This window comes from Pseudopodoces humilis, chromosome 1 (genome assembly GCF_049639895.1).
Source record: "Pseudopodoces humilis isolate 2021_Gansu_Grassland_sample_001 chromosome 1, ASM4963989v1, whole genome shotgun sequence".
Classification (NCBI taxonomy): domain Eukaryota; kingdom Metazoa; phylum Chordata; class Aves; order Passeriformes; family Paridae; genus Pseudopodoces; species Pseudopodoces humilis.
The window spans coordinates 10,285,639-10,357,727 of NC_142200.1; the positions used below are offsets into that span (position 1 = coordinate 10,285,639).

The 72,089-nt window shown below is 42.4% G+C and overlaps 1 protein-coding gene across 4 annotated transcripts; it reads left to right on the forward strand.

The window, feature by feature from the left end:
* The first annotated feature begins 32,508 nt into the window (after positions 1–32,508).
* On the forward strand, positions 32,509–39,443 carry LRATD2 (LRAT domain containing 2). Of its 4 annotated transcripts, none has more exons than XM_014256335.2 (2): positions 32,509–32,673; positions 33,461–39,443. In XM_014256335.2, exon 2 carries the CDS (start codon positions 33,466–33,468, stop codon positions 34,360–34,362), a length of 897 nt encoding a protein of 298 aa, XP_014111810.1. In that variant the 5' UTR covers positions 32,509–32,673; positions 33,461–33,465; the 3' UTR covers positions 34,363–39,443. The 4 variants fall into 4 exon arrangements, with proteins under 4 accessions (XP_014111810.1, XP_014111804.1, XP_087912175.1 ...); XM_014256329.2 differs by having other exon boundaries at positions 32,510–32,696; XM_088056049.1 differs by lacking the exon at positions 32,509–32,673 and adding an exon at positions 33,007–33,039.
* Positions 39,444–72,089: the final 32,646 nt, after the last annotated feature.

The following is a 72,089-nucleotide window of genomic DNA, read 5'->3' on the forward strand; positions in this document are numbered from 1 at the left end:
TTGTACAGATCTATGCTTTAGAATTAGCTATGAATACACTCTCTGGGTAGGACTCCTGCAAGGATTCGTTTTCAGTATATCTGACAGTCATTTCAATTAACACATTTATCAGCATATTTACAACATGCAGTGTGAAATAAAGATCCTGTTAAAGAAAGGAGCAAGCTGAATCAAGCATCTCAGATTAAAAACCAGTCAAAATTAAATCATTACCACAAGTTAATACTGAAGCTAAAAGCACAGAAAGAATATAAATGAAGATTGGATGTTTATACCATTAAGGAGGATATTCAGAGAAAAAATATCAGAATTAAAAAGAATGCAAGATCAAAATCTTTTGCTATATAAATGTTACTTGTTCCATTTGCTTTAGCAGAACTGTGCCAACAGCCATTAGTGATGGATCTGACATGCAGTCTTAGAACCTGTGAAGATCACGGTTTGGAAATTGTTCCTGGAAACAAAGATCTGCATGTGGGTTGGAATAATTAAAGGCAACAGCTCAGGCTGAGGAGTGCCTGACTAGGAATCATCCTTGCAGAACAGACCTGGGGTGCTGAGGGACAAGGAGTTGAACATGAGTTTTGCCAACAAGTTTTATAATGAGAAATGTCAACTGCACAAAGGGCTGTGTTGGCAAAAACAGCTGAGCGTCTGAGCAAGTGGGTTTCCCCCTCTGCATTCTGTGTGTAGAGAACACATCCAGACTACTGAGTTCAGTTTGGATTTCACAGAATAAAAAAGTCGTCAATGAGCTAAAGCAAACTCTTCACTTGGATGGTTAGGGATCAAAGCATATGATGGACAAGATGAGGCTTCAGAAGCCAAGCTTTTTTAGTTGCCAAGAAAAAAGGCTAAGGGGAATAATGTTAGTATTTTCAACTACCAAAGAGAGTTTAAAAAGAGGTGAATCCAGATTGAGGGCTGGAAGACATAGGGTACAGCAAATGGAAATGAGAAATACCAATTAGCTGTAAGGGAAAAGTTCCTCACAGGGAAAGTGGACAAACATTACGTCAGAGACCCAGAGAGGCTGTGCAGCCCTCATCCTTGGAGATATTCAAAGCAAGGCAGCACAAAGGCCTCGAGGGACCTGATCCAACACTGATGCCACCCTGCTTTGGCCTCTGGAGTTCCCTGTCAATCATAGCTTTGTAAGATTTTAGAGAAGAATAGAAATGAGGTGTAGGGAGAGAAACAGAAATGTCACTGCAAAAATGAGACTCAATAAGCAAGGAATATGTAAGGTAGACAGAAAAGAAGTGCCTAAGTTGAATACTAAGCCAGGCCTGTCATCTGGTTACAATAGGCTTAGCAAAGACAAACTTCATCTCCCTTTGGAAATCAAAGCCCTGCAGGCTTCTTGTAGGAGGTAATTGAAGACAAGAATAACCTTGAGCTCCAGTCACACTGTACTTATTCATTGCTTATTTAAGACATAGCAACCTATTGTATATTGCTGCAATTTGTATAGCTAATTATATAGAACTCCAGTTACACATTGTGTCTAATTGCTGGAATATACATCCTCTGAAGCCATTAGGAGTGCTACCACTGACTCATTTGAAGAGTCTAATTTAGCCAGCTGAATTATCTGACTCATCTTAGTAGGCTCATCTCAGCAGGCTTTTCTACAGTTGCCCTTTGGAGGAGCTTGTCTCTGTACAGAGCGCCTGGGGAGAATAACCTGAAGGGCATGCTCAGTGCTCTGGGAATGCTGCACTTCCTTTCCTCCTTGATAAAGGAGGGATGGTAATAATTGCATATGTTCACATTTGATGTGAGAATCAGTTGATGCCAGAGCAATTTAACTATAGAAATACTAAAAAATATGTACCATTTGCCAGAGCTTAAAAATGACCTTGTTGGGAGATTGGAAGGATGAATTGGAGGAAGGGTTGCTGACCACTAAAAAAGCCAGATTTTCAACAATATCAATTAATATGGTGTTTTCAGGGCTGTCTGAGTATCCTGCCAATAAAACAGTGTTGAAAGGAGGTCCAGTTAATTAAGGTTTTCAGAAACCAGAAGATAGGCAAAAACTCTATAATAAATATTGAACTAAGGAAGCAAATCTGTAGTAGGATGGCTGCAATGAATAAGGGAGTTTTGCTGAGTATTCCTCTTTGTGATTTGTGGTCGTTGAGTAGTTACACAGGTACTCAGGGGGCTTATGAGGCATAAAAATGTTTGAAGAAGCACATAAAATAAAATACAAATTCTAGAATATTCAGTGCACAGCAGTGTTTCTGAGGTCAAATACCACTGTTGCAGCTGAGTTATATATTCTAGAAAATAATGTACAATACATTCTTACATATATTCTGTATATTCTACTTTACTGAAATAGATTTGTTGCTGTACCTTTATGGAAACTGAATAAGACAAGAGAAGAGCCACAAATATTTAACAAGAGAAGAGCCACAAATAATTAATTTCTAGAACGGAATTGACACTTTGGAGAACAAGTGAGAAATATGGAGAAGAAAGAGTTACAGATGGGAAAAAGGTATGAGAGAATTGGGTCATGGAAGATATTGTTGATAGTGTTAAAGAGAGCTGAGGGTGGAGTGCAGGTTTGGAAGAGGTCATTACGGTTAGTACAGTATGAAAGGAGCTGAAGAAAGGGATTAGGAAGGGTCTGGCATCATCAAAGTCTGACTTTAAGCACTGCATTTAGTATCTGCAGGGTTGAAAACAATGGATTTTGATAAATTAAAACAAAAGTAGGCCTATATCTTAGAAAATAAAATATGTCCTCTGAGTGGAGAAGGAGCATGAAGGAGGGAATGAAATTAGGATAAAATGAGACAAGCAATAGGTTGGGATGCTGATCATAAACAAAGCAGTAGGGATTAGATAAAATGAGAGTTCCTGAAGGAAGGAATTGCTGGTTATATTTTATCTGATATGCAATATCTGATCTGGATAGCAATCAGTGAAATCTTATATGGAGAGCAAAGTGGAAAAGAGGGCATAAGAAATGACCTGGCACCAGAATGTCTGATACACTTCATATGAATGAATCTCAATAGGCCTCAGCAGAAAAGAAAGGTGAGGACAAGCACTAAAAGAAGTAAACTCAGAGCTGAAGAAGGAAACCTCTACAGGACCCTGTTGAAATTACTGCTGGGACAGCCGTGCTGGAGTCACCTTGCTCTGTGAGACCTCTGTGACTGACCTGACTGGCCTTTGCTCTGGGCAGTGCCAGACCAGATCCTGCTCCCATGGCTGAGGCCACTGAGCTGTGTCTTTATCTGAGGGATATCATGCAGCTGAGGGCAGTATCATGGCTGGTTTTAAGATTTCCTCCAGGCATTCAAAACACTGGAGCCACATTGACGCTCAGCAGAGATGGATCATATTCTACCTGAAACTGTGCACCTTTGGCACAGACAGGCCAGATGATCAAAATGACAAATATCTTCCATTTATCATTCACCCTCAAGCTCTCTTGAATTTCTTCTGGTGTCTGGACAGCCTGCTTTGCTAGAGCATGGTCTAAGCCCACTTCCAGAGGCAGACAATAAAAAAACCCACCTACACTACACACGAAATGGCTTCTGTGATGCGGATTGCATCAGTTTAAAAATTGTTTTGCCAATTTTGTGTTGGATCTGGCAAAATGTGTCTCCCATTAACTAACTTTATTACAGTCTATTCAGATCCCTGCATCTGCTTAGGATCTCAGCACCATGGGTGCCAGCTTCAGCAACACATCAGCATTTGTCAAGACAGAAGAGCTTTTGCAAAGGCATCACTGGGCATAGACTGAAATGGGGTGTTATTCATCTCTTTAAATTAGGTTGTCTCTGTTGGCTGCATTCCTGTTACACTCACTGGGGATCTGGTCAATACAGCCACAAGGCATCAGTCAGTTTATTCCAAAGCAGACACTCACATTTAGGTCAGATGAATCATGCCCCAGGTATTATGGATAGCATTGACTGGCTCTCCATAAACAGAGTTGAATTCCACGTAACTGCCTCAAAGGTAAGCACTTACATTTTAGAAATGCCAAGTTAGAAAACAGCATCTCACTAATCCCCCTAATAGTCCCTCAGGGATCAGAGTGATAACACAGGTCTTGGGAGGTTCACATAAATTCCCATCAGGAAGTCTGAACTCACAGCTGTACAAATGCTCCAAGAGCATTGTTTCAGTCCTGACCTCACCACAAACTGCAGCTGCCACTGCCTGTGTAACTGAGTCACTTTGTTTCTCTACACTTTTGTCTCTTGCATGAACACAGTGACATTCCACTTGCCAGAAGGTTCTGTTACTTATTTAGACTGAGAGCTCCAACTGCATCTTACAGGGTTTAGCACATGCAATCTTGTATTTTATTTCAAACCCCCAGTTGCTACTGTGATATGAGTAAATAATGGAGAAGACACAACAGCTAGTCAGGAGAGCTTTCAGTCCCAAGAATGATTGCGCTTTTAACTAAGAAAAGTGTGTTTTCATACTAGATTTTGTTCTCTTTTCGGTCTATGCTATTGTCATTGCTTTCTGAAAAGTGATTTACTTCAATGTTTCCTCTTGTTTAAAAAGAAGAAAGCTTAACCCTTTGCTCTTTCAAGAGTAAAAGTAACCTTACAGGGTATAAAATAAATATATAAAAGGAATAAATTGAAGGAAGAAGGGGAAAAAATCATATCACAGAAGGATAGCAAGGATTTCAGGGTAGTGACAGCTTCTGTTGTCTCTGCCATCAAATAACTCTGAAGTCAGGAAGGCTGCTGCATGCAAATGAAGGCAAATATAGGTGTCCACATGATGTGCATCATTGTCATCTAAATGGCAGGGGGTCCCCTCAGCACAGAGGCCAGGCAGTGCATGCTGAGGGCTCCCACATTAGGGGTGGTCCCATGAGGACAAAGTTAATACTGGTTAAAAGCACAGAGAGCCTTGCATTGCACCTTCCTTCAGTGTCTTAATTTTGGATTGGATTTCCTCACTCAATGATGTCAGGCCACTATGCTTCTCCAGTGATGGACTTTATTTTATCCCTGTTCTAAATCAGGAGAGGGGGGAATTGTGTGTTAATTAGGTGATAAACTGTCACCACTCCACCAGGCAGCTACTCCACACCTGCCTTGAAATCAAATGCTGGTCTTGAGCACCGTTTTCAAAGAGACATGGAATGCCCTCCTTGGCAGGAGAGGCCATCCTTCCAGAACCACAGCTTTTCACCTTTGCCTCTCAAAACAAAAAAAAAAAAAGACCCACAGATTGACTGTGGTTTCGTTGTGTACTCCTGGTTTCCAGGGGGTCACTTTAAGTCACTATCTGGGTATTTTTTAATTTAGGCAAACTGAGGCACAGTAAATGGAGTATTTTTTTGACCTTTCATTGGGAGTCAGGCAGAGTAAGGAATGGATCCTGGCTCTGCAAAGCCATGCTAGCATCCTTAGTACCACAGGGATCCAGTCAGACTCGTGGTTGTTGTCTTCTCAGAACTACATCAATGCCTATCCTGCTGGAAAGAGCTTACAGTTTTGCACCTCAGTTTTCCCACGTGTTCTGAAGTACCATTGACTTCACATCACAGCCATGACTCTCTACGTTCCCTTAAGCTCAATAAGACAAGAAATAACAAAGCAACAAAAGGCCAGTGTAATGTAGAAGTGATTCCTCCCAATGCAGAGTACAAAGTATGTGTTTTTATTACTCCTCTGATCTGGTAATGGTGTAAATCACTAGCAAGCTACAAAGTGATGATGACTATATAACAAAAAACTCCAAAATTGATTAACTAATAAAAATAGAACACATCTCTGAGGAGGATCTTCTCAAACACTACTGATTGAATAGTTTTTTGTCCTCTAATTGCACTGGAAAACATACCCAAATCTAAACCCATTTTATATATTTTAAAATGGCTGAAATAAAAATTGTTTTTACTAACAAATTATCAAGTAATATTAAAATCTCGTTATCACATTTATCTGTTTACCAGCTGGAGTCCTAATTGAAATTTGTTCAGAACTCATAATAGCATTAGGTCATGTTATGCTTACAACATTAAGCAATGATTACATCTGTGACTTTTGTTTTTAATTAGCTTTTTTCAGTTATCTGGGAGAGATAGAACCTTTCAGAATCGTAATTCACTTTTGATTACAATGGAAAGAGAACAAACCAAATCATCTTACAGAAGACTGTGCAACTGTGTAATTTGCATTCCTGACTCTAGGTCTGTTAGATCTGATTGTATTTTGATTTCCTTTCACTCATCACTTACGTTAATTGGTTCTTGATGCCAGCGAGGTGTGCTGGTGTTTGCACATTTGGGGATCAAAAATAACTTTTTACAAAATAGAGATGAGTGTGGATTGTGTCTTACTTTCCCGCTGGCAGTACAGAAGGATCGCTTTTAACGCAAAGAACTGAAAAAGAGACCACTTTGTATGAGCCGTGCAGTGGAACATAGCCAGAGGTGAATTTCAAAGGGGGTATCAAATGCAGCTGTAGCTGTGATTCAGAAAAGGGCTTCAGCACATGCCTTCATCATTCACCCCTGCCAGCAAACACACATGTGATTACTCACATGCTTTAGCTTAAACATCTTGCTGAGTTTCATCCTACAGAAAGGGCAAGCAGCAAGCCCAAAGCAGGACTTCACAAGCTTTCATCACTGAGAATGACACCAACTGCTCATTAGCAAAGAACTGACTCCAGCAGGTCCCTGGACTACAAGTGCCCTGGCTGCCCTCTGTTCAAAATCTTGCTTAGCTTGTGTAAAGAGCCATGCTTGGAAGAAGAGGAAAGTAACTCCACGAGCCAGAACAGGGAGTAATCAGCCTTAATCTGCTGGAATGAGTAACTGAGAGAGATGGAGCAGCCCCAGTCACTCTTCTGTGAACTCTGGAAGTCTGGAGGTATCCATGGCCCAGCAAAGCTGTCACATCTAGGCACACAGGTTCACCATTCTGTGCCACTTCTGTGCTCTTGAACAAAAAACAGCAGAAAAGAGAACCTGAACATGGGCAGCCATGGGAATTTGGTGGCACCGTTTTCTGGGCAAGGGTTTGTGATGACGAATTAAATAGGGTGGTGTATTGGTTTTGCACAGCCTGGTTTTTTAGCAGGGGGTCCACAAAGACGGCCCCTGTGAGAAGCTGCTGGAAGCTTCCACCATGTCCAGCAGAGCCAATCCCTGATGGCTCTGAAGATGGACAGGCTACTGACCAAAGCTGGGCCAATGAGAGAGGTTGGCAATGCCTCTGTGATAACACATATGAGAAGAAAATCAAAACAAAGTCATGCAGTTGTGCTTCTAATCGGAGAAGAGGAGGAGATGAGAACATGTGAGGGAAACAACATGACAACACCCAGGACAGTGGAGAAGGAGGGACAGGAGGTGCTCCAGGCACCAGAGCCAAGGTTCCTCTGCAGGCTGTAGTGAGACCACAGGGAGGCAGCTGTGCCCTGCAGCCCATGGGGATCCATGGGGGATGCAGAGATCCACCCACAGTCTGTGGGGATCCATGGGGGATGCAGAGATCCACCCACAGCCCATGGGGAGGTGCCCAGGCTGGAGCAGATGGATGCCTGGAGGAGGCTGTGATCCAGTGGAAGACCCAGGGGAGAGAGAGGGCCTTGCTTCCAGGCTGGATCAGCCTGTCCTTGGAGGACTGCACCCTTTGGAAAGTTGACCCATGCCACAGAAGGTTTGGGAAGACTGTCTGTGGGTGGGACTCACACTGCAATAGTTTTGGCAGGACTGTTGCTCATGAGATTTGGAGCCACGCTGGAGAAGCTCACAGAGAATTGTCTCCAGTGGGAGGGACCCCATGATCTCAGAGGGGAAGGACTCCTCTCCCAAAGCAGCAGCAGAAAATCTTGGTGATGAACTGACCAAAACCCTTTTGCCCTTTCTGCCTGCACTGTCTCTGGGAAGGAGGGATTGGCTGGGGGGAAAAAGGTGTTTAAGGGCTTATTTTTATTTCTCATTATCCTCCTCTGATTCTATTTATAATAAATGAACTTTGCAACTTTAACTTGAGCCTGTTTTGCCCTTGAAGTGTTTTCTCCCAGTCCTTGTCTCACTCATGAACCCTTTGTTAATTCTTTTTCCCTCTCTGCTGCCCAGCTGGGGCAGGGGAGGGTGAGCGAGTGACTCTCGTGGGTGCGTGGGGTTGGGCCAGCATCAAACCACGACAGCTTGGGAGGCTTTGGGAAAAGAACAAGGTCATTTATTTCTAACACACCTGTGAAAGTGTGAGGCTCACAGAGTGGCAACAACAAGAAATCCAGTCTGATGTGCTTACATGATAGTGACTGGTATCCCTGGAGAGGTTACAGGGATTGTATGAATGTAAAACATGGGCTCAGAAGGGACACTGAGATGCAACATAATCCACTCCCTTGCCGAAATGAATAAAGGGGAGAATTGCCCATAAGACACATTGTCTATAATTCTCTTGCTCTGCTCAGAGCCAGAGGAGTTCAGCAGTTTTCCTGTGTCTACTTGTAAAAACAGCTTTCAGAACTGAAACAGGAATTGTAGAAAATTCAGGGTGGAGTAACAAGAATGATATAAGGTCTAAAATACACCTGTAGCACTCAGTCAGTCTCTGCAAATAAGTATAACCAGTTAATACCCCTTGGAGTGAAAACATGTAGGCTGAGTTTCCAAGTGCCTGACTTGATTTCCCTGCATACACACCAGAAAATTATCCTTCCCCTCATGACATCTCACTGTGCCCAAGCAATTCCTTTTCTGTTGACCTGAGCCACTGGTCCAAAAGCTCAGTTCTTTATTGCTTTTCTGAGAAGACAGGAAGAGCCTTTTTCTCCATTGCTAAATGAGCCTGTGGTACCTGTACTGGGGCCCACCTAGCACAGGTGTTTTCAGCGAGCACAGGGACAGAATCAGTACCTCTCACTGGGGCTGGTTAAATGCATCCTTTTTCTCCTTGGGGCAACTGGTCTGCAGGGCAATGATCCTCAAGGGTTATTCTGGAGCAAGGGATTGAGAGATTTGGGCAGGCTGTCAGTATCTGCTGGCATGTGATGCTCAGCCCCACTTGCAAGGGAGGTGAAGGACTTCACCATGGCAAGCTCCTGCCACGCTTTGCTTTCTGTGACTGCTTAGACCTAATGCACACTGGGTCGAGGGGCCTCCCTGACTCTGCAAACAGAGGACTTTGTATCTCTGCTTACATGAACTGGTAGTCCTGAAACAGCCATGTGAGGCCTCAATGCAGCAACACTGGGTTTTTTTTGAAAAAAAACAAACATCAAGTTCTGAGCTCTTTACACTGCCTTGCCTGCAGTGACCTGTGATATCTGGGCAGCCAGCACAGGACAAGTATCTGTTCTGAGAAGAGACCAATCTCTTCCTGTTGACACCCTGCAGTGTTGGGAGGCCACACAAGGATGCAGAAGTAAGTTAATCCCACATGGGCAGGTGCCAACTAAGGATACACAGTCACAAGTGCTGCACAGTGGCTGCACAGCTGAACCTGGAAGCAGAAAGACTAAAAGTGATGCTGAGATGAGATGAAACGATTTTCATTGAGCATGAACGTGGCAGCTGGACAAGGCCATTCCTGTCACTGCTTACAGCCACTGCAGACTTTACTGAGGACAAGATGGGCAGCAGTGGTGCTGTTACAAATAAACCTGTCCTGCTCTTGCTCTGTAGTTTGTACTTGCTCCTCAGCAGTGAAGTTTTGAGGTTTATTCTCAGTGAAAAAATAGGGGACAATAAGACTTGAGGGTCACTATTTATCAGGCACCTTTCCTAAGGTGCAGGAGTCATTCTTATTTCCAGTCTAACTTCAGACCAGCTAATGCTGGGATTCAAACCTGCTATTCCTAAAACATAAGGCAGTAACCCAGCAGCCCAAGTACTGGTTATGGTGGGGCTGCTTGGGATTTAGAAAAATTCCTCCTGGGACCTGAACAATCTTCCACAGGCAAAATTTCAGCAAAGTGAGTGCACGGCCACAGAAAAGTGCTGGCTCATTTCCAAATTCAGGGTAGGAAAAAAAAAATCCAACTTGGTCTAACCAACAATGTAACACCATTAAAGCAATGTAACAAAAATAATTCTGGCCTGAAGACTTGGAGATTTAAGTGAGACTAGAATAGGCCTTTAATTACTTCCATTTTTACTCTTCAGTAGCGTCAACAGGACTAAAATAGTTTCCTCCCTCCTGTTCCCACTGTGTCAGTAGGACAGAGCCCTGCATGAGGATTCACATGCTGCTTAATGTTGTGCCTCCTTAGACACAATACCTCTCAGCTTTCTCTCTCCTCCCACAGCAGGCATTCAGCGTGGATCAGCCATACCACAGCCAAAGTGAGAGGCATGAAGGTGGATTTCCTTTTCAGTCTCAGCCCTTTTTTCCCTTCCTTTTTTTGGAGGAGATGCAGATGGCAGCCACTCCCTTTGCTGTGTGAAAGTGTCTAGACGAGAAAAACTCCCCACAGCTTGTGCAATTTTCTGAGCTGCCTTCTGCTCACCTCCACCTCCTCATTTTCCTCTTTATCTGCTTTCCGTATTCTCCATGTTACTATTGGTCCTGTGAAAATGAACACATCAAAGCCATAAGCAGTAGCTTTTTTGCTGCTCCTGTGTCCTCTCTCCCCTTCTTCTTTTAACATTAATATTAATAGCTACTATACCTTTCTTCACTGTTGCTTTCTTCTTGATCCTCAAGGGAGTAAGCCTTTTCTTGGACTTTCTGCTACTGTGAATGTTTGCTTGAAGGAATGCTAGGGCATGCTGGGAAGCACAACACCGGTGATGCCTGTGATACAATATTGGGTCGAGCAGCAAAGATATTAAATCTTATTGTACTTGTCGGAAGAATCAAACATTCTTTCATACCTGCTGCGTATGGCTGGGGTTTCTTTCCTTGTTGCTTTCACAGCAAAAATAGCTTTTTAATCAGTCCAAAATCTCCAAGGAGAAGAAAAAAATAAATAACCTCTTTCCTACACCCTCCTTGATGCTATTCTACAGGGCAGCTGCCCGAGGAGCAAAGAAGCAAGTGCTGTTTCCCGCCTGTTGTCAAACCACACAGACACAGCTGCACACTACAGGGACACTCGTCACCAGCACCCTCACCACGGTTATTATTTAAAGCAGCGAGTTAATGAGCTCTCCTGCCCTCCAAGGTTTGCCTGCCTGTTGCTCGTCCCTGGGGCTGGGGGCTGAACTCCCCACGCCTGCGCCAGCCCGGCTCTCACATTTGTATTCTGCAGTGCGGTTGCGTGTCTGGAGTGCTGGGAAGAAATCCCCCAGGTTTGATTTCACTCACACACGTATAATGGAAAATCCTCGTGGGGAGCACAATGTCTGCGCTCCGTGGGGGCTGTGTGCCATGGCCAGGGTGCTGCCTGGGATCACAGGCTGCCCAAAAGGCTGAAGGTGAATTTCCTGATGCCACTGTCACAGGGAACAGGTACCATGGAATGACTGTAACCCTCACAGAGAGTTATTCCAAGCATGATTTCTGCCTAGATGGATGTAAAGGTTATTACTTGCTCCAGTCCTGACACCGGGGATCATCTCCCTTTGATAGCAAGGGCTGCTTTAATGTGCAGAAGCAAAACGTGCATCTGGGACAGGAGGGATCGGGGCACTCCAGTGAGACTCCCCCTACACTTCTCCAGTGACATGTGCTGCAACTGGACACGGCAACGAGCACCCCCCTTCTCCCTCCCTGCTCTCCCGGAGCTGATGTGAAACCAGTGGTCATTATGGCCAGTGAAAGGACCCCCTTGAACAGCAGTGGGTTTGCATCAACCGGAGGAAGGACTGAAAAAGATTTGGTGCTGGATTGGTGCTGGCTTTCAAGTTATGGCCCCTTCCTATTTTTATCTTTTCCTTCTCCAGCAGAGACTTTTGCATAGGCTCTATGCACTAGCTACCTTTTAGTCTGGGGAAGTCTCTCCTATTCCAACCAAAAGGCTGCAGGACTGAAATGTGCTGTACTGGCACTACAGCTATGGCCTGGTGGGGGAGGAGAAGGACAGGACACTAACTTATGAACAGGAAAGAAACACCAAACACTTGTACAAAAGCCCACTGCAACCAAAGGAGCTGCAGATGACAGAGACACAGCTCAGGCTCCTATTGCAGCCTTTTTGGAGAATATAAAGCCTCACATAAACACAGCCCTATGTCCAGCAGTGCCAGTCTCACCCATTTCAGCTCCAACCTGCATCACCACAAGAGCTCTAAAGGAGGAATGGCAGATTGTTTACCCCAAGAGTCAAGAGAGTCATTAGTCCAAACAAACCAAAGGAGGTGGGGGGGGATCTATTTGCTTGTCATAATCATCAGCTTGATCTTTTAAAACATGTGCAGCAGCTTCAGAATCTAATGGAGATTCCTTGTGTTTGCAAATGTGAAACCTAAACAGTTTCAGGCAGTGATCAGAGGATGCTTTTGAGATCTCTGAAGGAAATCTAATAGGAAAATTCAAATGAGGTCATATGCTTTGCTGCTTGTCTACAAGCTTCTCCCAAAGGTCTCCCTGCTCTCCCAGCTTATGAGCCTAATTAACCCCCTGCACCTGGTTGCCAGGCATGGAATTTTAAGTCATTATAGGGATGTGTGGCTTCCTTAGCAGCATGTCAAACTCTTCATGTCACACTCCAAGCACTGGAATTTGCCTTGCACTTCTTTGTTCAGTGTTGCAGGAGGTGGCCAGCTATCTGCACATGCAAAAACTCCACTGAAGGGACCAATTTACAGGCAGTCTTTGGACCAAGGGGGATGACAATTCCCCCCAGAGGGCCTTTCAGGTTTCTGCAGCACACTGGAGCAGGAGGTTTTGAGTCTGAGTTGCCCTTAGATGTTTTAAACTACTTCACAGGCATTAACTATGCCCATTTCATACACACAATCCTACCTTAACCAGCTCCCCTGAGCAACACGATGGTGTGTGAGCTTTCTGCATATTCAGCTGGCAAGGGACAGCCTGAAGAATCTACACTGCTCCCACAACTCTTTACACATTCCTCATTAGAGAGCCTGGATTTAAAGAATAAAAACAGTAACCAGGAAAAAAAAAATCTCAGAGCAGCAAGCAGAGATCCAGGAATCAGACAGGAGCTTTGGCACAGGCTGCAGTGGAGGTTGCCCTCTCTGAACTGGTCTTTCCATTGCAGCAATGAACCCCTGGCTATCCTGTGACTTGGTGAAGTGCAGAGGGCACCTTTGCTCACCCCACTGCCCTTTTAGACTCTGTTACACCCTGATGTTCAAGGCTTTTTCAGGGAGTTGAGAAGTTACAGAGTCAAACCTCCTCAGGTGGAGAAAGACCCCAAACCTTCAAATCCTACCTTCTGACTGGGTGCTTTCACCATGCCAATGGGAAAAATGGTGTCAGAAGTATTCTAAGAGTCTCCAAACACATGATCTTAGTTTAAGAGTGGTTTCAGACTCTGAGTAACAGGACCAATAAGCCCAGATGACAGTCTCTCAAATTTCTTTTTAGATTTGCTTCTTGATTGGTTTGGAGGACCCAATGTTCAGCACATTAGATGACATGGTACCTATCACAAGTATCTATTTTCCCCACCATTCACTACAAAAGGAATTGGGAAGATGCTCAGTAATGTACTAAATTTACACTAATTTTACTGCATTGAATTTTAAGTAGTGTAAATTCCCAGAGCCTGAGCCTGCTTGAAGAAATTGCAGTCTCAGTATCATCATGCCTAAAGAAGAGCAACGGAGCTGGTGAAGGGTCTGGAGCACAAGTCCTCTGACAAGCAGCTGAGGGAGCTGAGGGGGGCTAAGCCTGGAGAAAAGGAGGCTCCTTATCACTCCCTACAACTTCCTGACAGGATATTGTTGCAAGGTGTGGGTTGGTTTCCCAGGTAACAAATGATAGGACAAGAGGAAATGGCCTCAAGTTTCACCAGGGAAGGTTTAGATTGGATATAAAGAAAAGTTTCTCCACGAAAAGGGTGTAAAAGCACTGGGACAAGTTGACTAAGGAAGTGCTGGAATTACCCTCCCTGGAAGCATTCAAAAATGTGTGCTATGGCATGTGGGGACATGGATTAGTGGTGAACAGAGTAGTGCTAGGCTAACTGTAGGACCAATGATCTGAGAGGTCTGTTCCAACCTTAAAGATTCTATGATTCTATAGTTTGTATACAATGAAGTACCCTCTGTCTAAACTTCTCTCTCCACTTTGTATCCACTCGTGTGTAGCTGGGCATTTGAAGAAGAATCCTTGTGTATTGGAAATCCTCTCTGGCTGCTGTCAGAAAAAGGCATGCAAGTCTTTCACTGAATATGAAATGTATGATGCAATCATTGCAGCAGCCTTCATGACATCTAGTTTGATTTAACTCCACTTTGCATTTTGTTGTCTTTTATATTGAGACAGGAGTAGATTTTTCTGTGGCAAGTAATGCACTGTTAAAACAATCAAGTGTACTAGAACTATTTTCAAAATGATCAGGAATAAGCTGGATAAAAAGGATGCCTCTGAATAAAAAACTTAGTAAATGGCATGCCAGTTTCTTTTTTGCAAATCAGGAGATGATGGCACAAATTCTGACAGCACACAACCTATGCAGGTTCCTAAAGATGAACTCTATATTATGTGCATTTTAAGTCAGCTTCTATGAAGAGTTTGGGCTACTGAATGTTGACAATCGATCAGAGATGCAAGTAACTCTTTATGGTTTTAAATATTTTCTGAGAAGGTATCACTGTCCTGTTGCATTCTGATGTAATGATTTCATTAACCAGTTGATTAACCATTTCTTTCAAGCCTCTTTTAGTCTTGTGACCTGCTGAAGAAAGCATGTACCTTGACTCAGGAGTTTGCATCCACAAATCTTAGTGGTGACTTTTCCTTCCTCTGGTTCAGTTTCTGCAGATATAAAACAGGGATAATCATAATGACCTCCTTAGTAATGCCATCAGGGATTTACTTATTAGCTAATCATTATAGAGGAATAAAACTTTATGTGAGGAACCATTTATTAAAGCATCCCCATGGCTTATTCACGCTCCAAAAGTGATTTATGAATGAAGCCTTAGAGGGAAAGTTGATGACAAATGCACCAGTCCTAAAGCAGCAAAGATCCAAAACTCATGGCCACAACTCCAGCAAATAGGTGAGCACATAAATGTGCACAAATTCTCAGTAGTTCTTCATCTTTATGTCCCTCCTCAACCTTCCTCAGTGGCTAATTTTTCTGAAGGAGGAGGAGGTGAAGGGGTATTTCTTTAATCCTTTTTGTGCAAAAGTATAGGATCCTTCCATGTTCAATCCTGTCACCAAATGAATGGCAAACACTTCCCCTGCAGCTGTTTCTGCAGCATTACACTGTCAGTAACAAGGGGAAACACGAGGAGGAACTGTCCTGGAATGAGAATATCAAATGCAGGTGAAGAGAGCTTCCTCATATGGCCTGGAATACACACCAGGACATTTCAGACCATGACAGTGATGAACAGTATGCAGAAACTTCATCTCTCACCTTATTTTGCTTTTACATGGATAATCTGAAATGTTAATGACGTGTTTCTTTTTCTTTTTCTGCGTGCCTACTGAACTCTTTCTCTAAAAACTCTTTATCACACATTCCCATTTAAGCCTCTGCAGAACACTTGGCTTTTTCAGGTGAAAAATTTACTTGGACTGTCAGACTTTGAGATCTGACTGGATTCCAAATATGGCTCCTACCATCCCCTCAAATAAGGATTATGGTCTCCATACTTACTTCTAAAAATAGGAATTCATCACTGCAAATTACAGTAAGGTTGCAGTTGAACATCTGAAGCACAAATAGTGTTCTCCATCCTTCCAGTTGCAGGGAATGATGGGGGAAGAAACAGGAAGAATAGCAGCCCAATACCTGACTCTGAACCTGCTGTCACTGACTGAATTTTGTGTTTTCTGTTCATGAGCTGGTCTACGTGACACTAGGCCTGCTGGAAATATTGGGTATGCTTGTCTCAAAGAGGGAAAAGGAACTGTGAAGGAGATAGCAGGGCTTACTGAAAGAGCTTTAAGCTAAAGCTGAAGGGGGAAAGGGATAAAATCAGGATCACTAGAGATAAGCCTGGCATCAGGCCAATGTTTGAGGGACAGTGCACCAGCAAGGTCCTTCAGTCTCCTGTCTCAGTGGAGGTAGAAATGGAGATCATGTGTCAACAAAAACAACAACAAACATGTGTCAACAAGGGTTATTGATGTGATGGAAAGTACAGAAGTTTCTGAGGATGGAAAGTACAGAAGTTTCTGAGGATGGTCACATAGGAATTAGGGTTTCCCCTTCAAAAAAGATGGTGAGATCAATAGTCCAACTTGGCCAACAAGGCCAACTGCCGAGTCCTGTACTTGGATCACAGCAACCCCCTGCAGCACTACAGGCTTGGGGAAGAGTGGCTGGAAAGCTGACCAGTGGAAAAGGACCTGGGGGTCAACCAGCTGAACATAAGCCAGCAGATGATGATGATGATGTCCAGGTGGCCAAGAAAGCCAATGGTATCCTGGCTTGTATCAGCAACAGTGTGACCAGCAGGACCTGGGCAGTGATTGTTCCCCTGTACTCAGCATTGGTGAAGCCTTGTGTGCTGTGTCCAGTTTTGGGCCCCTCACTGCAAGAAAAACAGAGGTTCTGGAGCCCCCAGAGAAGGGCAACTTGGGAACTGGTGAAGGGTCTGGGGCACAAGTCTGACAAGGAGTGGCTGAGGGAGCTGGGGGTGTTTAGCCTGGAGAAAAGGAGGCTCAGGGGAGACCTTATCACGCTAGTTTTCAGCACCTGAAAAGAGGCTGTAGCCAGGCTGAGGTCAGTCTTTTCTCCCATGTAAAATGGTATGGTATCTTCATAGCCAAAAACATTACCTCAAAATCTGTGCATAGAATCTTCATCAACTAAAATCCCTATAATCAGTCTGTAGGAATTATGACGGTCTCTGATCAGTGGAAACTGGCTCAGATGGAACTATGATTAATTTCAAATTTCGTATGTACTGAATAGAAACCGACATTCAACTTCACTGTAAAACACTGGCCTTTCAAAGCTTGGTGGTATGAGAAGTGGCAAAGAGGGTCTGGCTTTTCACAGAGGCCATGTGCTGCAATTTGTTCAAGATGAGCTGATTGCTTAAAGGGAATGGCACTGCAAAAGGAGGTGGGCATCATGCAGCCAGGTTTGCTTTGCAGCCACATGTTGGACAATGTTTTACCACCTAAGGAAAGAAAGGCTCTGATTCCCTTTATTTTACACCAGTGAAAGTAACATGGTCTGTGAACATTAGCAAAGAGAATTCAGCTTGGATGAAAGCTAGTCCAGAGAGAAGAAAATTTTCACCTGACAGTCTGCTCTGCAGGTGTTTCTTCTGTTACAGATGTACACAGCTCCCAGTGCATCTCAGTTTGAATCCAACTGGGCCCAGGTAAGAACTGTTGTAGGAAACACAACTGCCTTCTTTCTTAGCTCACTGACATTGTGACAACACAAAGTTGTGCTGTCAGGAATCTTGCACTCTTGGTAAACAACTGGGGAGGGATGCCTCATACAAACTCACAAGACAAATTATATTAAAAAATAAACAGCTTGACTGGGACTTAAAAGAACAGTAACTGCACTGTGTATTTTTCAGTCACTGCTTTTATGGCTGAATGGCTGCTGGAAATACTAAGGGACTAATTTTGCAAATCTCCCATATGCAGAATCCCTGGGAGTTAGGACCACTCTGTCCTGACTATGCAGTTCTTACCCACTCATTTCTGCTTCCCTCTTATATTGCAACATGAACCAATAACACATGTGGGTAAACCTCAGCTGGCATCTTTTGCCCAAGGCAGGTGCTTAAATGACACAAAAACCTGAACAGAAGTGCAAAAGCCCTAAAGCTGGAAATCTTACTCAGGTTCCCTTCCAGGGCCCATTGCTCTGGAGAGAACTGCTTTTCTGTGCTTTCTAGTCTGGTAGCAGTTGCACAATGCTTTCTGCTTGAATGCTGCCTGTCTTGGAGAAATTGCCATCACCATTAGCAAACTCTGTATCAAATGGACAGAGGTCTTCCCCACCTATTTCTGTGTGTTCACAAAATATCCTTCTGTACCTAAAACAAGATCACTCAGGCACTTCTTTTATTTAAAGACCAGATCCCAAGACTTCTATCTGTGCTGATAAGATATCCTGTGCTAGTTTCAGAAGCACAGAAACTGTGCTAGTTTCAGGGGGACTCCTCTGTGCTAATGAGTGTACCAGTGTCTAGCTGAAGGTTTTTAGTCTTCAGAAAGTGCCTGCAGCAAGGTCCCCATGCTCTGTCCTTCCCGTGATGCCCCTCTCTCTGAAGGAGAGAAGCTGCCCTTTGCCCATGGGATCTTGCCGCGGCTCCTGCAGTCGAGAACACTTCTGCAAGAGAAGTTGGTCATCAAAGTCACCTTGAATATCTTATTAATCAATTGCCTCCACCATGCACTTGAGAATCCTGTCTTATATGAAATCCAAGGTCCTGATGTAACTTCAGGTTGAAGTCATAAAGGATTTTTTAAACTGGTGACTAAGCATTTGTCAGAAAATGAAATGTTGGGGGAAAGTGAGTGTAGGATCTACCCTTATTTTAAAATTCAATTAGCAACACAACCATGAAGAACAGCCCTGTGGTTATGTAGATTTAGTAAAGTCATTAAGATCTAAGATTACATGGGGTCCTATTTCCCCTTACTCTCCCTTTTGCTGCTCCCAGCAATCCTGCCTGTTTTCAGCCTATCACAATACAAACGGAAACAAATCACCAGGGGTTAAACAGCCTAAATTGGATTACAGTCACACTCTTCAGAAAACAGAGTATTGCTGGTAATTGCATTCTATTGAATAAATATCTCTACACTAGTTTACATCACATTAGTATTCTGACAATGATTATTCTCATTGTAATTTCCCTGTCCGTGAATAAGTGTAACACAGAGCTCAGAATACAAACAATTGATGTGTTCTGAGTGCTGGTATTTATTTGAAGATTAAACAGCATCCTGGTTGGACATTAATAACATCTTAGAATCAAAAAAAAAAAACGTAGACCCTTTTTCTTTCAGTCTTGCTGAATATCAGCCAAATAACTCAAGGCCCAAACTTGTTCCTGGTGAAGTCAACAGGAATTCTGCTAATTTTGCTTGCTTCATGACCCTCAAAATTCCTTTTATTTGTATCACAGTTGTCTCCTAAACTTGGTGGTACCAAAATATTTATGGATAGTCTGTGATGCCTATTTCAATATCAAAGAATTTCAGACTAAAACAGGCTGGCACAGTTATAGGTAAACTTTACACTTGATCACTTCTCAGTTATTTTATTGCAGCTTCTAGATAACAGCCTGTCTTAGAAGTCTCCATACCTCCAGCTTTAGTGGGACTACTGACTGCAGCTCCCAAGCAGTACAACCACTTTTATTTTTTTCAGTCTCTGCTGTTCTTTAGTTTCTCAGGGAAAGAGACAATGCCCTGACAGGCAGATCAGACAGGATATAAAGTAAAAAAATGCAAAGGGCAATTTAGTCTGGCACTTCTCTAAGCTTCATGGGGTCATGGGAAACATATGTCAAATTTCTCATTTTCTTTGTCCCACTAACTTTGTCTCTGAGACCTTTGATGTTGCCCAGGGGGATTTAGGGTGTCCAGGTTCAGTGGGCTGGCTGTCTAACAACTAGGAGCATCACCAATGTTTATGGGCCAGATGCTCTGGTGTGGAGCTAAGAAGATAAGAGAAGGCAGGTGGACAGACTGAAATACCACTTCATTCCTTGTTGTCGGCTCAAGAACAGCCACATCAGCCCATTGAGCACATTTTGTAACGCAGCTTGTAGCCCTGCTGTGAAAAAAAAAACAAAACACAAAGGCTGGATATCTTAAAGTGGACATTTGTGCTAATTATTCTTTTCCCTTACCAGTAATTAAAAAATATCCCAGGAGAACTACAACATTTTTTTCTCTCTGCCACTGAGCAGCAGCATGAGCTATCAACGACACAAAGATTCCATAGTACTGTAGAACTGGCCCAAGTGCCTGTCTATCTCATCTGTCACATCAGAATGTTTTAGGCATTGACATTTCCATGTTTCCAGAAGAATATCTTAGTGATTATGACTTCTTATGGCACTACTTTGCATGGACAGTTTTGAGGTTCTTTTTTAGAAGAGTTATCAGTTTTCTTGCATGAAATGAAAGGAAAAAAAAAAAGAAAAAAAAGACTGTGGGCAGAGGAAGAGGGGACTGACATGAAAGCACAGAGATGAGTATGCAGATCAAAAGTTGAATTAGCTGCACCTGTATAAGTATAAAGCTGAGAAGCTGGTCATTGTTTACAACATAAACATAATATTAGAATAAGGCTATCAATAATGGACAGCCGCTGGGAGGTAAAGCCTACAGTGGCTGGCATTTTCCAAAGAATTATGGCACCTTGGAGTCCAATTTCCACAGTACTCCAGCCTGTAATCTTGTTGATAAATCACTTCCCACATGTAGGACTTGATGCTAAACATTGAGAACAATCCACATTTTACTGCCAGTTCCAAATGCATAGGGGAAGAACAAAGCACTCTGCAAAAACTGTTATGAAACTGGAAACAGGAAGCAGTACAGGGCTGCATGAAAATGAAGTGCAGCAAGGAGCCCAGCACTTTAGTTCTTTTCCTGGCAGCTGCCACCACATATGCCAAAGATTGAAAGTGGCTCTATGCAGTGTTGATTGTCTGAAAAACAGGTACAGGACTGGACACACACAATCCCTTTCAGCAGTATGTTATTCTGGTGGCACTGGTGGAAGGACACCATTGCTATTGGCATGAAGCTGAAGGGGAGGGTGAAAGGGCATTGCAGAAGGCTCCATCCAGGCATGGGCACCACAAGGGCCCTCTGGCAATACAGAAGCAGATCATGGTGTTTGGAATCTGGTAGGCACAGGGAGGACTGACCAAGAGGACTAAGGATGGTAAGGTAGTGGTGATGCACTCTGAGGCATCAGCATTGCACACTTGAACTTTAGCAACATTTTTTTTTATTGTACATTTTGTTTGTCAGTACATCTCAAGCTCATATGCATTTGAGGCTGGGAGAAATGAGGATGTATCTGTTCTCCACATCATAGGTCTGTCTTCTTCCAAAGGGATAAAGCAATCCTGCAAGATCTGTGAACATCAGCAGAAAACTCCCCTCTTCATGTAAGCAAAGGGATGGATGCACCCTCCTGAAGGAATTCCACAGTCTCCTTCTACTGGAACCTAGCACAAGCAAGCCCAGTGACAATGATAAAAGCTGGGGCCATGCTTCCCTGAATGGGGAATAACGCAACATTAATTCATCCTGGTTTTTAAAGAGGAGAGCTAATAACATCAGCCAGGAATTTACAAAAATTGAACTTAGGCCACTGACCCAAGACATAGCAATTTGGAAGCTGGAAGAGAGATAAACAAAATCTATTACATGGCAGCAGCATTTAACTATAGCAAGAGTGCTGATATCTGACATCTGAGTCTTGGATCAGTAGCTACAGATACCATAAAACCACGGTGTGCAATTAGACACAATCTGTAATGTGCATTTCATAATAAGGCCAGCAGTACCACAGCATGGTTACTGACTTCGTTCACAAACTACAAGCCCAATTTTTCCAGGTCGCACTTAAGGTCATTTTTAGCAACAGCAAAAAACATTCTTGTTTCCTGACAGGTATTTACAATCTTCCTGAGGTCTTCTTAATTAGTCAGATTTTATTTTGCTTATGGCATTAGCCTTGGGGAGGGAGGGGGGTGGTGAACCACAGAAAAAAATGAGGAAAAAAAATCCTGTTCCAGAAAAGCAAAATCCATAAATCTGATCATATTCCATTTTTTCATTAGTATGCAAAAATAAAACACATTCAAAATTTTTACTGAAACACAGTAGCTGGCTTTTCTGTCTTCATTTAAAACAGCTTAACCCCTCAATGGGTTAGTGGTAAGTACTGTTTTTCTCTTTTTTTCCCATATGAGTTACAAACATTAAAAATTTAGATCTGACCCTTCCTTCCCCAAAATCATTATCAAAATCACATGCAAAATTGAGCCTCCTGGAAGCCAAATTTACTTGAAGCACCTTCGCTCCACTTGGCTAAAGAAGGAGCAATAATCCGTGTGCTGGTCTCTGCTTATAAGCCATTTCTAAGAAACAAATACCTTAATCTTAGCAACAACAGGGTTTGGTATTTCTAACCAGAAGCTTTTAACAGAGAAACCTTTCTGGAAAAGTTAAAGCCTAAGCAATCAACTTTTCAAAGCCTCTTTTGTGGATTGAATAAGGCCAGCTTCAAGCCAGAGGAGCCCAGACATGCTCAGCTCTCAGTGACTTCACCCCAGATGCCACCCAGCTGCCCATCACAAGCACTGAACACAGCAGTACCAAGGAGACCACAGCCCCTGAGAGCCAAGCTCCCACGGCCCTGCCTGCAAGAGTAGCACCTTCTCACAGGCCTGTTTAGATCAGTGAAGAATGGAGGCAACCTCATGCCTTAAAGCATGAATTTATTTGGGATTTGTAATGCCTATCTTTTATAAGACCTGGCGCTGCAGTCACTTCAGTACTGTGTTGAGCTTGGATTTCGGACTTAAACCCATCAGTACTAACATGCCAAAATTTCTGATGGGGAAGGGAATTCATGAAACCCTTGACTGTAGGAAGCTGTGACAGCTCCTGTCAGCCCCATCCTAGGGCAGTGACAAGGTCCCCTGGGCACCACCCACGGTAACTGAGAGGGTGCTGTTCACTGTGAATAGGGTGCACACACAGCTCCACAACAAACAGCTGGGGGACAATCAGGGGAGCAATTTGGGGTCATTTGTTCAGGTGACCCAGTGTATCTGCAAGGGTAAGGAAAGTTATATCTCAGGCATCCACAGACAAAGATATTTCCAGGCAGAAAAGTGTTTCTGCCTTTGAAGTCCAGGAAATTCAGAACTTAAGTAGACAAGGAGAGCCTCGAGGATTTCTTTTCTCTTCAGAGTTTCAAACTGGGCAGAAGATTTTATCTAGTTCTTACTGAACCAGATTCCAGGATGGAATTGAAAGAAGCTGCAAATTATATTCACTGGATCTGGTAGGAATTATTAATAAGCATATTTATTGTGACCTGTGAGAATCATAGAATCATAATTTGTCCTGAAAGAGATCTGCAGAGATCATCTAATTCAACCCTTTGCAAAGAAGGTCTGCTTAGATCAGGTTGTTCTGGGATGGATCCAGATGAGTCTAACACTTTCAAAGATAAAGACTAAACAACGTCTCCAGGAAAAATATTTCCATATTTGACCACTCCCTTGGTAAAAAAACAAAGCAAAAACCAAAACAAACAAACAAACAAAAACCCAAAACCTTCAAAACCCCCATCCTTTTAATATTTGAAATGGAATTTTCCAGATTTCAGCTTGTGTCTGTTGGCCCTGTCACTGTCATTCTTCTGCTGGGGAGCCCAGAACTGAAGCAGAACTCCAGCTGCAATTTCGTAAGTGTTGAACAGAGGGGAAAGATCACTTTGCTGGACCTGCTGGCTACACTCATTAATACAGCCCAGGACACAGTCTGCCATGGGAGGACATGCTTAAAATCTGGCTATTATATGGCTTTAATTAGTCTGTACTGGAAACCTAGAACTGGCAATGTTTCCACTCTGCACTTAAAAACGAAAGTGCAACAGAGACTGTGACTCAGGCCACAAATTGTTCAAAGTTTCTCATGGATGAAGAGTGAAATGAAAAAAAATCCAAATTAAAACCAAAAACAAAAATCCCCAAACCAAACCAACCAAAAAAAAATAAAACCTACCAAAAAAAAAAAGAACAACAAAAAAAATATAAAAAACTCCACATATTCACTAGACTGGTGAGTCTTGCTAAATTGCATCAATACACAAAATTATTCTGTGTGGCACAGTCATGGAGGCACTTCTTTAGAGGATCTAAAATCAAACTAATTTGTCATTTTTTCTGTTGTAACCAAGTTACAGTTCATTAATATATCCCAAAGTCATCACCTTTATGTATGTTTTACTGTTACTTTGAATAAGGAAATGGCATAGACTGTAGGAATTGTTTTAGCCTGATCTATTCTATAGCAGCAAAATAACACTGTCCTTTTTCTGATTACTCTTAGGATCAGTAGATTGTAAATGTTAAAAAGAGAGGGCACCCAACAGAATTAGACAATTGAATCAGTGTATCCATGAAATAGCACAATGTACACAATTTTTCTTCCCTTGAAGTAATTTGGAATTTTTCCTTCAAGTTGACCAGGGGTTGGATTTACTTTACAGCAACAAACTGTCAGGTGAAAAAAATGAGAATCTGAATCTTCCATACAGGAATGTTTTTATACAGCTCATTCTGATACAAAAGTGCACTGAAAAATGGCTTTGCATTGAAATCACTTTGAATTTAAGGCAGTAGAGATTTAAGCTGATCGCTACAGACATTTGCTACAGTAAGTGTTTTGGTCCCTTGGCATGGTGGCCTCGTTGCCTTCCAAAAAACAGTGTTTCTATCTTCTCCTACAGATGATTTATCTTTACCCACAGCTTTGCTCATGCTGTTATCTCCTTCATGTGGAACCACAAAACACTTGTATCAGAGCAAGAGAACACCATGTTACACAGAAAAAGCCAAGAAAAGGGATTTGGTGTTGAGCTGATAACTTTAACTTACACAGAGGCTGTCTGAGATGAAGCACTGCCTGCAAGCATGAACATCAAGCCCAGTCTTCAGCTGGTATCACATGTGAGGATGGAAAGCATCATCAAACTACTTGGAGTGCTGCTGAGCTGAGACAAATTCAGAACCCTGCCTGAGTCTCCTCCTGTGCTCTGATAAATGGCAGAGGAGGATGAACTCGGATAGCCAAGGGGCTTCCCTGAAGCAGCTGATGTGATCTGTCAGGCTCCTGCCTAAAAGACAGCCCAAGCAAGGAAAGAGGGAGGGAAGGAGGGAAAGGAATAAAAAAGGGAATGAAATAACAATAACAATTGCTCATACTGTCCTCTTTCCCCAGCTGGAATCAACCCACATAACCAGGCAGGAGAACATCTGTCTCCAGAAAGACAAACACATAGGGCTGTCAGTTCTAACAAGTATGAAAGTCATTGTTACTAACACACATTATTATCCAGAGACTCCTTTATAAATCCAACCCAGCACTCCCAACCAGCAGGCCAGAAGCTTCCTTGACAGTAGATTCTACTAGGAATATGGTTTTTATCTAACTAGTTCACAGGACTGAAGGAATAACCATCTGCTCCTTGCTCTCCTCCCACAGGCACTATCAAAAAGGGCTTAGTGGAAGATAAGGATAGTACTGATGCTTTCTTAGGAAGCAGCACAGTGGTATTTCCTCTCACTTCTGTACCTTCCACAAAGGGGCAGCAATTGTTTAACACAGCAGATGCTGTACCTGCTATTTGTCTACAAGCCAAGGAGGTTGTCTCAAGGTGTGCATTTAACTAAGGTAGAAAATGGCTCTTGGTAACAAACAGTAGTGAATGAATCCACAGGAATTACTCCAGCCTGCCTGGGCTTGGCTGGTCCCCTGCAGCCTGCAACAACTCAGCAGCATCGTTAGTGAGTTACAGTAGAGGGATGCTTGCAGCTGACTGAAAACCACCTCTGCGGAAGGTGTTTGGTGCATGTGCTGCAGGGAATTTCCTGCATGTTGTTTCCAGAGGCAGGCCCAGATAAGGAGTCAAGAACCACCCCGAGCACTGTGGACATCAGCAGGCTGATTCAAATTTGGATACTCCTGCTCCTTTGAAAAAAGTGTCACCTACCTAGCAATCTCCCTCTCTGCCTCCATGGGCCTTGTTCGCAGTTTTACCTCAGGACCTTAATGGTTTTATTAATCATTGCAGCATTTCAGTGCCACAAGTAGCATTAGCTGCTACTCACAAATGGAGACCAGAGCCCTGTAAGCACTGATCTTTCCATTTCATTTTATTAGAAGTCCAAATTCATTGCTAAAGTACACTTGGTGCTCTCAAGGGTGTCTTACTGCTCACATCCAGCTTTGCTTTCCCTCAGTCTGATGAGGGTTTGTGCAAAACTGCCTCAGACTGATGCAAACTGCAGCCCATGAGCTTCCTCCAGCTCTGCCTCAACACCAATACCCCAGAGCATATCCAGCCTGTTCCCTCCTCGTCTTGCTCAGCAATCCTCCTTCCACAGGCATACCCATAACATACCTGGGCTGATGCAGGTTTGTTCTGTACATCCATTTGTGTTGAGGGCCGTGGGAGATAAGCAATGTGACAGGAGGCTTCTGAGAGGCCTACATGGAGGGCAAGCTATGCAAAAGCCCTGTCCTCCACACACACATACCACGAGCATGGTTAGCCCAAGGCTTTCCTTGGTGCAGGTGGCTGTGCACAGCCCCACAGCTGCTACCCCTGCAGCACTGCAGCCTCAGCAATTGAGACCAGCCAGGGGCTGGGTCCTTCTCTGCTGGATTTGGAACAAGTCCAGAAGAAAGCCCTAAACATCACCTTCACAGATGGTTTGAGGCTTTGCATTTCTGTTGCTTCCCATTGGCTATGGAAGAAAAAATATTATCCTGTTTCTCAGTCTAATGGTGAATGACAAGGTGGATTATCTGCTCAGTATTGCTCCTGTACTTTGCCATGGATCTGCAGCTGTTGGGAGCAGCCATGGCCAGTATTTCTGGGTCAAGTTAGCAAGCATCCAGAACTGGGCTGAAGAGAGCAGACCTCACACATTCCCAGCTGTGTTACCACCTTGAGTAGGGCCACGTGGTCTGACCTCACCAGCCCCACATTCTGGCACAGACACCACCCATGGGAGACTGCTCAGTGTTTCCTCTGTTCCACCCCATTTAAATGGGGGCATTAACACACAGTCATAGAATCATAGAACGGTTTGGGTTGCAATGGAGCTTAAAGCTACAACCCCATGCCATGGGCAGGGACACCTTCGACTAGATCAGGCTGCTTGAAGTCCCATCTGGTCTGGCCTGAACGCTTCCAGGGATAGGACAACCACAGTTTCTCTGAATTACCTGCAGTCATACCACAGATTTACTGGAAAGAGTGATGTATTTACCTCATATTAATATTTTCATGTTTTATCAGCAGTATGGCAACAGCCAAAGAAAAGACTCCTTCCCTTTACTAATGGCTTCTGCTTAGGGACTGCACACCAGGAGCAATCATCAGAAGTTTCTTCCATCAGAAGTCCCACCCCTTCCCAGCTGCAGGGACATGCTGTGCTACCAAGGCAGCCAGCAGTCCCTGTGACGTGATAAAAGACACATCACAGGAGGAGCTTCCAGGGCAGAAGCTCAGCATGAGACAGATGAGAGATGCAAGGGATGAGCAGTTCTCATGCTGGAAAGATGTGTGAGCTGTATCTCCTTCCTTGTTAAGTTATGTTTGAAATATAGTTACTATTTTCTGGTAAAAGAAAAAATACGGACTACATTTTAATTAAGCTTTGCCTGCTGCTCAAGTTAGTTTGATAGCAATTCCTATGAATCCAGGCCCCTACTGACATATGAATTACTCAGTTTTCATTTGCTGAAATGCACCATTTAAAAACTCAGTGGAAGAGCTTCTGAGATACAGCTTGGATGTCTCAGTTAAAAACTCTGTAGCTTTGGCAATCTCAGCAATTTATTTTGCCACAGATCACATTTAGTCACAAATTACAGTGTTGAAAGTAGATAACAGAGCCATAAGCTTCCAGTAAGAGTTTTAGGAAAAAACAGAATTTTCTCTCTGATATGGGTCTCTCTCCTATCTGCAGTTTGTCTAATTTTCATTTCTTGAATATATGGTAAGCCATGCTACATTATAAGGAATAGCAAAGATTCTATGTGTAGAAGTACACAGACATCAAACTCTCTACAAAATGTAATCAAAGTTTTATAGGCTAAATGCAGACAAAACCTTCCTGACACAAGGTTTATTATCTCACATTATATCAAATATGAAACTCAAGGTTCAGAAACACCAGCATTCTATGACATTTCTCAACATTTTGAGGTACATAAATTTTCTGGTTCTCAAAATTCCTGATATTTCTGCTGGAGACACAAGCAGAACTTCTGAGTAGTGCCAGCATATTTCCCAGAGAAGCCCAAACTTATGTCAAACTCTCGCTTCTGCATTCATGAGGCCTGGCCCAGCAGAGATAGCAGTATGGCAGGGCTCTAACACAACAGAAACCAAGAGGACCTGATATCTAATAGCATCTGAGTTACATCAGTCATGTAGGTTATGTGAAACCCAGAGGTCCAATCTCTTGCAGGGCAGACGTGAAGAAGACTCTCTCATGACTGTGTCCTAAACCAAGACTTTCAGATCTTTCTGGTGCGTCTGTCTGAATGGCTCCTGATGAAGATACTGCATCATTGTAAGACATCTGAATATTCATTAGAGAGGACCTCAAAGCACTCTCATCACCTTCCTGCATCTGATTTTAAGAGATGTTGTCATTCTTTTCTTTTCTTTCAGACAGATTGAATGGGTATTTAATGAGCCCATACAAAGCTGAACAGCTTCAGTGGGACAGAGAAAGCAAGACTTGCTCAAAAAGAGCTTACAGTCTGGTAGCTTTCAGTACTCTCCTGGGAGATATCAGTTCAAATTCCTTCAGTGAGATAAGAGACTTCAACCTTGGTCTTTCATACCCCAAGGAAGCAATCTTAAATATTAATGGTTTTTATTAACTGATGTGGCACCATTTCCTCTTGTGTGTGAGAAAATCCAACCTCATTAAAGCACTTAACCTTGGGAGAGTATTAGTGTGACACAAGTGAAAGGAAGCACCATATTCCAACAGCTGTCAGGACACTAATTCTCTGTCCCATTCCCCACCAGCTACTGCTGGCATGCCAGGTTTGATGAATCTCATTTTAGGTGGAATTCCTGGCTTTACAGGACCTTGGTGCCTGACTCAGGATGGCAGCTTCCACTGGAGGACAAAGAGGTCACAAAAGCAATGTTACAATTCTGAATCCAAATACCCTTGGAGGACATAGCTATGGCTGTCATGGAACGACACCATCCATTGAGTGACTCTCAAGTCAACTTCCCTCAATTAAGGGCATGATTTATTTCTACAGAACTCCATGGAAGAACTTCCATGGACTTCACTAGGAAGTGGTTTATTTCTTCAGTGCCCCTAATTCCACCACAGTGTTTAAGCATTCTGGTTCACTAGGTCGATGATGTAGAGTGCTTACATGTCAAATGGAGCACAGTTTATCTCAGTTCTCATAAAACTCTACTGAAAAAAAGAAATGGAAGCTATTAAATAATTCAAGGGTGTCATAGCCATCAGCTGGCTGAATACCTGTGAAACAGAATGTGCTTACAGAATACAACACTAAACCTTGTCTTACTCAGAAGCACTGCTAAGAAAAAAAAAAAAATAAACACATAGCAAGACTTTTTTTTCTCATCCTGGATATCTTTTAATAACAATGTGATCACAGCACTTCATATCCAAGTAAGGATTAATTGTGATTTTAAATCTACATCACCTTTTCAATCTCCGGACGTAAAATATGTGTAAGGTTGCAATTGGAGGAACATGGCATACCATTGGGACAATAAAATAACTGTTACAACTAATTCTCAAAATTAGCTTTAAGTTTAAAGCAATCACAACTAGCACTACAAAGGCCCCTGGATCATAGCAGCTACACAGATTAATAGAAGTTGCTTGCTCCACAGATGTCCCACAGTCTCTAAGCCAAGAGCTGCAGTCCCCTCATCAATGCATATATCAATGGACTATATGGCCAAGCAGCTTTGGCTTCCCAGAGAGCCCTCCAGCATGGCAGGTATTTTTGCCTTAAAAGGGGCTATCTAAGTTTCAGGCACACCAAGTACCATACAAGCCATATTGAGACCCACCAGAATGGTATTTTTATGTCAGGAACCTGTAGATATGTGTTGCTGCATTCAACAATAGATTGAGAGCATATGGATGTGAAATTCAGCTGTGGAAATGTTGGAGGGCTCTTGCAGATATGAGCAAGACAAACCTCATGTAGATTCACCCTTGCTTCCTTGCAGTCATTGTGGGGATGCAGTAAGGGAGCTGCTGGAATGAACCCACTCCAGAAGCAAATCTGTGTTTTGTCGGGGGTAGAGCTTTCTCTCCAAAACAGAATTTACAAAGAATAAATACTTCTGCAATCTGAACAAGACTGGAAACCGGGAGTGACCCCAGGGAGGTATAGTATTTAACAGTGTGGGCTTCCCTGTTGACTTTCAGTATGTGTGCAAGCACTGCTGTCTCTGTGGCATCCATGTGTTCCCTCTGCAACATGTGCACAAAGCTCAGTACCTCAAACTTGGGTAACAAATGGCAGCACCCTGAGCAAGGACTCACCTAACTGAGAACCGGCCAACAGCAAGGTCGGAGGTGTGCCTTCAATTCTGCCCTGCTGCAGTTTGGGCTCCCAACTCCTTAGAACTGCACAACCCTTCCTGCCTCCACTTGATATCTAAAGCCTGAATTATCTTTAGCAGATAAGCACCAAAGTCCTTTTTTTTTTTTTTTTTTTCTCTTCAAACACTGTACAAGAGGCCAATTCTCTCTCCAAAAGTACAGTCACTGAGGTAGCATGCACTGCCACCAGCCACCCTGCCACCCATTTGCCTGCAGAGTATAGCTGCTTTGAGGCTTAGAGGTTAAGCATGAAGAAGTTTTAAGCATCATAATTTTAGGCACTAGTCAAAGTGATATATAGGCACTATAAATTCTTTGTGGATTTTCCATCCAATTCCTTACCTACATGTGCAGTAAGCCATTATGAATATGGTTTATGATACAAAAATACTCACCAATGGTTTCTTACTCTAGAAAGCAGGTGACTGAACAGATTACATGGATTCCATGGCACAGTCCTGGCAAGGAAACTCAAGGAGATCAAAGAGATTAAAGCAGCAGACAAGGGTGCAGAAAATTAAGCACTGAGGTGAATTGCAGCAGACAAGAAAAAGAGAAAACATGACAGAGAGCTGCAAATCTTTGTGCATGTGCACAAACACACAAGTGACTGCCTGGGCTTTCCACTCGTGAACAGACACATCTTTCCATGCATTGCAGAAGATTCAGAAGGAAACTTGGCCTTGAACACAGGGCTGACAAACATTTTAACAAAGAAGTATAACTTGTCCAGAGATAGTAAGATACAGTGCTGAGACAAAGCTTCCAGTGGAAATGGGAGAACATCAAAAAATCACTTCTATGTTCAGTTTAGCTCCTCGTTTTAGGAAACTCTCACACATGCCCATCTTTAATTAGTGAAGCAATTTCTGATTTCACAATGCTCTGACTATGAAGCAGGGCCCTCTTTTGTCTAATAACAGCTACAGAGGAGAGAAACTGCAGAGGAAAACATGCAATGTCCAGAAATCACATCTACATTGACATGTTGGACATTTGCTCAGCTAGCCTTGATCCAACCCTGCTGCACAGTACATCTATTTTGGTGGGATGTGAGAGAAACATGTGCACTGATTGAAAACACACTGGGATGCAAACCAAAGTGCATGTGTGTCAGGGCTGGGCGTTTGGGAGGTTCATTTCAAAATGCTCCCATGGGCACAGCCACCAGCTGAATCCAAAACAAAAAGGTCCTGATCTGGCAGTCACTGCTGCAATTGCTTGCAATGCCCCACCATCCCAAGCAGGGCTCATCTCCCCAGTCCCAGATGGAGCAATTCTTCCCATCCCAAAGGGCAGGCCTATATTTGACGCCACAGAGATGCAGAATCTGATGGAATCCGTATTCTTTGGGCCTGTGGGCAGTGCCCGAGGCCCTGGTAAGCCTACAATTGTTCTTCATTTGCCGCTATTTAGTGGATACTCAGAACAGCAGCTGCAGATGGGCTTATAAATTACGAGACAACAGACAAAGGGAATAAATGAGACAAAATTAAAGACATTACTCCTACATCACATAAATTATCTCCGTAGTCTATTTTAACAGCGTGAATTTACCAGCGTATGTTAAAATAGTATGAAAAATAAACCCACCTAGAACACTAACTAGGCATTAATGAAAAAGCAAAATACTGTTTTGTGTTCTCCAAAACACAGAAAGCAAAATATTCCCACCAGATCTCATAATGCCTTTCCAGGGGAGAAAGAATCATAATCTTCTATACTGAAAAAGAGACTGAGCTCTCGGAGTCGGAAAGAAAATAAATTAATAAACCTAATTACACACTCCGCGCATGGAGCAATCGAAGGCGCTAAGTCAGCCCAGGAGAACCGGGCGCTTTGATTGTTCTCACTTTACAACTTCCCGGTCACTGTGCGCGGCCCCAGGGAGGCAGCTCCTGGCGCTCCCGCGGGGGCTGCGCGGGGCGGGCGCTCCCCGGGGCAGCTCCGCGCCCCTGCGCGGGCACCGCGGCGCTCGCACGGCCACGCACCGCGGCTCCGCTTCGCCTCCCGGCGCCGTCCCGGGCAAACTCCGGCCGCGGCGGCTCCCCCCGCACACAGCGGCGGGCTGGGCTGCTGTGGCAGCGCTCCCTTAAAGGCGCCGCGCCTGTGCGAGTTGGGGCTGCACACACACCCGCTGTCCGCGCAGAGCTGCGCAGCGGCCGCGCCGACAGCCCCGCGCCCGACCTCCGCCTGCCACCAGCCTCGGCGGGGAGCGAAGCGCTTGGCATGTAGGAGCGAAGAGAGGGAAAAGGTGCGGGGCGGAGGGAGGTGAGGGGGAGGAAGCCTGGGGGGGAAGGAAGGAAGGAAAAAAAAAAAGAAAAAAAAAAAAAAGATAAAGAGCTGCCTCTTTAAATGCTGGGGGCTGAGCGCTTGCCGGGGCGTCCGCGGCGGATCCAGCCTCCCTCCCTCCCCTCGGCCGTGCCTCTCCGGAGCTCATGCCGAGCCGCGGAGCCGGCGGCGCGGCGCTCGGGCGCTGCCGCTGCGCGGGGAGCAGGAGCAGCGCCGGGCCGGGGCCAGGACCGGGGCGCGCCCCCGCCCCGCCGCCCGCTCGCCCTGAGCCGCTCCCGGCGCCGCGCAGCCGCCGGCCCCGCGGGGTAAGTTCGCGGCCGCCCGGTGCCGGGGGAGGGCGGGGGAGGCGCACCTGGCCGGCGGCCCGGCGGGGCTCACCTGGGCGGCGGGGGGGTGCGTTCTCTGCCGTCCCCAGCTCGGACCTCCCCACCGCCCCAGGCGCTCGCAGCCCCTCTCTAACAGGTGGCTCGGTGCCTGCCCGCTCCCCGGCGGCTCCCGCTCCTCTCTCCTTCTCCTCGCCGCCGCCTAACAGGTGGTGGTGCCGGCGAGCCTTCCTCCGTACAGGTAGGGAAGTGTCGCGTTCCCCCTTCCCCCCGTCCCCGACGGGCTCCCGCAGCCCCGGGGCGCTGCTGGGGACTGCGCTGAGCGGGGAGAGCCGGGAGCCGAGTTATGCCTTCGCTGGGAGCCGCTCACCCTCATGGCCCCGCCGTGTGTCTGTCTTTGCAGCGGGCATGGGGAACCAGGTGGAGAAGCTGACCCATCTCAACTACAAGGAAGTTCCCACGGCCGACCCGACAGGTATGGACAGAGATGAAGGGCCCAGGATCGGGGTCTCCTACATCTTTTCGAATGACGATGATGAGCTGGAGCAGCAGCAGGATTCCGTGCATGACCTGGGGGGTGAGAACCCTGCCCTGCAGCCCTACGATCCCCAGCTGCACGAGGTGGAGTGCTCAGTCTATTACCGGGATGAGTGTATTTACCAGAAGAGCTTCTCAGAGGAGGACACGCAGCTAGAGGAGGGTGATGAAGGAGGTGGGGGGCATCTGAGCACCTACACCCCGGAGAACCTGTTGAATAGGTGTAAGCCAGGTGACCTGGTGGAGTTTGTGTGCCAAGCCCAGTACCCGCACTGGGTGGTTTATGTCGGGGATTTTCAAGTTGTGCACCTGCATCGGCTGGAGGTGGTGAACAGCTTCCTCACCGACGCCAGCCAGGGCAGACGGGGCCGCATTGCCAACCAGCTGTACCGCTACAAACCCCTCAGCCCGGCCGCGGTGGTGCGCAATGCCCTGGAGCAGGTGGGTTGCAAGGATCGGGACTTGAGCTGGAGAAACTCTGAGTGTTTTGCTGCCTGGTGCCGATACGGCAAGCGAGAGTTTAAAATCGGCGGGGAGCTGCGCATAGGCAAGCAGCCCTACCGATTGCAGATCCGGCTGGGTGACAAGCGCAGCCACACGCTGGAGTTTCAGAGCCTGGAGGATCTGATCATGGAGAAGAGGAGAAATGACCAGATTGGTAGGGCTGCTGTGATCCAGGAGCTCTCCAGCCACCTGCAGGCTGCAGAGGAGGACGAAGAGGAGGAGGAAGGCCATCATCATCCAGGTTCTCAGACTGCTGTGGAGTAGCAGCCTCAGCACCACCATTCTGCTTAGCCTGGGTGATGGGGATTAAAACTGAAGGCTGCGAAATTGAGCTGTTATAAGCCCTTTGGGCTGCTTCGGTGCAGCTTCATTCCAATCACATGTGAAAGGAAGGGGGAAAGCTGATTAAGTGTCTGTGCTTTAGTGCTTAACTCCTTCAGTGCTTGATGATAAAACCCCTGACTTATTTGTAGAGGATAAAACTCAGGGCAATTCTACCCCTCTCCTCTCTCACTTCTTCCCCTTTCTCTCTGCCGTGTTCGCACATAGCCTTTTCCTCAACCATCTGCCAGTAGGCCTGACCCTACAAGATGCTAAATGCCTTTGACGTCTACTTATCATTACAAGTTAATAGTATTTAATACCACTAGGAAGTAGCCAACGACTTCCAGGACATGACCATGTAGCTCTGAGCATGAGGATGTTGTTTTCCCTTCTCTGCTACTGTCTCTCTTCAGCTGTGGCTTCTGTTGGTATTGCAAGAAGCTGCTTCTCGCCTGGTTCGAGGCTTCGTGGGTTTGGTAACCAGTTCCCCAGAAGGTGTAAGGCAGAAATCTCCACTGATTTTAATGAAATGGGTTTGATGTGCCTGGTGCCTTCTTAATTGGTACTTGGTTGTAGGTGAGCTGGGGGACCTTCTCCTTTGCCATCAGCATGTAGCTTTGGGGACAGAAGATGTATTTATTGCTGACAAGTCGCAGGGAAGGAAGTTTGCCACCCCAGTTACACTGCACACCGGTGTTTGTTGGGACTCCTACAGGCAGATGTGAGCTGAGCTGTGGTCAGGGCTCCTTACAGGCTGCCTTGACTTCTAATGCAAATGGCAGAGCTCCTGATTCTGCCTGTGATACACAGAGGCAGTAGAAGCAGGTTGCTTATGTGGAAGAGTATGTCTTGAGTAAGCTGTCCCCAAAGAGGGTGACCTCTTGGCTGGGTGCTTCTGGCTGTGAGCGTGCCACAGGTTCTGCACCACAGTGAACACGGCTGTGATGTAAGGTGATGGAAGGGAGCACAGGCTGGAAGACATTACAGGCAGGGGGGTTTGGGTGTTCCAAAGCAGTTTCCTCTTCATTAGGGATCTCACGTTTCCTGTTTTTTTTGCTAATTTCTCTGGTATGCAGCTGAGCTATAGCATTAGAAGAGAGGACATGCCTCCAAAGTTGTGCAAGTCCCTCAGGAAGGGGGAGTGCAGTGCTGCTTGCCCTGAATATTCCCTGAACTTTTATTCAGCTGTTGAACTGATCTCCCACACAGGCAGCACTGTCAGATCTTTGTCCTAGGATCTGGGGTGTGTAAACAAGTACTGAATTTGGGGGCAATTTCTAATTCAAAATTCCTTCCCCTTAAAACCCAATATGATCATGTGAGCTTGAAGATAAGCTTCAGTACACTTAAATAATGTAGACTAACAGTGTGATGTAAACTTGAAGCAAAACTAATATGGTCTTCCCTGAAGTTGTTTACAGTTATACCGCAAATAGCAAAGTACTCCATGTCCTTTCCGCCCCTGTGACAGGAGCAAAGTTTGTTGTTTAAGAATAGGTAGATTCAAGCTTTTGATTAGTTTATATGAAGCAACTTTGCCAATTTGAGCCAAGTGGATTGTGGTGTCATGTTTTCTGCCCAAAATATACAAGCTAGGATTTGGCCCATGAAACACCCAAATCCAGGGGAGAGTTTAACACCAAGCTCCCTTAGAATGCTATAGCTCGGGTGCCTACACTAAGTGTTGTTTTTTTCACCAATATGCAATTGAGTTATACTCAGGTTACTGTGGTTGTTGAGCAGATGTCTAACCTTGTTTTGAAAGTATATCTACCCATATCTAACTGTGATAGGGTTAATATGTGGATGTCTGCGCACAGGTTTTATACAACTACTAGTAACTACTAAAAGCTGAAATGTTCACTGAGATGGTCTGACAAAGAGTGAAGCAGAGTCTCTCTGTTGTACTTCTGATTTGTATGAGACAACAGATTATCTAGACCATGAGCAAATGTCTAGCTGTGGTTTCTTTCATACTGAAACCTTGTACATAACAGAGTTTATTTCACTGTGTAATATAGCTATGTAAAATAATATTTTCCTAGAGATATTTTTGGAAGTTTAAAAAAACCCTTCATAACCTTGCATTTGAAAGTAAATTGTTAATGCGCGTTATTTTCCAGTCCTCTGAATGGGTTTATTTTTCATTCATGATCTAAAGTATATTCTAGGTCATAAAGTATAGAAACTCCTATAAATGTCAAATACTATGTATCTACAGGGTACTAAACAGTAAACTAGTTGTGAAAATATTTTTCCCTTGTGTCTGAAACATCAGAACTAGGACACTTAGCCATTTCTCTCCTTCTGAGATATCCTGAATAGTCTGGCTTTGTTTTCTATTGTTTTTTTCTTTTGTTTTAATTAAAAAAAGGACCAAATCTGCTTGGGAATGGAGAGCAAAGCTTCTTTGACCAACTGAAATCTTGTCTTGTGCTGGTCTTGGTGCTTCTCTGTACCGGTCATGCCTTTTGGGATAAATTCCCCCACAGGCACAAGGCCTTAGCAAAGAATTCCAGAGCTTGCAGTGCTTTGCTAGGACAGAGAGTGAAGGGGGAGCTTGCCTCAGAGCAGAGTTTGGCATGCATTCTGCTGTGTTATGAAACCTCTGTGCTCCTCTGACACCTGGGATACAGGTGTTTGATATTTGGAATCTTAAAATTTCCCTGCAAGCTATGTTTGGGAATTTATTGTCCCCTGATATTCCATTATGTGTAAAAGTAGAAAGTAGGTGGAAAGCTTTGCATCTTTTTAATTTTGTCTGAAAGAGGGCTACCTCCATACAGGGATTTCTTATTCCAGCAGATAAAGATGCAACTGTTGAATCTTTAACAGGCAGGTCTTTTTCCTCTACCTGTTGATTAGGCAGTGTTATTTAATAGGTGCTACTAAACACCACTGCACACATTTCTAAGCAGTCTGGTTTTAAAGCCATGGACCTGTAATGACCTGGATGTGAGAACAGAAATTGCTCATTCTTTGAGAAGCACATCTCAAGTGCTTGATTTCTTGTCTTTGCTGTATTTTGTTCAGTTACTGTCTGCAGAGTAAGCTGGGGTTTCTGGAGCTTGATTTAAAAAAAAAAAATCTCCCAGGAAAACTGTCACATGTGTATGTGTCTACTTCAGGACTTTTACATAGATCACAAAAGAGAGGGGGAAGGAATAGATAAAGTGCTCTTCTCTGCATCTGCTTTAACGTAGAGAAATGCAGGTGTGATCCTTCAGCAGAGCTTGTGCTTCAGCAAAGGTCTTAAGCCTATATTGAGTTTAAAGTTTTGAGTAGACCTTACCTACTTGAGGCCACTTGAGAATCAGTAAGCCTATTCTTGTGCTTGAAATTAAGTGTATATTTGCATTTCTTTATGAATGAGGGTCTGGAATTTCAATGTGATGTCTCTGGTGGGAGTGTGGAGGATCTGAGGTTGCATAATCAACAGGGGAGAACAAGCAGTGCAGTGAAAACTGTTTCTCAAAGGGCCTCTTGTCCAAACAGAGATTGTGGAACCCAGCCCAAACTTTGGCCTCAGTTTCCCCCTGGAAATCCAGGAGCTGCACTGATTTGGTGAGAGGTGTGTTACACAGCAGTTGTAAGCTAAGCTGGTGATCTGCTGCAGACTTCTCTGGAATCTTTATCTTGTCATGCTTGAACTTTCCCTTGCATTTTTAACATTTAAAGTTAATATAATTTGTTTTAAAAGCCCTTTGATTGTGCAAACACTTAATCTATATGAATTTACTCATTTGGGCATATCTACTGCTGTGAATATCAATATGCACATGTGAAGGCTGGCAAGGCTGAGCCCCAGATGTGTAAATGTAGCTCCAGCTAGGAAATGCAGATGAGCAGTCTTATTTCCCTGGAGTATTGGTGTGTTGGATGCAAATAATGCCTTGGAAAAGGCATTGTAGTGAAACCTACAATTATCTGTTGATTGAGTAATTTTAAAAACATTCACCTTCCATGGCAGTGAACAAAGGCATAAACTGAAGACTATTTTGTTATCCCTGATTCTGTGTGAATGCAAGGTATTGATTACAGCAACTCTAGAACTCCTCTGGCCAATGTGGTAGGCAGCTGCAGAGTAGGCAGGGAAAATTCCCAAAAGCTACTTCAAAAACTGTATTTTCTTACTTGGAAAATTATGTTCTTCAGACTGAAGGACCGTAGACTATGGAAGTAAACTTTAAATTGTTTTGTATAAATGAAACCATAGGCAAACTCCTTTTGTTCATTTGATTTCACTATTCCACTCAGTACTATAATAGGTGATATTGTATGATTAATCTGTTTCAGATTTTGAATATAATGGTGTTTTTCTCTTCTCCTTTGGTTAAGTTTTACCAAAGGTCTGTCCTTGGGTATGTGAAGTGTGTTATCGAGTGGTTTCCCACCTGTGCTTTTCTGACAATTAACAGCACCAACCATAAAGCTAACAGCCATGTAGGAACAAATATTTTTTGAAAGCAAAATTTTAATTTTGTATAAGAGATCAGAGACTAGTAACTAAGTAGAGGTAGGAAATACATTGTTTCCAACAGCAGTTTCTATTTGTAAGAAATATACTGTTAATTGAGTATGCTTGACTACTCTTAAAAATTGGTGTGCAGTGATAAGGCCAGGAGTATTGTATCATGGGTTTAGACTTTCAGATTAGGCTTTTTCTTTAACTGTGAATAGGAAGAAATCAGGGTGATTTTGAACACCAGTGGTTTAGAAGGTTTAAATTCCTTTGCATTAATACTGGATTAGAAGCTTTCTTTAAATGCACACTTGAAATTCCTGACATTGTAACACTTTATGAAATCATCCACAATAAGAAGTGTAATCACAAATATGATTTTTTTGTCCACCATGAGCATTTTCTGTAAGCTGTCTTTTGTCAGTAAATGTTGAATTGTTAGTGCTAATATCTTCTTTTCCTGAGAAAGAAGTACACATCATTGATTGTACCATTTCCTTCAAAATGAAGGGCATTGCATAGTAACTCAAAAGAAATAAAAGATTTATAGTATCTTTTACTACCTTCTTTTCTTTTCTTTGTTTTTTTGAATGGCATGGTTTTCTCCAGCTTTTTGGAAAAAGTTGTAATTTCTCATGATGGATGCATTAGACACAAAACAATCAATATTTTCACTGCCTTCACACATCAGATCAAAACCTAACCCTTTGGTTGTGTTCTTGCTACAAAGAGAGAGGAAGAATAATCTCTATACAAGACCAGGCCATCAGATGCCTAATAGGTGTCAGCTGTATTAAATCCAATGAGGATCTGGCCCATAATTTAATTTTTAAGTGGAAAATTAATTCAGCAGCAGATCATATAGTATTAGCTGGCACTGGGGCTTGTCTTGTCTGCCAGCAACCGCTAAAGGAACAGATGTAGTGTCTGCTAGAGGGAGAAATGAGAGAACAGAACTCACAGGGAGTTTTTGGGGAAATCTGTACAACTGTTCAGTTTGTGTGTTTTGTCTTGTGGCAGCTCCATGGCTGGTGTGGGATTATTGTTCTACCCACACCAGGCTTAGGCCATTTCTTAATCAAGGTGCCAAGGGTTGTGTGTTATGGTGAAATATTACACCCATAGGGTAACCATTCTTAATTCATTAAAGCCTTCCACTGGATGCATATTCACAATGGCAAAAACAATGATACAACCAACAAACTGTACTTGTCCTCAAGATCCTGACCACAAGGAGCTATTTGGATCTCACACAAAAGGACTGAGTCAGCTCCAGCAAGACTTTGAGTGAAACCATCCTGAGGAAATCTAGCTGTAACAAGATGAGACTTCTGCTGAAAATATTGGTGGAGATTTAGCTTTTCTGTGGGTGGCAGCTGTCTGTGACAGCTGTCTTATAGGTGTGAGAAAGTGAGACAAATTTTTATATCAGAGACAGCAGCTTTCAAGGCTCAAGGCTGCAGGTGTGAATCTACCATAACATTGAATTTGTATCTCTGGTATGGACTTAGGTGACTTTGAACAAGATGTGTGAGGCACCCAGCTGTGCTCCATGTGACTACAAGAGTGCCTGAATTTTCAGGTGTCTGATACTAGATTCAAAAACATGAAGAACCAGAAATGTGATTTGGATGACTGGATCAATTTGTGAAAATCCCTGCTCAGTTATCACCTAGCACTGGAGGCCACTGAACTCTAAAGTTTCATAGCTTGACCTGTTTTGTTTGTGCATGTGTGTTTATTTAGTCCCCATAGTGTTTTCTTGAGGTTCTGGGCCTTTTTTCTTACCCTGAAGTTTCTCCGGGTACATAAAGCAGTCAGTGAGTTCTCACAGCCTGTGCCCATAGGGAGAGAGATCCTGCTTGCTGGGTCTCCTTCACTGTGGCTGCTTCCAGAATGTATGTGACATCAGATATCAAAAAAGAAACATCTTGAAAAGGACATTTGCATTGCCCTTTTATGTCAGAATGCACCTGAGCTAGAAATTGGGTAATATAAAATGCATGTAGAGGGACATGGATTGTGATGAGGTCTGTGCACACCTGGCTGGTTGCTCTGGGCCACTGGACTTACACAGAGAGATTTTCTCTTCAGTTCCCTCTTCAACGCACTGGGGATCACTTCCAGTACAACACCCATGAAAGTCCTCACCCCACAAAAATCTGGAAGTGATGGGAAGTTTTAATCCCCATCATCCCTAGGCAGAAGACGAAATCAGTTTTCAGTCTTCATCTGTCCTGAAATTCTGCTCAGGTCTCTAGGATCTTGTATAAAATCCTACTGCCCACCACTGACACCTCCATTGTCACTGTAAAGGAAGATGCCCAAGTTTCAATTTGAGAGTGATTGCTTTGTGCTTTTTTCCAAAGAGCTCTACTTTGTGGCAGGAGGCAGTGCCTGTGGCCAAGGGCAAAGTGCCCAAGGGCTAGAGGGGAAAGGAAGGGGACAGGGAACAGCAGACTTGCATAATCATGGCAAATCCATAGCAGTGAAAGGGGCCTCTGGAGATCCTCTAGGTCCTCTACCCATTTGCTCAAGACACATGCACGTTCCTCAGGGCTGAATCCAGTCTATATTTCATAACTCCAATTGTGGAGACTGAGGCCTTCTCAAGGCAGACTTTCACCACTTAAGTGGTGAAGGCTTTTTGTATTTGAGTTTTGTCAAGGACCCCTTGATCATCCATGACACCTTTACTTGGCTTCTTGCACACAGAATGGACCATTCTCTGTTTTACAATCCAATAAGCAGAGACTGCCTGTCCCTCCTTCAGCTGGAGGGTCGGGCTCCCCTTGTATCCAGGAGAGCATCCAGTCAGCCTCCTTTTCTTCATCTGTGTGTCTCCACAGCAAGCTGACCTCCTGCTGCAGCTCCTTCCCTTGGCCACAGAGGTGCTTCCTCAGCACAGACCTGCAGAAAAGGAGCCCCAGGAGCACCTGCAGCCTGAGATTGCACAGCTGGGTCCTCCCTGTGGCAAGGGCCCCAACCCTCCAGTTGCTCTCTCACTCTTACTGAGCAAGAGAAGACGGAAAAACTCGTGGGTTGTGATTAAGACAGGGACATCAGTGACCCATGACTGTCACAGGCAAACCAGACATATAATGGGGAAAATTACATGTATTGTAATTAAAATAGGTTTGAATGGTAAGAAATAAAAAAACCAAGCCTTTCCTCCCTTTTCCCCATGACACTAAGGGGCATAGGGGTGGAGATGGTCTGTGGTGGGTTCCTCCAAGCCCCTCCTGTCCCCTCCTTCCCCTTCTCCCTGTCCTGGCACAGGCCCTTCCCTGGGCTACAGGAGTGTCTCTGCTCCAGCTGAGGTGCTGCCTGAGGGGGACCTCTGCTCTGGGCCTGCAGCCCCTCTTGCCCTCCTTCTCCTCCAGACCTCTTTGGGGTCCCCTCTGCAGGTGCTCCCTTCTTGGATGCTAGTGGCACATCACCACCATTGCTGAGCAATGAGTTCCTGGCCTCTTCTGGGCAAGTGACTGCCCCTGTCAGCCACAACACTGGCTGCCAGGGCCAGCCACCACATAGGTCTCTCCCAAAGACCAGATCCAAAGTCCAGTGGAAATTAAGAACTCCAAGCACCCTTTGGTCAGGAAGATCTGGCAGATCTTGTTGGAAGGGTCTGCAGCTTGCTAAAAACCTATGTCAAATGATCAGTGAGGCACATTTGTCTTGCCCCAGGTCACTGAGAATTGTGGTCAGTCCCTGTGTCAAAACCAGAATATGTTCCTTTTATTTAATCAGTCAGCAGAAATGGACTGGGACTTTTAAGAATTGAGGACCATATAAATGTCAATGTTCTCTAAGTTCTCCTTTCTCCTGAGCTTCTTCCTTCCTGTCCTATTCAGAAGAATCATCCTGGGACAAGCCCTGCACTTTGTACAGTAGTAAGTTTGATGAGGTCTCAAGGTGTTTACAAAATATTAATTAACTCAATCACCAGAGGGCAGAGGAAATGAAATGAGTATGTTCTGGACCATAAAATAGATGACTCACATCCATGAAACAGGTTTAATTGAGCAAAACAGGTACACAAGTGTACCTGGCTCACCACAAAAATTGTACAGAGGAAGACAAGCCTTAAGAGAGAAAAGGATCGAGGCACAGAAACACTGACAGCACAGAAACACTGTGTGCAGTACTTATGTAAATCCTGTCTGTGGAAAACAGGTCTCTGCACACAAATGATCCTGCTCCCAGCTGCAGCTGGCAGCACTCTCCTTTGCAAAGCTTTCATTAGAGCTGTTGCTCATGTCCAGTGGGGAAAAGATGCTCTGCTGGGAAGCTCAGCACTGCACACAGTGAGGAACATATCCCTGATGCCCACAGGTGTTACTCCCTTCATGCTGTTGTCTTGTCTTTGTGTTTTCTATGCTTTTGTTCCTCAGCTTGTCAAGAAAGCAGTGCACCCTTGAAAGTGATGTGCAGAAGAGGGAAATATTCAGTAGTGGGGCAGACTGGTGTGCACACTTAGCCATGCTACAACCTGTCCCCTGGAGCTGGGTTCTGCAGCTCTCACTGCAAACTGAAGAAATGAGATACCCACACCTATGTTTACAGGTAAATGGGCAGCTCACTCAGCTGTGTTTTCCTGGAAAGGGATTTCAAACCTCTGCTCTGCCTAATCCAGAGCATGGTCTAGGACATTAAACTTGAGCAAATGCTCTAACCAGTGCTTAGGGCCAGACCCATTTGCGACCTCTGGTTCATATCAAAGCAGAATAGCACTACCAGCAGGAAACAAGAAACCTCATGGAAGTCTTGAAGTTACAGTGTTCTCTGGAGAAGTGGGACACCAAGGCTTCAGTTCTTACAGCAATTCAGGATGGCAGTGACAGGTCTCATCTCTTCCATGTGATAAACACAGCAGCACAGCACTAAGCAAGCAAAAGAGACAAAATCTCATGGTGGATTGTTCAATGTCAGGCTCAAAGTGTCTGTAGTATCTGCTTGAGGTATATTTTCAGGAGGTGGAAGTGCCCACAGCTCCTGGGCATGCACACATGCGTGTAAGATGGTGTTTGGAGGTGTTGGGCCAGATCTTCTCAGCCCAGGAAGTCAAGGATTCCACCTTAAATGTCAGTGGACAAAAATTTGTTGCTTTTACTGCTATTATAACAAACTTCAGATATGATTGAAAGACACATCCAACTATCAAAAAATAGTTTCTCATTACCTCCAAGGATAAAATAATTTATTTTTTTCACACACAATTCTGCATTTGCCCACCTTAAATAGGCCGTAACACAGGTTTTATGGCTGTTTACAGCCTTTGCGTGTTCAGATGTATCTCAGATCCCCAAGTCTAATGAGTTCCCATCACATGGATTAATTATACAACAAAGCACACGAAAGAAAGCTGTTAAATCATAAATTAAGTTATTAAAATATCACTTCAGAAATTCAATAGCAGCTTGTAGCCTGTGCAAAGTGCGTCTTCAGGGAAAAACACCATTTGCAGGTGAGGTGGCACTTGGAGCTTATCATATTCATGGGGAGGAGGTGCTGACCCCTGCAGAGAAGCTGCAATTATAATGAGTCTCTTATCCAGTTATCCCAGTACATTTATGATGGAAGCTGAGGTACTAAATAAGATGCTAGCAGGATATAAATAATGAGGTGGTACATGGCTGTGTGTTGGAACTGAGCCACTAAAGCAAGATAATGGCAAAGGCACAAGCTTAACTCACATTGTGTTATTCCTGTGGGAAAAGGGGTGGGAGGATAAAGCCACATGGAAAGCTGATTCCTCAACTTGTAGTGAGTAACATAACTCCATAGCCCTGCTTGTCTTTGTTCAGAGCTGGAACAAGCAGAGTTGCATTATTGCAGAGGTCTAGCCCTAGGTGTGAGGCAGGATTCCAGCTGAATGTGCTCTCAAAGTCTAAACATACAAAGGCCATTTCTGGCTTCACATAACTAAACCCATGCTGAGAAAGGGAAGAAGCTGCTGAATGCCTAGGCCTAGATTCATCAAAGAATGAATTAATCAATGTCCCACTGAAAAGGATTTGAACTTATGCATGACTGCTGTGATAGTCTGAGACTATCAGAGTATACATTATTTTATGATGGCTTCTTGTTACTATGCAAAGCATAACTCATATTTCTAATTAAACATTTTAATGTAACACAGTGTGTATGTGTTTCATGGTACAGCCTAGTAAAGACTCAAATTGGGGTTTTAAAAAAAGAGCAGTGATTTTTAAAACCACCAGCACCAGCTTTTCAACACGATTGTGTTCTGCCCTTACCCTCTGCTGCAAAACCTGTGGCAAGAATTTCTAGCAGGAACATCAGTCAATTGTACAGCAGTGTGTGTTGTGACGGGTTTGCTTAAATATCTTTCACTGAGATAAAGCAGTTTCAAAGAAAAATGGCACTATTGTGAATTTCCCTTATATTGTAACTCTATATGGCCAGATTTACAGATTGCTGAAATTCTTTACTGCTTTGATTAAAGGATGAAGAATTAAGTAAACTTCTCTGCTGATTTTAATGGAGAAAAATAGTTACTAGTAATCACGTTTTTAAAGTACATTACGCTGTTAACTGGCCTGGCCTCCCACAAGCTAAATATATAACACAGCAAAATGAAAAAAAAAGACTTTCCACTGAGACATGATCAAGCATGTATTGTGCATAGCTGATCACTGGTTAACTGCAGCAGAGAAAAGCATGTTTGTTTTTTCTTTATAAATGAGATGGCAGCTAATGCCTTATAACTGCTCTGTGCAATATTGCATGGCATTCCCCTTGTGAAAAATGAGTACATGACAGCACGGAGCTCCTTGCTAACTGAAAGGCTGAGGTTTTTTGAAGTCTCTGGTGAGCCTGTCAGCTCCTCCCTGACCGTGGTAAAAAGGGACATCCCTTCACAGCCTGTGTTAGAAGCCAGATATTCCATGCAGTCACATTTGCAGACCATAGCTGTGACTGGCATAATGACTGCAACATACTTGCTGTCCCAGTTATCCCATAAAGTGCCATAATGAAGAGTGAAGAGCTGGAGCTGGGAGGCAGCCCTGGCCCCCTGTTTTTAAGGATCCGCTTAGAAAGGGAAAATACTCTTTTAGTTTCCATCCAAAGTGCTCCTGGATACCAAATTAAAAGAAATCCTCTGTTCTCTGTTCAGTTGTGGCTTTTCCTAGAGTCATAGCTAATTGTTCTGACCAGCAGTTTTCCTCAGGGAATTGTTATTAGGTCTCTCTTACCCTCTTTTTTCAGTCACTTCCTCTCCACTAAGCTGATGGTTTCTCCAGCTTGAAAAGATCTATCCACCCTCTTTGCTTTTGCTCTGCAGCTTCCACTTCTCTCAGGGCAGCAGCAGGGTTAACTCATCACTCAGAAGCTCTGACAGAGCTATTGGAACAGTAGCATTGTTGCGGAAATAAAGGCATTATAAAAAGAATCATTCTTCAAATAATACAAAGATTATCAGAATGTCTCACTCTATACACTTCTAACAATTTCTACATGTAGACTGAGAATGTTTCTTTGCTGTTCTCTAGGGTTTTTTCACCCCAGAATCTTGAATATGTAGCACACAGTCCCTCTTCTGAGTCAAGCTGGTCTTGCTATAAAGTTTATACTTCTCTCCCTGCCACCTTCTTGAACCACACCAAAATAAGATATTTCCTCTGTGACTGAAGTTTTTGATATATAGGAGACTGCAATTCCTTTAGGGAATGTACTTCCTTGCCTGACCCATTTAACCAGGAGCTCAGCTGATGGCAGAACCTGTAGGAGACATATAAATTCATAACACTGATGAACAGTCTGTCAGTGCTGAGGATGCCCACAGCATCTGTCCCTTCACCCCATCTAGCTTGATAGACCTTGAATAATAAATGACATTGCAGCTGCCACAGGTGGTCCCAGGATGAATATTTTTAGCCTGGTTTCTTAGGGGCGTGAGCCTAAGCAACTAATGAGCTGTGTGTGTGTTCTACCTGGGATACCAGCTCTCCTTCTGGGAGAGGGTTAGGTGAGGAATCCCCACCCAGCACAGGCACCAGCATTGTTCACTGCTCAGCTGAGCACTCTCAGCCTCACAGTCTTCCAGGCTCTCTGCACAGACACCATTCCCTGGGCGTGGGGATCTGTGCCAGCATCCCACCCCTGCACTCTTCCTGTGTGAAATACCCGATGCTCTTTAGCTGCTGCTTCACATTCCTGGCATAGACTGTGGTTAAGGTGACCGTAAAAACATGGTAAGAGTTCTTTTTTCTTTTCTCACAAGAAATTGTCACTGAGATTACAAACACCTTTTGAAGATACTTGCCTAAATATGCCACACAGAAACAACAGATGATAACATTGCAAAGCAAATGTGTTGTCTGTGTCAAGATCTTCAAAGCACAAGATGTTCTTGGACTTTTGGACTGCTTTGCTCCAAAGACTGTAAAGACTTGAAAGAAGTTCTCTGGAAGATTTTGATGTCCTGATAAATAACTATTTATTGTTTACCAGCAGCTGAGGTATACCAATGTATTAAGCTTATGAGCACTACTTTTGGCCTGGTAGAATGTAACTTTACATTCCACTAAGATTTTTCTAATACAAATCAAGAGACTCACTAAATCTGGTCATTTGTGTTGCAGGATAGCATTTTGTGAGCCTGATGTAAGTCAGGCAAATGATGCATCTGGTCTGACAGGGTTCCCTATCTATAAAAAATGACAGACTACTTTTAGAATTGATCCCATCACCCAAATGATAAACCTTTAAAGGCAGCCTGTCTTTAAAGGCTTCAATGAGAAACAACACCTAATTTGCTGAACCTCACCCTCCCACCCAAACAAAACCTACTGCTCACATGTGGTGATTCTTTCCTCAGGAGAAATTTTACATGATCCTAATAGGATGTCATTTAATTAAATAAAATCTACTTAGAAGCAAATATAAACTTACAAGCAAACTGCAGAAAGCAAAGACAACAGTAGGGGAAATGACAAATTTCATAAATAAAGTTTACCAGGGCTGGATCTTTCTCTCTCTGCCATGTTATGAGATCACAGCCCTCCATATTCTCTTCTGAATCAGAGATTTAGACATACAAATGGCCTATGTGTCTTCTAGGTGATTTCTGTTTTCTATTACCACCATGCTTTCCCAAAACAAATGGAACAATTCTAGCTTGTCTGCTAATTAAGTGTAACGTTGTCTGAATTTATTTATTATACAAATTTTAGCATATTCATTGAATGGAATATATTTTGCTTCCCCTTACTTCTGAGTTTACCAGATTTTGCTATATTTGTATTGTAATCTTTTCCACTCCTCTGCAGATGAGAAGGAAAGGCCCAAGCTATTGCATATAAAGAACATCAGTTTGTCAAGCATTTTGTGCATCCTCTGGGATTAGAGGAGCTATGAAATTGTATCATTATCATTGCCTGCTGCATTACTGAACCACCAAGCAGGGCCTGAGAGAATATGCATGCATGTTTGTGCAATGACATTTTTAAACCACCCTTTGCCTTTTCATTTCTTTACTTCCTGCATACTAATCCAGCCCCAAAGTATTCCAGGCTACTGCCCAGAACCAGAATTTCCTTCTCCGTTTTAAACAAGGATTTTTTCAGGTATTTGAGCTATTTCAGCCAAGCCCATTATTTACAGATGGAAGAACTGTTGCTTTTTGCTTAGACACATTTACAGCTCCTGAAGAGAGAGGCAGACTTGCAGACTGCTGTGAAGTGATTTGGGTTTCAACCTTTGTCTCCACAGCATGCCTTTGAAAAACAGGCCACTTGTAGACACAGAATTCGTCTCTGCAAACACTGAAACGTGCACATAAAGATAAATTGCACCAGCAGAGCCATGACAGAATAGAGGCCTTACTTAAAAATGTGCGCCTGGAAGCACTTAATTTTTGACAAATTCAGGTTTTCCACTTTGTTACAGCAAAACTTGTTTTAGAGCTAAGTAAGCCCCGAGCTGACGGGAAACTCGTGAACCTGGGGAGGGAAGTGCACTTGAAAGAACAATCTGACACTGCAGAAGTTCCTGCTTTTTGCAAGCCTACACCCCAAAAACTGCTTCTGAATCAAGAGTCTGAAAATGAACGATTAAGTGATAGAACCTCGTCTCGGTGTTTGCTGTTGCTCCAGCTCTGCCTCACCAGGGGATTCTCTCCCTGTTGTTCCCTGGGGACTGCACAGAGAGCTGGCACGGGGGGAAAGCTGTCACTCCTGACAGGGTGGTACTGTGCTTTTGGACACAGCCCTAAACAAACAGGGGTGTCACACTTTTCAGCGCTGCAAGGGAAGTCACCATGACGAAGATAGGCTGGGCTAGGCTGGGCTAGGCTGGGCTAGGCTGGGCTAGGCGGGATTAACTCTTCCCAAGGCAAGCTATTTTCCTCTGCCCTGGCGTTCAAACCTGAGCAGAGGGCTCGTTCGCACACTTCTCGTTCTACCTTAGGCTTGCTTCCATTAGCTTGGTAAGCAGAGAGACAAAGACTTCAGTGGGTTGACAATATGTGGTTGTGGAGGGTGAGAGAAGGTTTCAAATCCCTCATGCACTTGTGCAAAAGTACGAAGGTTAAAGCAATGTGAACACTGCAAACTGAGCAAACTGGGGAAACACGGCCCCGAGAGCCTGCCAGCTCTGCTGATGTCCTGTATATTTCCTGCAAGCTAACGTGGCAGGCTGGAATGCTGAAAGTTTTGAAAGATGAAAATTGGGTGATTGATTACATTGTATCATGAAATGTAATTCTAGAGAAAATTTCATAATTTTGTACAAAACTTTTGGTTCATATTTTTAAGCTATAACGTTATATATAGCTTCTGAAAAACAAGATGTGTAGTGCAAATAAGTGGCGTGTAATGTTAGAGTGGGAAATAGAGATCTTAAATAGAAAAAAAAAAAAGGATTTTGGGTATTTTCACACAAACATGTTTTGAATTTGTGGATGGCTTTGCCTGTTTTTTTCAAGAAGGGAAATTACAGTAATTTCCTGCCAATTTACTGCCACAGTTAAGACCATTATTATAGGATACTGCAGTTAGTGTTTTGTGACTTAATAAAGAAGCCCACCTACAAATGGGGCAAAATATATGTTGTAGATTTTAAAGTGTTATGTTACCAAAAATGTTTTGGAAATTTAAGGAAAGGGCAGAGAAACTGAATTTGAAGACTTTAATTTGCCATTGGTCTTTATTCTCTTTTGTCTGCAAATGAGACATCCTACTGTGGTGCATGAAAAGAAACAGAGATAGAGAATATGAGTCATTATTCCTGGTATATAAAAGCAAAATGAATGAAGCTCGTGATCTGGACTTTGATCTCAAGCAGCCATTTTTTTCTTTAGGTAAGTTTTCAAAAGTCTGTTATCATTTTTGGCTGGTGATAACTAATACAAACTGTTTACTTAGCAAGCAGAGGCTGTTTCAAGCAATGCTGAGAGTGATTTCTGTTCAGGCAGTAACGTACACTTCGGTATCTCTGGTGGAGAAACAAAAATACAGCATAGCCAAAGACAGGCTAAATGGAAGCCACATCTACAACGAAAGGGCATGTGGAAGGTATTATTTATTGATAGCAGTGCCCAGCATTTAATCTCTCTGAGTCAAAGTTCTTATATTGATGTGAACTAAATCCAGTGCAATCTTGAAATTAAGGTTTTCTGCTTTCAAGTTTCTTGCAGAAGGATTGTCTGCAAATTTGAAAGTGGAATGGGGCCAAATGATGCAGATCTGTACATAGAACTAAAATTTTGGCTTGAGGAAGGGTCAGTCTTGTCCAGTGGCTGCACGGAAGCGTCGTCATGGATAATGTGAGCAGCACTGTGCCATTCGTACACAGAAAGTTGATGTGAGATCAAGGAGCGATTCCAACACTCACATTTGGAAGAAAATGGACATTTTCAGTTAAACATTAACAGTTATACAATTTAACAAAATTTACCTGGCTAAAACTCCACAAAAATGAAACACTCATCAATAGGTATTCTCACCAACATAGCAGGTTCTGAATCACAAGCTGAGTGCTAGGAAAAAGGAACAAGAGAGTTAAATTCTTTCTTCAGCCTCCTGCACTGCCCTTCCTGTGACTAATTCTGCCCTGAGACTAGGAAAGGGGGGAATTAAACACCCTTGTTTTCATGTGTCAAATGGTCACTAAATGCACTTATGTTTCTCCTGTTCTTTTAAGATGTACTTCTGCAATAGTTTTATCAACAGGTAGATACTGCCATTGATTTAAGCAATGTTTTATCAATACAATTTTTCAGTATTAAATAACAACAGACTGTCAAAAATGGATAAATGTTCCTCCTTCTTGAAGAAGCAGTCATCTCAGATGAAGGCTTTAAATAAAGAGGTTAAAATGTCAACAATTCATGAAGCAGAAAGGAGATTGAGAAGGTGCCCTGTTGTGTACTCAGTGTCACTGTGCCTATTGTGGAAAGACAAACCATCTTATGCTTTTGGGGCTTGCCAGAGTATGCAAAAACAAGTCTGGGCTGGCTGGAGTTGAAAGAAGGCTTGGGTGGTGTGAATTCACTTGTTTGGCTCACCCTTGCAGCACTGAGAACCATTTTTATGTAGAAATTATGAAGTGTTCTATATGGACCTCAGACTAGTAGATCCCCCAGACTAAGACCAGAAATATGTTAAACAATAAGTTTTAAAGGCAGAATTGAACTGGAATAGTTTGAAATCAACAGAGACAGTATAAAATACATTGTTTTTCAAAGCAGACAAGGTTCCCTGAATTTTTGTTTATTTAGTTCTTTCTGCAAACAAAATGTTTTGAATTCAGGAGAAATGTCTGTACTCTTGCACAGAAGCTCTGTGTACGAGTCTGAGAATGCAAAAGTGGAAGTGATTGGGCACTGATTGGTAATAAAGGTGAAAGTACACAGCTCATTTTCCCTGCCCACAGTGGAAGAAAGAACAAAGCAAACAATTAGAATTAAAAGCCAAGTTAATTAAATCTCAAACACCTTTCAGTGTAGTAAATTACCTCAGAATCAGTAGCACAAGCTAGGAAATATATTACTAAAAATAGCCTTTTTTCAGCCCCCCTAGATTTTCTCAGTACTTAGCAAAGAGTGGCAAACACATCCAGAGGGCATTTTGGATTTTAGGAGAACTGAATTACTTGCTCATATGTACCCAGTCTCTTTCCTTTTCTCTCTATAGATGTGTGCACACAGTCACATACACAAGGAAAGATTTATATGTGTGTGTACACCTCTGTGTGAGTATATCGGTTGTACACACACTTCTGTGTGCATGTGCAAGCTTCACTCTGGAACCAAGACTGTCACCCAGTCCTTATCTTGGATAAATCCAATCATGGAAGTTTGACAGACCAAATTATGATTCTGCTCTTTTACTGTTTTTATTACTATGCTGCATAGAGGAGTTTCATCTGACTTACTCTGATTTAGTTCATATTAGTAAAAGGCTTTGAAAATAAACCACATCAGATAATACCACAGAATCATGGAATCACAGAATATTCTGACTTGGAAGGGACTCAAAAGGATCATCTTATAATTTATAAGGTTTTAGATAGAAGCTGGTAGGTAAGTAGTTAACACATGTTTCGGCAAACTAAATATCATACCTGAGAGACATGTAGTCACATCTTAAGCTCATGGAAATGACCCCAGCCCTCCACAGACCAGTTGAGGGACTAGTCAGAACCTCCCTTGATCAGCATTTGGGTTTCCTTACACGTCCCTGTGGGATCATTTTGCCTCAGGTTTTCTTCTGCAATGCCCTTAGACCAGGCAGATCCCTCCTTTCTAGCGTGGGCTCTGCCCTTGATTCTCTCTGACCCAGAGGTGCCATTTCAGCTCTGTTTTGAGCATGGTGGAGAAACAAAACCCTGCTGATACCAATGTAAAATGCATGAGCATTACTGAGCTGCATACACCCTGCACAGTGCTCAGGGAAGAAAGCTTAACCTCCCACATGCAGGAGGATATTTTGACTCTTGTTTGCAGGTCACTACAAGGCTTACAACAGAAAGTAAATATATATCCTACTCCAGTCACAGACAAGCTTGAGCTGGAGCTGTTCCATCTCAATCAGATAAACACAAAACATTTTACCTTTTAGTAACAATATAGTTTCTTAGAGTGACTGTTATCATTGAGTTTCACCATATTTTAAGATTACTAAATATAATCAGAGATAAACAGGTAAACTCTATGTCTGCAGTCTTTGCCTGCATAAGAAATACCACAAATATCAGGAGTGCCAGGCTTATCTTACTGCAAATAGTTGTCCAGTTACCTAATGCAGGTCCCAGGATTTAAGGGAATTCCTTAAATTGTGATGTCTGAGAGTCTTGAGTAAAAAGCTCTGTAGCTGCAGATGTTATCCCTGTACAAGTGGTTGATATTAATTAGAGTGATTCCTGTCTTCCCTCACCTTCTAGCTAAAAATTCAAAGCAGGTTGGCTAAAGGACAGAACCAAAATTTGGGTGGCACACATAGGTGTGGAGTGTCAGCTCCACATCCTGATCATAGTCCCTAGTTTCCATGTGGCAGCCAGTGATTTTTAAGCAGCATTGGCCAAAATCAATTCCCTCATCTTTCCATGCAAAGGAGACTGCTAGGCCTCAGAGATTATGCCAAATCCTCCATTCAGAGTCACCTAAATAACAAGGAGTAAATATCAGAATGTGGGTAGATACTCTTTCCACTAATTATAGCTGCAGTTCTCATCATTCTTTTTATATATTTCAACAGAAGGAGCTGGCTCTAGGTTATTAATTATTTGCTTTGTTTTACTGCAGGGTAAGCCTGTATCTGCTGTGGAAATCTATAGAGACCACAGTAATTTTCACCCTGGTGTGTAAACTTAGATTTACACTCTAGTAGCTATGGTTAAATGTTAGAAGAGCCATCACTACTCTTACCACTGAGTGGAGCTGGTTACTTCCAGTGTCCATAAACAAAATGGGATTCTAGTCGTGGGAAAACAATAGATACAACTTATTTTTCCTGCTTGTATGCTGCCTATTATGTCATCCTCCTCAATATGAACTTTCAACTCAGGTTATCTTATCATGCCAAAACCTTGATGCCTGGGGAAAAAAGAGCATTTAGCTTGATAAGGATTCTGTTCAGGCATAGAGGTGACCTCTAGCTACAATATAAACAGCCAGGTCACTGACTGGAGTAGATTCTTCTCTGTAACTCCTCAGAAATCAGGAGGTGCTGAAAAAACAGCCAAAACAAACTGCATAGGTGGTAAAGCTCTGAGAAGATAAAGGTTTACTGAGCATATCTAAGTTGAGATGGCTTGATGAATGCATCATGAGCTGATAGGCAAGTGGCTCATCTCTGTGTCACTAGTGAGTTACTTCTCTGTTAGCTACCTTACTCCATAAAGATGGTTTCATGTGTTTCCCTCTGTCTTTATTAATGTTTCAAACTGATTGCTGGAGGATTTCTGGTTTTCCAAACCTTTCCAAACCTCCAAACCTGAGCTACTTTCACTCTATTGATAGGAATTTAGTTTTGTAGCTGATTAGAATCCTTGCAGAGTTGATGAGCATTTTTTCTTTCCCCCTGTGGGTGAATCAGTTTCTAGGAAGTATGGAGATATTTAGTCCAGCACATAAACAGGATATGGCATGCGCTGGTGTTCAGTGGCTTTAGTACATCAAATCTAGTAGTGGACATGGTGAATTGGACATCTGTTCTGAGATGTCCTAGCAATGCAGCAGAGAGAGGAGGTCATAACAAGCCAAGAAAAATGCCCTCCCCCCAAAAAAGTGAGCATTCACCAATCGTTCTGAGATGGCCTTTCTTGTGCTCCTTCATCCTCCTTTCCTAGCTGCTCATAACCTGCTGTATCACTTATCAGCCCATCTCAAAACTTGTTTTTCCTCTTGATTTAGACTTCACTTCTTGATTTTTCCACCCACGTCTGTGTTAATTTGCCTCCCTCATGTTGAGCAGAGAGCAGATCAAGGGCTGTCATTCTGCTCAGCTTAATCTCCAAGCAGAAAATGTACAAAAACAACCATTTCAGAAACTCACTGATTAGTCAGCGGAACCACTGTCTTGGTAACGGCCAGGGAGAACACACCTCTGTCACTGCACCCACACATGACAGTGACAATCGCCTCAAACAGACCCTGTCAGCCAAGAGACTTCCCAGCCCCCAAGGTTGGGTTCTGGCAGCCTCAAAATGGCTGTGCAATTTTCTCAGCAGCATGTCGAACAGCACCACACAAACGAGGGCTGCTAAGCTAGAGCTGCACCTGCAGCAGGCTGTGATGAATGTGCTGTGCTGGGCATCCTAAAACTTGGTGCTCCAGTGTCACCTCCTCCAGCTCCTTTCACCACCCAGGAGGTACCATGGATATCCTTGCATACAAAGAATGCTAAAGAATCCTAATAGACCAAGTCCCTCTTTGCTTAGTGTGGATGATTAGCAGTACTACAGTACATTTTGCCATGTATTCTATGTTGTAGCTGATATCCTCCAGTAGAAATGGGAAATGGAGTATTTGGTAGAGCTGCCAAGGGTTTCAGGAAGGAAGCTGAAGAGCCCATTGTATTCAACATGAAAAGCCTTGCAAAAATCCTGGCAAGTAAGGGATTAAATTGAATCAGGTATCTTGCCACAGATGTTTTTGAGGCACTGAATGACTGCTCAGTGCACATACTCTGCTGGCATAGAAAAGTGCACAGCTTTATAGTACAATCAAGCATCAGCATCATCAACCTCTCTCTTTAAAGAACACATTCGGGTTGAATCCTCATGAGGGATTTATGTGCCTTTCTCTTAAATAATGCACAACTTTGTAGCTGGTGCAGTCTCTAGGAAACACTGGCAACCTGCAGTCAGGAGAGGAGAGGGATTCTTTGGAGACAGCTGTTTTCACACATTTTCTGTTCCCAGATCAGCTGTAGGGGAAGCAGATACTGTAATTGATATTATATATACTTTGCATAGCACACACGTATGCACATGCACATCCTCACTCTGAAGACACTTTTGCATGCGTACACATATATTCACAGATTTCTTGTCAGGATTAAACTTCTGGAGCAGAGTGTTTGCTGAATCTGTTCCTCTTTGCTGTCAATAGTAAAATAAAAGTGCTGTTCCATGAAGTCACCTGGACACTTGTACCTCATCTATCAGCTCTCCTTTTCAAGTGCCAGTAACTTGACAACTCAATGAACATAGATACATAGCATATGTAGAGGTTTCTATAGTTCTTTTATGTATGAATGTATCTCTGCATATAAAGTGACAGACTTCCAGTTGATATATTGATTAATAAACCAATACTGCTCTGCAGATGCCACTGAATCCCTCTTGATTTACATCTGTAGAGCATCTGGTCTGTGATATACTATGATGTACACAGGCCACAATATTATGTTGCAGTTTACTTAACCTTTTACGTATAACTTAATAAACAGACAGAGTGGCAAAACAGAATAAAAAATGCTGGATACTAAAAAAAGATTAGCCTAAGTCTAGCCTACTATAAATTCTGTATATGAGCAGCAATGCTTTTTCTTTTATTTTTTTTTTTGTTTATTTTTCATTTTGCTAGTATTTCTGTCATTCAATCTAAGGATGATTTACTTACCCTGATCCAAAGCAGAACTTCAGAGTGAAAAGAAAATAACAGATATTTCACATTCCTCAAACTGTATCCATTGTTTAAAAGAAATCCTCATATTGTATATCCAGCACTCACTGTGATCAGTAATAAATGAATACTCTGTTTGTTACTCATACATGCAGAGATTAAATATTATCTATTTTGAATTCAGTCACAGTAGTTTGAGGAATGAAATTCTGTTTGGGAACAGAAGATAACACTTCATGGACACGTTGATTATAAAAAAGAAAGACAGTGAAACGCAGCAGCTGTCTGAAAGCATTCAGAAGTTCAGAAGGTTAAAAAGGTTGAGCCACTATTTTCTCACAAATAAGATTATAGATAAAGATAAACAGAAAGCAATTTTCTCACTATCTGTGGCAATAAATGTTAACGCCCTATGAAGTGCCTTGTTGCAATCTCAGAAACCAGAAACCATCTGTCCACAAGACCTGTAAAAGTTCCCAGCAGAGCCCTGTATGCCCAAAGCTGGGCAGCATTGAGGACATCTTCAAATTTTGTAATAGAATGAGGAAGTTAAACAGAAGATTAATACCATGGCAAAAAAAAATCAACATGAATAAGTACTTTGAAATTATTTGGATACCATGCTTCAGTGCAGCTGTACTGTGTTAGTGATGAAAGACTTCAAAGGCTTTATGTGACAAAAGGAAACAGAACTTGACCAAAAGATGCTGTATGTAATGCCAAAAGCAGCAGTCAGAATTCAGAGACACACAAAGTGACTCAATAAAGTAAAACATAAAACCAGCTCTGAAGATCATGAGTCATGCCCCAGGTTATTCTGTCTCTTGTGTAAGGGTTCATTTGATATGAACTTGTACATGTGAATACTTGTACATTATCTACAAGTATCACATCAACGTCAAGGGCAGGACTTTAGGTGGTAGACATCAACTGGCATCTGTCCTGAGGGTGGCCCCTACCTTCAGGTAATACAGGGAAGGAGAAAAGGTAAATTTTTGTTTTGAGAAAGGCAGAGGAGGCAATGTACCCTATATTGTAAATAAAAGAAACCACAATCAACAAAGCAGTGGTGAAATTGCTTAGTTCTAATGAAGGCTCTAAAAGTTCTGCATTTCACTCATCAGTAACCACTGATACCAGCAGCACCAGGCTGAACCAGGCATCTACAGAAATGGGCTTGCTCCTACCCAGGTGGTTGTTATCCATGTGAATGCATTGGTATCCATCCCAATCCATCCACCACAACAGAAAAGACAAAATTGTACTGTATCTGTTAATCGTGTCCTCAGGAAAACAAACTCAGTGGAGAAGAAAGGAGTCAATTTGCAAGCCTCTTCCATGCACCCAGCCTGTCAAGTTCATGAATACAACTCAAGACCCTTCACCTCCCTGAGAATTATAAAGGTAGAAGTCCACAAGTTTGATAAGCATGGCAGTCCCCAGATTGAAGGTTTCCTGGAAATGGAAGGTAAATGCCAAATGTTCTGTAAATGTAGTGTGGTGTATGTGATAACTGAGGAGGAGGAGCCTGTCTGTGCAAATGCTAAGTGGGGTTCATGTGCCCTGAAATTTTTCAGTAAACCAGGAAAGATTCATTGAAATTTTACTTGGGTTGAGATTGACCTCAGACAAACAGTGCACTTCTCAGCACTGGAGATGTCTCCCCTTGGGCACCACAGGTTCAACCACGGGCCAAAGTCACAGGCATCACTTCTCTGCCTGCCTCACTCCTATCACATCAAAGCTGCTTAAATTATCACCATAGATTAATCAGCATCTACAGGAATATTTTCTCTGATATGGATGCACAAGGCAAGTTTAAACCAATCCCTACAAAACTGGAGCAAGCTATACATAGGTGAGTGCAGGAAATTATGTAAATTATTCTATTAAAAGAATACCTGGAAGATTTATAGGAACTCCAATCTCAGAAAAAAATTGGTTCACACTTTGATAGTGACCAGGCATCACTGATATCTGGGAAAAGAAAACAAAACCCCATCAAACAAATAGCACAAAATCATAAAACCAGGGAAGCAGAGTTACCTGTAGAGCTAAGGCACAATGGGCAGACATGAGAAAAATATGCCTTCATATTTAAAATGGGGAGAAAAGGTGATAGTTTTAGCAACCTCCACAACGCACGCAAGCTAAGTGAGATCTTTGCTGCTGGAGACCAACCACAGTACTTGACACAAGCAGTATATGAGCATAAAGACTTCCTGAGCAATATGGCAGGTTCACATTTCCCAGCAGCTTCCTAGAGCAGGAAATGATAAGTGAAACCTTGGCAACAAAGCTCGTTCATTAGATGTGTTCCTTCCAAAATACAGAGAAGGAATTATGACAGGAGCAAGCATAGCCCAAGTGTTGATGATGTAATAGAAAGTAAAACTTAATTTGTATTTATTCATGCTGCTGAGAAGGGAAAATACTATGGAAGAGAAGTCCCAACTTTCTTGTTTAAGTGGGCTTTGTAGTTTAATGATGCAGAAGCTGCATGTAAAAAGAGCTGGGCTCATATCTTTCAGATCATGTCTCTAGATAAAACCTCCTAGAGACCATTCTTCTTGTCCTAGTAAGCAAAGTGCTAACATGGATTTTGTATTCACACACCTAGTTCCCCGTCTCCAAGCCCCTGTTCACAGCATAAGATGTTCAAGCCCACAGCAGCTGCTCTGTGCTGGCCCCAAACCATTGCCAGGGCAATCTGTGGGCAACCACTCTCTGGTGTGGGCCAAGGATTGTGCTCTTCATGGAACAGAACGGGCCTCTGTGCCGTGGCTGCTTTGTCTGTGAGCATCCAGGCAGCTTCAGAGCCCCTTCAGGCTGTGAACACATTCCAGGGAAATCAGGCTGGGGCTCATTCGCAGCGCAGGATCTGAGCCTTTTTTGTGATGAATAGGAGCCAGTGCCAGAAGACTGTAAGGAGCACAGAGTGCCTTCAGAGCAACATCACAGGCGTGGAGAGCTGGCACTCATTGCAAGACTACACCTGGGTTCTGCATCGAAAGCTCAGTAAAGTGGTCAGCAGGGTTATCAAAGTTAGGCATCTGTTTGGTGTAGCAGAGCCTTTTATTCTCCTTTTACTTCCTGTTTTTAATTTGATAGAAATTACACAAACATACATATTCACACACACTTGCCATGCTTGGTGATGCAGTTAAGTAATTCAGCATATTCAGGTGTTATACTGGACCTCAGAGGCCTTTTCAGAGGCTCTGTTTAAAAACTCTGCACAAGGATACATACATCAACACACAAGCATTAGTCCTGCAAACACTGAAGTCACATACGTTTCCTTGACTGCATATATCTGCAAAATAATTACAAAATTTGCTTCAGCTAAGCAGATGCCATAAAATTTAGCATAACTATATATGGTATTTTATACAAACATTGACAATATTTGGGTGAGAAAGGAACTGGTTAAAAAGAAAATTTTTTTTTTTTTTGTTTGCTCAGAAGATGGTACAGTTACCTGAATCAAATGCAATGATATATTTGTCTCTGTAGGAGTTATTTTTTGCTTTGGGCAAAGATTTAATTTGATTTAAATCCTTGATTGAGGGAATCTGCAATAGATGCTGCAAATGGAAGTATCAATGCTTATTACAGTTTCTGCAGCCTCATTTCAACACTGCTGGAGAAGGGAGCTGGATCAGTCTAACTGCAGTTGACTCCTTCTTTACAGAAAAAACCCCACAAAATTATACTTTTGTATGATTATTGACATCTTAAGTGAATTTTCAATTTAGGTAAATTATCTAGGAATGCACAGAACGAAAAATGTTGTCATCTGCAGCAAGCATAGCAGAAAACATATTTTAGATCACTCAGATGATAACATCCTGTTTCCTTAGGTGTCATTTAGACCAATTCACTGTTTGCAAGCAGAATGCTTCCAGTTGCTTATTCAGAGAGTATCTGACTCACATGTGCCATGCTTGCATGACTTTCAGCTTATTTACAAGCCAAGGTTGCATGAATACAGAGCATTTCACTTCAGTCACTGTTTCTTTTAGGAGCTGTTCTGTTCCTGGAAATGGAAAGGACTCCATGTAATGATTAACCATCAAAACAGATTCCCTCTTTATAATCTCCTAGGGAAACGGTAAATCGCTTTGACCAGTATACTTTCAGAACAATTAATTTCAAACAAAGAGAACAGAAGAGCCAGGGTCTCTAATATAGCTATAGAAAATGCAAACTGGAAAAATTTATATAAAGCCTCCATTGTGTTAGAAACCCTTCTGTCCTCTGTATCTCAGGGTGTATCACTACCTACCAAAAAGCAGCTCTCTGCCTCCAGCAATTTCCTGCATAGTTCTTCCAGTACTGGGAAACCATGTTGGTGAGATTGGTTTTCTTCCTCTAGGACATTTTGATATAGGAGTGTTGTTTTATGCATCTTTATTTCAATAAATAAAGTTGATCATTGCTGTGTTTGCTTTTCTGGTTTCAGTATTTTTACTGTGTGTAACAGATGGAGCTGCTAGCAACACAGAGAGATAAGGTTGCTTAACGTTTCCCATGCTAAGTCTCTGTTTTCAGTTGCTTATATCTCATTTTATCCACTTGGGCTACAGTGTTTCATGCTTGCTTCTTGCCTTGGATTGATTTTTCCTCCCTGCTTCTCAGTACATTATTTTGTTACATCTGAAAATGAAAAACCCACAAAAAAAAAAAAAAAAAAAAGACACTTCCCACCTACCCCCCCCCCCCCCCCTTGAAATAAGTACATTTCCTAAGTTAATTTCTTTCTTGTAATATCTTTGTGTTTGGACAAGGGTGTTGCATTTTGGTAGAAATATTGTTGTGGAGAGAATTAAATTAGCAGGTTCATTATTTCTAATCCATGAGTTAATCTCACTAACAATGAAACCACTGTGAACAAAGTATGAACCTTCCTGTGTTGAACTGGGTTTTGAACTCTGTGTTTTTAGAAACATTAGTTTAATGACATAAAAAAACTTGAAGTTAATACAATCACAGCAAAAGCAAACCAGAGACTTTATTATCCTGCGTCTTTAGCTAGTATATAGTCACACATACAAATATCCAGGGAGCAGATCATAACCTTATTTTTGAAGATATGCAGCCATGACCCAAAGATTTTAGGCAAAAATTTGCTACCACCAAAATACTTGGAATATTTTCCTGATGACTTTGCTGGGAAAATTGTTGTTTCCTTGGTGAAGCTCCCTGAAACCTTACATTTTTAAGTAAAGTTATGCAGCTCAGACTGCTCCTACACAGAAAACACAGCTTTTGCCTTCCACGCTTCCACATCCTCTGCACACATGCCACTGCAGCAGCAGCTCCTGCTCTTTCCTCAGCCATTTCCAGGCTCAGACAAGCACTTGGATGTTAGAGGATTACTCTCTGCAGGGGCAGCTGTTTTCCACATTGTTCATCTGAACAACTTTAATACTGGCTGGTGAGAAAACCTCTGGGGCTGGCAGTGTTTTGTCCCTGAACAGCAAGGGCTGTGCCATTGTCCAGGACATTAGCTATACGTGATATATATTTCTCTTGGAAATGAAGATTTCCCCCCAGGGAATGGTAGCTATAATAATGCCTTCCAAAAAAAAAGTAAACTAATCAATTAAGATTTGTCAAGTAATTACTCTAAGAATTGGTCTACACAACTGAAATTAATCAATTAAAATAATTAGCCTTACACTTTGTGTGTCTGGCTAATTATATAAACGTTTGCCATGCATGTTTTCAAGCTAAACTTAACTAGTTTCCATACAGAAACTCTCTCAGTGTAAGAGATTGTACCACAAATTACAGAGTTCACATGTTTAATATATGTCAATATATTTTCAAGGACATTTACATAATATATGCAAATATATTGAAGAGTCTTAGCTCTTGCAAATTTTAATCCCATCCTTAACATCTAAGTCATACACAGCAATATGTGATGTGGGTGTTGTTTTTTTAAAAATTTTAACTGACCAGCTCCTCCTCCAGTTTAACTAAATTAGTGAGGCTGCTGAAATCTGCTCCACAGGGGACCCTGCTCTGGGTCTGCTCGGGCACTGGAGCAAAGGCAGGATGAAGCTTGGTTATTAAATTAAGTGGTTCATTGGAGACATGGTAAAGTAAGAAACCCATAGTCCTTGCTGCTTGCCATTTACCTTCCAGTTAGCAACCAAGGTGTTGGTCTCAGCCTATAAAATCTTGGATGATTTGGGCTTGGTCACAAAGGATTGTGTTACTCTCCTCATGACAAATAGCTGGAGTAATGCCTAGAGATCAAGTAAAATGCACAGGATTAATTATGCTATATGAACTGAAAGGGATATTGGCCTCCAGGCAGACAGACTACAGTGCTTCCAAGCTCTCATATTCCAGGAATTGCTATAAAATACATTGCATTAGCACATACATTTTTCAGTTCTTTAGAGCTAGAGTTTTTGAGTTTGAGGTTTTGACTTTCCAGCAATGAGCCAGCCTTCAATAGCAAAGTCATGGCACAATGTCACAGAATCATAGAACTATAGATTGGAATCAAAAGAGAAATAAACAACCTCCTGCCAGGTCCAGTATTTAGAGTCAAATGGGAACATCTCACCTTGTCTTCACTTTAAATCTTATTCAGGGAGTCAAAACTGTGTTAACAAGCCAGTCCAAATGTTCCCAATGCATTTACAATTCTCAGTGCCTCATAGCCAAACCCCAACATCACTTTGAGACCTTGGTGCATTTTCTGCTATTGCTCTAGCTCAGCTGGTCTCCATGATGGAAAAACTGTTATTAGGTAATTAAGTAATATTAAGTAGAATGAAAATGCTCCAAATTTAGACTTCAAAATATCCCTTAGACTTTTCCGAAATGCCACTGGGGTTCTCACTGGAGACATCACAGTCCCTACAGTAACCTGTCACCACTGATTATTGCCATGGCACTGAACACACTGAATTAATCTGTGGCATGCAGAAGGGAAGAGAGCTCCAGTGCAAGCCCTTCCCCAGGCTGCAGCTCTTCAGAGACAGCTGCTCCTGCCAGGACTCTCCATGACCACAGTTCCTGCAGGAAATATCCTCCTGCTATGGCATGGATTCCTCCCTGGGCTCCAGGGTCTCTCTAGGGACCAGTTGTGGCCATTCCTGCTGTACTCCAAAGCCACACAGGACCTTTTCTCAAGCTGGGGAGGAGTGCAGCTGCTCATGGAAAAGGCTTTTGCACCTGGATCCAGCTGCATGGGAAAGCTGGGACAAGAGATAGGTGGCTGGGGACCTGTGTACTTGGGTCCTGAAGCAGCTCATGCAGACAGAAAGGAGGTGCAGATGTGTGGCTGCAAATGAGGGAACCAACAACATCAAGATTAGGAAGCATTGAGAAGAAGGAGACAGTCCTAAAGTGTGGCCATAGTTACAGACTGCAGAAATACCACAAATCAGTGCATTTCTATGATTTCTTTACACCAAATTTGGCTCAGTTGCATAGTCAGGGACAACCATGACTTATATATTTCAAACTTACACAGTATCAGTCACAGATTCCTTATTACACAAAGTTATTTTCCTTATCCTATCTGCCACAGATGATAAAACTAAACAAATGGATGAATATAATTCATTCACTGGTTTATGAACCTGAAGCCCCACAGAGACAGTAGGATATAGCTATCCAAACTTCAATGCTGCTAAAACTGAGGGACAAAATGCAGCATAAGATCAGAGTGTACCAGCTTACAAGGATTTATTCCATGAAACCAAATGTGCTCTGAGATTGATGTTGTTTCACTTCTTTCCGGGTTTGTTATCCTTACTGTAAAACATTTACCTATAAACATCAAACATCAAAAAAGGCACTGTGATTTCAAGGCAGTACATGAACTCAAGATAGAAATGGATAGGGTTTACTTAGGGCTTTGAAATGTTTTGAGGTGTTAAGGTGAATGGTCCCTTTTAATGGAAAAGTCTGGTCCGCCCCTTTGGACACTGTAATAGTGCAATACACACACAACAAGAGTATTTCCTCTCATCACTCTATTGTTCCATCTGCTTTGGGATGCACTGCTCATGTGAAAAGGCAATCCAAAAATATCAGATGAACTGTAGATTTGACATCTAGTTCAGATCATTGTTAACTTGGTGTGAACTTTGCACAAAAGCAGTGACAGCAAAGATAACTGAGTGACACTGACATGGCTCAATTTGGGAATTTTTACATTAAAAAAAAATGGCTAAAGAAGATGAGTATCCACCAGTGCTCAGATGGAAATTGCATGATGCAGGACAGGGAGCTCATTGGAAAATACTCTTGAGGGCATCAGGAATACCCAGACTGACACTGAGGACATTTGCAAATGCAAGTTAATGCCTTTCAGGATTAGTTTTTAAACACACAATGATCCAAATGTTTATTTATCCACAGAGTGGCAGATTGTTAGTATTGCCTATGCCAAAATATGCTTTGGCTGCAATCCAATGACAAAGCCTTGTCTGAGAGATACTGATCAGTCTGGGGAGCTGAAGTGACACAGAAGAGATTTAAAAATTAAGGGGGCTTGTTCTCTGAGGCATACACAAAGTATTCATTAACTTTTATCAGCACGTAATTCTCTCCATCCTGTCTCCTGCACTGCAACCATATGGGAAATATTTTGGGGCGACTGGCAAAAGGGTTCAAAACTTCCTGACCTTTTTGTTTGAGTACCTGTATACTTTCTGTGCATAGATTTAGGGTCTAGGAAGCCGTTCATAGGGTTCATCTTTATTTGCACAGTTTCAAAAGCAGCACAGCACATCTCACCTGCACATACAGATTTTATACCATCACACCTGCATTTACTGTTCCTGCAAAAATAAGATAATGTTGTGGCACTACAACTGCCCTGCCATGCTGACAGTGAGGACTCCTCAGGCTGGAGCACCTCACATTCTGCTTAGCCAAGCCCAGGGGAAATGCATTTGATGCCCAGCATAGATCATTATCCACCTCTGACTCAGCTGCCTCCATCTGCCTCAGCTTTCAAGGCTAGTTTTAATAATTTTTCAAGTTACAGTAAGACTTGCTTCATTATGCTTTTATTAGTGATTTGTAATGGTCCCTAATTAAACATAACACTGCTGCAGATACAGTTAAGAAAGGCTTTACCATCCCGTCACACTCTGGAGTACTGAAAGAGTGCAAGCCTGCAATTTTCTTGGTTTGGTCCCCACAAGTGTGACACAGAATTTATGGTTCATCACCAAGACTGGATTAACATCATACATTCCCCAAAGGTGCCATGCACAGATTTCTTATTTGAGTTTTGCCATTGCTTGAAAGACCAAGAGATTTCCCTATGGGCTGAGGAGCAGTTAAGCAGCTGACAGCAGACTAGAGAGTGGGGAGGAGTAAAGTGACATGGCGGAAAAATCTCGTGGACGTAAAGAAACTTTTACTGTTATCATGCATTTAGATGTGACTTGCTTATTCGAATTCCACTTTAAAAAGTCATCATTTAATATAATTTAACAGGAATCACCTACTTACAAAGCTTCGAGCTACTAGTTTTGTTACCTTGTTATCATAATGGAAAACACCAACCACAAAAATGTATGTAGATATTAATAAGGAACATAATACTGAAAAATGGCAAAGCTTACTTATCAAATACATGAAAATAGTTAGTGTTATCTGTTCAAAATTACTGTTAATCAAGGAACTCCACATTCTCATTGCTAGCTAAGCAGTCTCCCATCATCATACTGCAGTAGAAAGAATGTTGGAGGAGTCTAAATTCAGCTGCTGGAGATTAGACAGAGAAAGGAGGATGGGTGTGCACAGAAAGCTCTCTGTATGTAGCTTCATCATTAAAATTTCCCTAGCATGAGCAGAAAAGTTATTAAATTCCCAATAAAAAATGTTTAAATGTCATTAAAAAGTTTCAGTTCTATCATAATTCTCCTTAATGGTAAAAATTTCAGTGCTGGTTCTCAGTCCCAAAATTGCATTTTCAAAGAACTTTGTGCTTTAAGTCTCAAATTGCCTAATTACCATATTTATTGCTGGATTCTGTTTTCTAATCCCTGATGACTTTGTCAGATATATTTATGTTCCCTTCATTTTACTCTCCTGCAAGAAGGACATACAGGAGTTAGCAAGGATGGCATGTTGCAACCTGAGTTGGATAGGAGGTTGTTATCACACCATATTAATACCTATTTAGCTACACAACATTAAGACTGCAAACTACACAGTCCTGGGTATAAAAAATCATAGCAGATACATTCTTCTTAACATTTATCCATATTATACTCACAGGATGGTCATTATAATTGATATAAATTAAACCTCAAGAGTAAACCATTCAGTCTCATATTGACAGCACCAAACCCCATTTTGTTTCAACTGAAGATTTGAAGAACAATTCTTCTGCTTCTTAGCTCCCTTTAATTAAAGCATTGCCACAAAAAATGTAATTCAAGGGAAGAGGCAGGATAAAATATTAATACAAGCAAGTATCCAGGCAGTCCAAAAGTAGTAAAATCTCTAAAATGTTCAAATAAAGGCTCTGGCTTCTGTAAGTTTAGGAAAGGAAGAAAAAGACATGGAATGAATTCCTTGTTGTTTAAATTAAAGTTTCATTATATTACAGTTCTCTTTTAAAATGGAGTATATAAAACCACCATGATAATGTACTCATTTATTGTCCTTTCATATTTAATCAGCAACCACCACTCAGCCAAATTTTCTTAGCATTTAACCTTGTCAGCTCGATGCAGTCTGCCAGGTTAGATGCTTTTCCTATCTTGTAAATGATTGTTGAAATTCTGGTATTTCTTCCCATCACTTGTTGGTAATAAAATTCTAGATAGTAGAATTTCTGCAAATTAAAAGCGTTGGAAAGGTCAAGAGCAAACCTCAATCATATGTCTTGTTTCAACTTCACCCTCATTATACCAAAACCATAAAATGTTAGCTGTACCATTAAAAAAAAAGGGAAAAATTTAAATCTAAATATTGAAATATTAAGTATCATTTTGGCAGTTTTAAACTACACCTTTGAGGCAGAACACTATTTAAAAATGACCCTCTCTCTTGAAAAATACACGGATTTGTGGGCTTAAGAAAATCTGTCAAGGGACCTACAAACAGATCTGGCTGTTAAAAGTTATCCTATTGCTATCACAAATTAAGAATTTGCAGATGATTATGAAATTAGTGGTCATTATAAGCTACCTCATGCTGGCAGTAACACTTAGCAAAGAAAAAAATTAATATAAAAAAAAAGATCCATCACTTATTCATGTTGATACTCTAATTCTCCAAATGTGAAGGAAGATAAAATCTGCTGTAGTCATTGCAATCGACAGATTTGATACTGAATAAACAGAGCAGGTCTGTCATGCTTAGGTTTCATTTCTAACTCTTATTTCAGCACAGACAATTTTTAAACAAGAAGTAAAGTCAAGCTGTGGTATTTTAATATGACCAATTAATGGCATACAAAATATTCAGAATTTGGGGGTTTGTGGAGCAAAAGAACAATTTGTGATGGAGGGTCTGTGCTGTCCACAGTGCAGACAGTGATCAGAATAAGGTGGTTAATTTCTTTATTTGAAGTTCTATATGAACAGATCTGTACTTCTAATAATTACTGAATAAGAAAATACATACCAGAGAACACTCTTTAAAAATAATAGAAAATGAATGACAAGGTATGAACAGTAGGAGCATAAAAAAAATTCTGGTGTACCTTAGGGGATGTTTTTTCTTACATTCTATTCCAGCTGAAATCTGCTTCATGCCACCATTTAAATTTCTTCGAATTTTGATCAAATATATGTGAAAATTATATTTTTTCAAATAAACCGAAAGCTGTGGGTACTTTTAAAAAATATTCTGCAAGCATAATTTAAAGAATGCAAAAATATAAAGGATGTAGGATCTTATTTTCAAAAAAACAGCTCATTATTTTGGTTGGACCTTAAATAAAAATATTTGAATGCATTCTATCTAGAATATAATTATACGAATCACATATCACTTTTAGCAGATCAAATCTCCTCTTGAGTCTCACAGATGGTAAAATAAATGAGTTCAAGCAACACTCTTTTCTTGTTTCATTTACCAGGTAAGTAACTAGCACAAAGGGAGAAGGCAGTTCCTCCTGTAAAGGACAATCCCCAGTAAATAAAATTCAGTCAATCACTGTAGTTACAAGCACCTTTTTGGTGTCAAGCATTTTAGGCATTTTCTGCTCCTTGGGTTTTTTGGCAGTGGGCTGTATCCATAGTCAGTCACTAATTTTGGGAGCAATACATGACACCAGCATAGCTTCACTGTGTGCAACCTGCCTGCTTAGCCTAGGGAAACAAATACAGGGTTTTGTCTAGAAAACAAGACTTATTAAAAATGGCTAGTGTATAAAACTAGATAATTTTCCACTCTGCTAAGAAACTTGAGGAGATTTATTTTTATACCACCTTGAAAAGTCAAACAGACCAGAAACTGGGGACAGCTTCAGCAAATCATATAAAATTCTGTCTGCAGACAATTGGGTATAGAGCCAGCAATCAAGAATTGGGATATCTTGGCTCTCCAGTCAGTGAAGCTCCCACAGAATTTTTATGAACTGATGGGTAATTCTATTCCCTCAAATTAACTTTAACTATGGTTTCATTTTCTCAGGAATCTCAGCTAAAATCCAGTTCTCATTCCACTGATGTTTTTAAATTGGCAGAACTTAGGTGAAAGTGTTTTCATGGTGTTTTCATTTAACAATGTTTTTCATCTTGGATTTAGTTAATTTCAGTGGCATCTTCTTGGTGTCAGTCTTATGGGTTCCTTTCCTACCTCATGGAGAAACTGGAGGTTGTCCAAAGGACAATAATGCTGGTGAAGGGTCTAGAAAATAATTTTAATGAGAAGCTGCTGAGGGAACTGAGGCTGTTTAGTCTGGATGAGAGAAGGCTTGGGAGGATCTTATCACTCTCTACAACTTCCTGAAAGGAGTTTGTGTCCAGCTGGGGGTCAGTGTCTTCTGCCATGTCTCAAGTGAAAGGACAAGAGAAAATGGCCTTCAGTCTCACCAGGGGAGGTTCACATTGCATTTTAGATTTTTTTTTTTCACTGAAAGAGTGGTCAGACATTGGAATAAGTATGTAGGATCTTATTTTGCAAAAAAATAAGCTCATTATTTTGGTTGGACCTTAAATAAAACTAAAGGACCCAGGGAGGTGGTTGGAGTCCCTGTCTCTGGAAGTGTTCAAGAAGAGTCTGGATATGACACATGGGGTTAGGGGTGATTATGGTGGTGCTGGGTAGATGGTAGAACAAGATTATCTTGTTTCTTTCAACCCAAATGATTCTGTGATTCTGTGATTCATATGGACTTTGGAGGATGCAAATAAGAGCAGCTTGCAAAGTGGATTGAAAACTGGATGAAGGCTCTCTGAAGTGAATTATTATTAGAATAAGAAAACTAGCCTAGATGGTCAGGTAAAAAAGCAAAAAGTGCATCTTGCTGTTAAAAAAGAGGTTATGGAAACTACACAAACAATAGCTGAAGCAATTAAAGCTATAAATAAAGCTAGAGAGGAAAATAATTGTAATCATGATAACACACAGCCAATTTGTAGTCATCTGATGTTAGATGCCTTAGGCAGGACATAAGTCTCAGGAGGCTCCCTATGTGGTCAATGAACAGAGAGAGCAATTCAGTCAAGCACTCAATTTACGTTCCTAAATAAGCCTGGGAAGGCAAGGCAAGAGCTCCTCTTCCTCCCCTGATTGCTCACACAGAGAAGAGGAAAAAGCTTTCAAATTTAAACATCACAGCTAGTTGTTTTGTGTCACGAAGCAAAGATCCCCCGAGGACCTGAACTACTGTAAGGGTCCGGCAACAGTGTAAATGATACAAGGAGGTATGAAACAACCTTTCCCCAGAGCATGCACAACCAAAACAGCAGCCAGAGCAGAGGAAAAAACACAATGGAGGTGGGAGAACAGAGGCAGTGATCCCAGCAGGTAAAAGACCTGGCATGGTTTCATGAGTCACTGCTGCTCTGTGCCCCATTGCAAGAAAGAGTGCTTGAATTAAAGGTGTTTTGTCACTAACAGGCCCTTGTTTGTATGTCAAGGCAAGCAAAAGTGAGATTCCTGCTTTCTGGTTCCAGAAAAAATCTACATCCTATTCAATTAGCTAACTAAAACCTGAACAGAGGTCTGGGTGGATTTTTAAAATTCTATTATAATCCCCTTTTAGTGGCTAGGGAAGTACCTTAATACCTCAGATGGAAAAGGTCCCACTGTCTGTGACAGAGCATATAATTGAACTGAACTCTCTGAAGTCAGGGAAATCTGTCTCACTTCTCAGAGTGTGGGCATTAATCCTAATACCTTTTGCTTATGAAGGAAACAGTCTCCTTCGTAAGAAGCCCCTATACCTGGAAAAAGGTACCACAAAGATTAAGTTTTGGCCCCCTCACTACAAGAAGGAGGTGCTGGAGCATGTGCAGGGAAGGGCAGTGGAGGTGGGAAAGAGAGCACAAGTCCTATGAGGTGCAGCTGAGGGAGCTGGGGGTGTTTAGAAAAAGAGGCTCAAGGGGGACTTTATCACTTCTACAATCCCCTGAAAAGAGGGTGTGGCCAGGTTGGGAATCTCTCTATTCTCCAGAGTAACAACCGATAGGGCAGGAGGAAAGAGCTTCAAGTTGCACCAGGGGAGGTTTAGATTGGATATTAGGAAAAATTTCTTCATGGAAAGCTTTATCAAGGACTGCAACAGGTTGCCTAAGGTAGTGGTTGAGTCACCATTCCTGGAGGTGTTAACAAGTTGTTAAAATGTGGCACTTAAGGACACTTAAGGGCACTTAAGGGCAGTTTAATGATGGACCTGGCAGTGCTAAAATAACAGTTGGACTTCATGACCTTAAAGGGTTTTTTCCACCCTAAATGATTCTATGATTCTAAAGATCAGGCTTTCAAAGAAATGGTTTTAAGAAAGAATGACTGAGGATGCCAACTCAGATGATGCCATCTCCAAAAGAATCTAAAACTCACAAATCTAGAACAAGCAGTTCCTCACAAATTTAAATCTATCAACTATCCCACACTAATGGAATTTATGGCACATACTCAAGGCTCAGTAGCCTGAAATAAAAATCTTCATGTTTTCAGAATTTTCCTTTTATTACTTAACCCACAGAGAACTATGTTGTCTCAAGAAACACTAATTAAATCACACAGATTTTTCCAAATCTTAATCTGAAATAACTTCAAGACAAGAGTATTTTCATGTCCATATATCTACCCATACACTTCTTTAGTGCTCATATTTTGCAATAAATTACTTCTCAGGATATTAAAATGTACCTTATTTTCAAATTGTGTACTGCACTTTCTGCTGAATCAAAACATCTAGACCCTCACTAAGTCAAAAGTCTGATCATTACTTTTGCTATTGATCCTTAATCTTCACAGAGACACTATATAAGATCATGCTAAGATTCATGCTTTCATCAAGAGGTGAGCACTACCTCAAAATCCAGTAGAGAATAATCATAAGAAGCCCAAGTCCTTGTGATAAACACTTCATTTTTTAGTCATATTCTATAGCTGATTTTTGAAACACAGACTGTAAGATACAGAGAAAAAGAA

Bases quoted from the DNA above. Each gene is read 5' to 3' on its own strand.
- LRATD2 (XM_014256335.2), top strand. From the start codon at position 33,466: ATGGGGAACCAGGTGGAGAAGCTGACCCATCTCAACTACAAGGAAGTT.